The sequence below is a fragment of the Pelodiscus sinensis genome, chromosome 30 (genome assembly GCF_049634645.1).
Source record: "Pelodiscus sinensis isolate JC-2024 chromosome 30, ASM4963464v1, whole genome shotgun sequence".
Taxonomy (NCBI): Eukaryota; Metazoa; Chordata; order Testudines; family Trionychidae; genus Pelodiscus; species Pelodiscus sinensis.
Genome location: NC_134740.1, coordinates 11788728 through 11858490, shown reverse-complemented (window position 1 = coordinate 11858490; position 69763 = coordinate 11788728). Strand labels below are relative to the sequence as shown.

General features: G+C 48.2%; 9 protein-coding genes across 9 annotated transcripts; 7 read left to right on the top strand and 2 right to left on the bottom strand.

The window, feature by feature from the left end:
• The first annotated feature begins 4053 nt into the window (after window positions 1-4053).
• On the top strand, window positions 4054-5004 carry LOC102452983 (olfactory receptor 14I1-like). Its single transcript, XM_025182007.2, has one exon. The coding sequence runs from the start codon at window positions 4063-4065 to the stop codon at window positions 5002-5004; it is 942 nt and encodes a 313-aa protein (XP_025037792.2). The 5' UTR covers window positions 4054-4062.
• A 13397-nt stretch (window positions 5005-18401) lies between these two features.
• LOC112544915 (olfactory receptor 14C36-like) lies at window positions 18402-19337 on the top strand. Its single transcript, XM_025182008.2, has one exon. The coding sequence runs from the start codon at window positions 18402-18404 to the stop codon at window positions 19335-19337; it is 936 nt and encodes a 311-aa protein (XP_025037793.2).
• A 4627-nt stretch (window positions 19338-23964) lies between these two features.
• Window positions 23965-24900, top strand: LOC142821036 (olfactory receptor 14C36-like). Its single transcript, XM_075911774.1, has one exon. The coding sequence runs from the start codon at window positions 23965-23967 to the stop codon at window positions 24898-24900; it is 936 nt and encodes a 311-aa protein (XP_075767889.1).
• A 3461-nt stretch (window positions 24901-28361) lies between these two features.
• On the bottom strand, window positions 28362-29099 carry LOC142821302 (paraneoplastic antigen Ma1 homolog). Its single transcript, XM_075912162.1, has one exon. It carries the CDS (start codon window positions 29097-29099, stop codon window positions 28362-28364), a length of 738 nt encoding a protein of 245 aa, XP_075768277.1.
• Window positions 29100-34946: 5847 nt separating this feature from the next.
• Window positions 34947-35891, top strand: LOC102452122 (olfactory receptor 14C36-like). Its single transcript, XM_075912265.1, has one exon. It carries the CDS (start codon window positions 34956-34958, stop codon window positions 35889-35891), a length of 936 nt encoding a protein of 311 aa, XP_075768380.1. The 5' UTR covers window positions 34947-34955.
• A 3454-nt stretch (window positions 35892-39345) lies between these two features.
• LOC142821301 (paraneoplastic antigen Ma1 homolog) lies at window positions 39346-40083 on the bottom strand. The gene has a single exon (XM_075912160.1). It carries the CDS (start codon window positions 40081-40083, stop codon window positions 39346-39348), a length of 738 nt encoding a protein of 245 aa, XP_075768275.1.
• A 5857-nt stretch (window positions 40084-45940) lies between these two features.
• On the top strand, window positions 45941-46876 carry LOC142821213 (olfactory receptor 14A16-like). Its single transcript, XM_075912059.1, has one exon. The coding sequence runs from the start codon at window positions 45941-45943 to the stop codon at window positions 46874-46876; it is 936 nt and encodes a 311-aa protein (XP_075768174.1).
• Window positions 46877-50877: 4001 nt separating this feature from the next.
• On the top strand, window positions 50878-51813 carry LOC102453491 (olfactory receptor 14C36-like). Its single transcript, XM_075912314.1, has one exon. The coding sequence runs from the start codon at window positions 50878-50880 to the stop codon at window positions 51811-51813; it is 936 nt and encodes a 311-aa protein (XP_075768429.1).
• A 9821-nt stretch (window positions 51814-61634) lies between these two features.
• On the top strand, window positions 61635-62570 carry LOC112544916 (olfactory receptor 14C36-like). Its single transcript, XM_075912159.1, has 2 exons — window positions 61635-62211; window positions 62428-62570. Exons 1-2 carry the CDS (start codon window positions 61635-61637, stop codon window positions 62568-62570), a joined length of 720 nt encoding a protein of 239 aa, XP_075768274.1.
• Window positions 62571-69763: the final 7193 nt, after the last annotated feature.

Sequence of the window (69763 nt, the reverse complement as noted above, 5' to 3'; positions counted from 1 at the left end):
AAGGCCAAGCCTATAACAGAGTTTGTAGGCCACTAAATTGTATCTAGTTACCCCCTACATTGAGCCGGAAGACTTCAGTTAAACTAAACCATTTTATTCCACCGCAGACTGCACGGCTACGAAACACTGGCCGAGAGCCAAGGCGAAATCCCACAAGTGCCCAAGATCACATCAATGACAAGAGATTTATCCACCAAGGCACCACCAGGTGATCCAAGCAGAAGACTTGCTCAATTTTTTTTTCAAATTGTATATTTTCAAAACTGGCCATTTGAAGAAAAAAAATGAACCGTCTAGAGCTGTCAGATTGGGAGATTCATCCAACCAGTTAATAAAACTTGGATTTTCAGCTTTGAAAGGAAACAACCGAGAGGGGGAAATCATAGAAGTCTATAAAATCATGACTGGTAGGATGAAAGTAAATGCGGAAGTGTTATTTACCCCTCCTCAGAACAGAAGAACTAGAGGTCACCATTATCGCAATGACCCAACTGTCTTGGTTTCAAGGAATCATCAGTTTCTCAGGAACAAAACCAAAGTGTGAGACGATTTCAAAGCAGAGAGTATGATCAGCCCATTTACTACAATATCTGCCTTCCCTCTTAGGCACCGATCCTGAAATATTCCCTTCCCTTCCTTTGGTAGGTTTCTATGTCCCAGTGAATGCCTTTTGACTGGAGATTCTCAAACTTTAATCCGATGCCTGACTATACAATAGAAAGATGCCTTGTGGAAACGAGAAAGGGACAGAGAAGAAGACAGGGAATATCTTAGGGTGTGTCTAGACTACAGGTTTTTTTTTTACAAAAGTGGACTTTTGTCGACAAAATTATACCTGCCTCTACACTGCCGCTGAATTCTGTCAACATAACATCGACAGAACTCAGCAGTTTTGTCGATGGCTGTAAACCTCATTCTGTGAGGAATAATGCCCTTTGTCAACAGACTGCCTGAGTGTTCTCTTTCGAAAAAGCGGCTTGCTTTTTTGAAAGTACTGGGTGTAGTCTAGGTGCTCTTTTTCGAAAGAGGCTTTTTCGATAGTATCTTTCAAAAAAGCTTCTTTCGAAAGAGGTTTGCAGTCTAGCCATAGCCAGCATGGCCATCAGAGCACCTGTGCTTTTTCGGATACACTCTTTTTCCTCAAGAAACCCCTGTTGAGCATCCGCGCACACCTTCTTGCACAAGAACACTTGCACAAAAAGGAGTTATTCCTTGTAGAAAGAGGTGTACCTACACCGCAAAAAGCCCTCTGTTCTGCAGTTCTACTGTACATTTTCTTGCACAAAAACACCCTTGAGGTGTGGACGCTTCACAGGTTTTTGTGCAAAAACGGCCATTTTTCCGCAAAAACCCTGTCGTGTAGATATAGCCTTAGTATTTGTTGTGGGGAACCCCTTAGTGACCAACATCAAACAGCCTGAGCTGGGGGAACCTCTGGGGGTTGCATCCCACGAGCTGCTGGTGCAACGCAGGAGACAAAAAATCTCTGCTGTCCCGGAGCGGATTGGTGGCTTTGATGAAGGAGCAGCCTGTGCCAGGCCAGCTGAGGCTCTGGTTCACAGCAGCTCTGGGCTGTTCTCATTGACATGGTGGTGCGACCAATAAATAGCTTCTTCTGCCATCTCCTTCCCTCAGCTCTGCCTTGAGCTCCTCCTTCAGCATTGTGGGAGATCCGGGGCAGGTGCTGTTCCCCCTCTGTGGGGTCCTGGTCAGCTAGGGCCGGGCGACAGGGAAGTTTGCTCTGGAGGTGAGATCCGAGCTGGGCTCACGGCCCTGTAGACTAGGTTCAGCAACTCAGCCCCAAAGGAGACACAATCTGAGTTGTGACCATGTTTGCACCCTGAACAAGCTGGAAGCCGTTTCCCAGTTGGAGGTGGGTGTCTTCCTGCCTCCAACCTGTTTAGTCCTTCAGCCGGCCCGAGATGAGGAAATACAGTGGAGAGTCCAGGAACCAGCTGCTGGATAACTCAGAGAAGGGGAATTATTCACAGACAGGCAATGACGGCAGAATCCCAGCAGTGAAGTGTCTGGTGCAACGCAGGCTGAGAAACATCCCGCAACGCCCGGCACGGTAAGTCTGTTGTTTCAGTCCAACAGGGTTCGGTGGGAATGACCTGGGCAGATTTCATAAGGCAACTAGGAGTGACAAGGAGAACTCTTCCCAACTAGTTATCTGTGTTTATTGAAATGTTTCCAGCTGCTTCCAGGGTTTTTTCCCTCTCAGAAGCAAACAGGTGACTTGTGATAGACATTATGAAAACCAAGCTTTTGTTTTTGTTCATCAAGAACGAGACAACGCCAATGTAAGCCGCTGGAAATGGACACATTTTCAACTACATTAAGGAACACAAATGTTTTGAGTTGTCCAGCTCACAGATTGTCTTTCAGGTATAACAGACTTCCCCGGATTTCTGGGGGTGTCAAACCGGTGGTTTTTTTATGTCATTTAACAGTAAATATCTCATTATCCCAGACCGGCAAGTTAGACTGAAACCAGGTGGGAACATCAGTTTAATCCAATAATGGTAAAATCTGACTGCAGCCCCTCTACTGCAATGGAGTGTGTTTCTAGTTCAAAGGGATACATGTTGAATGGTAAAATTGAGCAAACAGCAAAGTTGGTAGCAACAGCGTCGGTATTACATATACTGGTGCCTTAAAAGGAGAACAGGGCATGGGAACCCCCAGCTACAGCCTGTATCTCTTAGCTCTGCCCATGGACATAGGTCAGGGCAATGCGGTTAGAGTCCAGAGCTCTGCTCTAGCGCCCCATCCTCTCTCCCAGATTGCTGTTTGCTAAAGTCAAAAGGGGGCGGCAAAGCTACAAATGATCAGACCCAGCCTGTCCCCCAAGCAACCCCAGTCCTAGCAGCGGAGGCAGAGAATGGGAGGGGAAACTGAGGCACAAAGAGGGCAGGTGACCAACCCAAGGTCACACAGAGGGTCAGTGGCAGAGCCAAGCAGAGAACCCAAGTCTCCTGACAGCCCCTGACGCTGCAGAGACACAAAGGGACTGAGGCGTTTTTCCGGAAAAAAAAGAAGGTATGGAAATGTAAGCGTTATTTGCATACCTCTTCTGAAAAGAAAAACAGTGCAGCCATACCCCTAGGCTATGTCTACACTGGGACCCTTTTCCAGAAATGCTTAAAACGGAACAGTTTTCCGTTACAAGTATTTCCGGAAAAAGCGCATCTACTTCGGCAGGATGCTTTTCCGGAAAAGCACTTTTTCCGGAAAAGCGTCCGTAGCCAATGTAGACGCGCTTTTCCAGAAAAAAGCCCTGATTGTCATTTTCGCAATCGGGGTTTTTTTGCGGAAAAGACTACTGGGCTATCTACACTGGCCCTTTTCCGGAAGAGTTTTTCCAAACAAGGACTTTTGCCCGAACGGGAGAAGCATAGTTTTTCCGGAAAAACACTGACAATTTTATAGTAGATCATCATTGCTTTTCCGGAAAAGCAAGCGGCCAGTGTAGACAGCTCGCAGCTTATTCCGGAAATGCGGCTGATTTTCCGGAATAAGTGGCCCACTGTGTCTACACTGGGCCACTTATTCCGGAAAATCAGCCGCATTTCCGGAATAAGCTGCAAGCTGTCTACATTGGCCCTTGAATTTCCGGAAAAGCAACGATGCTCTACTGTACAAAATCAGCCGCTATTCCAGAAAAACTATTCTGCTCCCGCTCGGGCATAAGTCCTTATTCCGGAACACTGTTCCGGAAAAGGACCAGTGTAGACAGCCCAGTAGTCTTTTCCGGAAAAAAGCCCCGATCGCGAAAATGGCGATCGGGGCTCTTTTCCGGAAAAGTGCGTCTACATTGGCTAATGTAGACACTCCGTTTCCGGAAAAACTGAAAATGGAATAGTATTCCGTTTTTCGCAGTTCCGGAAATTCATGCCAGTGTAGACACAGCCCTAGTGAATAGCTTCGAGGGGTGTTGTTTATGGTGGACACCCACAGCATGACAGATTGCTGCAGGGAATCGGGGCCGTTCCATGTATCACCCTAATCCCCACCCTGTCTCTGTCTTTCCCCCTGCAGCCACCATACTCTGAACTCAGAATGAAAATGTCCAACCGAAGCACCATGACCGAGTTCCTGCTCCGGGGGTTCTCTGAAGTCCGGGAGCTGCAGGTTTTGCACTTTGTGCTGTTCCTGGGTCTTTACCTGGCAGCCCTGGTGGGGAATCTTCTCATCATTTCAGCCATTGCCCTCGACCACCGTCTGCACACCCCCATGTACTTCTTCCTGGGGAACCTGTCCATCCTAGACCTCGGCTCCATCTCTGTCACCGTCCCCAAATCCATGGTCAACTCCCTCCTGGACACCAGGGTGATTTCGTACTCTGCCTGTGTTGCCCAAGTCTTTCTCTTTGTCGTCTTCATTTCAACTAATTTTGCCTTACTCACTGTCATGGCCTATGATCGATATGTCGCCATCTGCCACCCGTTGCACTACGAGAGAGTGATGAACAGAGGAGCTTGTGTCCGCATGGCAGCCAGTGCCTGGATCGCTGGTATTGTCTACTCTGCCCTGCACACCGGGAACATCTTCCGGTTACCCTTCTGCCAGTCCAACGTCATCGACCAGTTCTTCTGTGAAATCCCCCAGCTCCTCAAACTGGCCTGCTCCAGCTCCTACCGCAGTGAAATTGGGCTTCTTGCCTTTGGGTTGTTTTTGGCTTTGAATTGCTTTGTTTTTATAACTGTGTCGTATGTTCAGATCTTCAGAGCAGTGCTGAGAATCCCCTCGGAGCAGGGCCGGCACAAAGCCTTCTCCACCTGCCTCCCCCACCTCGCTGTGGTCTCTCTGTTAGTTTGCACTGGTTTCTTTGAGCACCTGAAACCCACCTCAAGCTCAGCATCAGCTCTGGATCTGGCGGTGGGTGTTCTCTACGCCGTGGTGCCTCCCATGATGAATCCGCTCATCTACAGCATGAGGAACAAAGAGATCAAAGCTACATTGAGGAAACTGATTGTGTGGAGGTTATTCACCAAAAATTAAAATGCCCTTCATTGGTCCTTGATTGTGATTTCATTCTGCATTTCTTTATAAATATAATCAAATGGTGACAAAATTATTTTCATAAGAACATGGGCTGCAATTTTTTTATGAAGTAATAAAATCAAGACTAACTTCATTGACATTTAATGCATTAATTTAGAATCACACCATGTAGATAAATCTACATATCTGTCCTTAAATCTCCCTACACCCCTATCTATCTAAGAGATTTGCACTGGGAACCTCACCATGTTATCCGAGCAAGTTGCATATAATATTAACAGCCCCAGCTACGTCCCTACCAGACTTCAGGAAGTCTCTGCTGCTTCTTTTTTGGGTTAAAAATCTAGTTTGAGGCATGACAGTGTGTTTCCTTGTTTCATTTTCAATTTGTGTTATTTAATTGATTTGTGGGCTGACTATTTTGTTCCAGATGACTTTTGGGGGGTAGGAATTTGCACAGAGGAGTTACTGGGCCTATTGTAATTAGACCTACAGTTCAGAAGTACGGGCTACTGCCCAAAGCCACTAAGAAGGCCAGTGGCAAAACAATGAGCTGAATTTCATAACGTGTTTTGAAGGCTTGGGCTCAAATCAAGTTCTTTGGGATCTCTTCCTAGTGTACTAACTGCCTTACCTTCCTTTGAAATTCCAGCCTGAGTATTTAAATTGCACGTGCAACGATGCTGTTACCTGGGGCTGCAGAGTTACATTTGCCAATATGACTCCATGTAATTATTTCAAATCTGCTCTTAATAAGATGAGAACATCAATCGGAAACATCGCTGGGTCCGTGGAATGCTCTGGGGCTTTCATTGAACACCCTGATACGTTGTGTGCAGCAGAGTTAACTAATCCCCACTACATTTCTTGGGCCACAATTGTCCATTTGATGGACACCTCGGTTTCTCTAGCAAGAACATGAAGTGACGGAGCCTGGGAGATGCCACTTTTCTCCTCCTGCTTCTGGGATGGGGTCCCTTCAGATCACAGCTGGACCTTGGTCTCTGCTAGGGCTGTTGACATGGAGTCATCCAGTCCCAGTGTAGACGGCTGGGATGTTTGGTGAATGGAGGAGTTGAGACACAACACTGCTCTTTTCACTTGTCTTTCTAATTCTTCCATCTCATTCCACACTCCCCTTGTATTAGGAGACACACCTCTTAGACATCTGTTGGATTTCCCTGTTCTGTTCTCTTTTGGGTCTTCTTTCTTCATGCTCTGATGTCCTATGTTCATCCCCAGATTTCAACCCTTCACTCAGGTCTCTGTGTTCGAGATTGCCTGGGAGATTCTGTCTCCTTCTCCTGCCAAAACGTATTTTAAAGCCTTAGGAGCACATGGCATCTGTTCCCTCTGCCTTTGTGGGAGACTCCTCATCCCTACTCACCCTACATATTTTTTTTTAGCTATGTGGATGATGAGTTGGGAGTATCATAAAACCATAAGGCTGGCAGAGACCTTGGGAATCATCGAGTCCAGCTCTCTGCCCAAAGTAGGACCAACCCCAACTCAATCATCCCAGCCAGGGCTTGGTCAAGCCGGGACTTAAAAACCTCTAGGGATGGAGATTCCACCACTTCCGTAGGGAACCCATCCCAGTGCTTCTCCACCCTCCTAGGGAAATAGCTTTTCCTAATAGCCAACCTAGCTAGGGATGGAGCACAGCCTGCTTGCCGAAGTGTCAAGCTTCCTGTGATGGAGGCATTTCCTCTTTCCCGGGCGGTGCTGCTCCCATCATGTGCAGCTGAGTGGTTCCTTCAGCCTTGGAGGTTTCCATAGGTTTCCACAGACATGTTTTCGATAAATCCTGCCTGGGCAGGGATGCTCCTCGGTTTACCCCTATTCTTCAGTTTGCCCTCCTGCTGCCTGGGAAATGCTACACCTCCAACTGCATCCTGAGCTCTTTCCTGTCCCCCATCCTTCTGCTCTGACTCCTGCACTCCCCCAGACCAGCTCTGAGCCTCCCACCTCTACCTTTACTCCAGCACCCTCCACCCCACACCCTAAACCCCCCACCCTCCTAATCCCCTACCCTGACTCCTTCAACAGCCTAACTCCCTGCTTTGACTCCTGCACCGACAATACATCTCAGAGCACCTACCCTCAACTCCCCCACACATCCCAGATCCTTATCATTAGCTCCCCCATACACACCTCCACCTGCTGCTCTGAGCTCCCTTGTCCTCCATCCCATTATTACCTTTCTTAGGGTGTGTCTAGACTACAGAGTTTTGTCAACAAAAGTGGACTTTTGTCAAAAAAACTATACCTGCGTCTACACTGCTGCTCAGTTCCATCGACATAACGTCAACAGAACTCAGCAGTTTTGTCGACATATGTAAACCTCATTCTACGAGGAATAACGCCTTCTGTTAACAGACTTCTGTCAACAGAAGGCTTTATTACATCCACACTGTCCTTTGCGTCTACACTATTGTGTTGACAAAGCGGCTTTGTTGACAGAACTGGATGTAGTTTAGATGTTCTTTGTCGACAGAAGCTTTGTCGACAGTATCTGTTGACAAAACTTCTGTCGACAAAAGCCTGTCGTCTAGACGTACCCTTCGAGGTACTGTCCTATTACAACCCCCACCCTTGGAGGGTCAGAGTGGGAGGTTGCCATAGGATAGTACCTGTAAGAAATGTAAGTTACTTTCACCCTTGCTCTACAGTCTGAATCTCACCTCCTGAAGCTGTTATATTTTGTATAACAAATTAAATGTTGCTTAAAGATAGAAAAGAATTAGGAGGATCTGGACACCAGGAGGATCTGAATTAGGAGGTAGGACATCCGCGATAGAATGCTTCCTCTGAATAAGGGAGAGCGTCCCGTCTCCAGCTCCAATGATTGTTTGTTGGGAATTTCTGGTCCTAACCAGAGAGTGTTTCTCACCACTTGGGTGAGAGCTCTAAGCATTCGGCGATTGTGGGAAGTTCTTTTCTCCCCGTCTTTTGATGAGCAAGTCCAACCTGGAAGTGTGGAACCTTCCTGACGACAATTAAATCAATATGTTCCTAGCAGGTTTCCAGTTTGGACAAATCACCACTTTAAATCTGTCTCCCTAGAAAATCATAAAAATGTCCAGTGTCACTCGAGTCTACTCTATATTTGAGAGAGCCGGCTTGTCTGTGCGTGAGCGAGTCTGTCTGTCCGTCTAGATGTCTGTTCAGCAACTGCTCCAAAACGGTAAGAGCTAGGACCGCCAAATTTGATAGGCAGCTTCCTCTTATCATTACGTAAAGCAAGAACAGGGTGTGGTAGTGCCAGGGCAATGGAATGTGTCTGGAATTGTAGCCTACTAACCATTATCTGCTTTACTTTGGCCTATTAAAATGATATTTGCTTTAGTAAAATAATAGTTTATTATGCTATTCTTATTTTCCTTTATATTGATTTTAAATATGCTGGTAATGCAAGGGGTCTACAGAATTCAGGTTCTGTAAGATGGATGATGGCAATAGACATAAGTGGGAAATAGATGCCCTGTTCATGTAATTTTCCAGCAGCTGCGGAGCCAGAGCGTGGGGGACACCCTGTGTGCAGCACGGGGCTGGAGTCATGCAGAATCACAGCCCTGGAATGCCAGGAATGTAGAGCGGGGGATCGATTTAGCTGCAACGAATCAGGAAAGAGATCTTGGAGTTATCGTGGATAGTTCTCTGAAGACGTCCACGCAGTGTGCCATGGCAGTCAAAAAAGCAAACAGGATTTGCAAAAAAACAAACTTGTGGTCTCCTCACCTTAAAAAAGATATTTTGGCCTTGGAAATGGTTCAAAAAAGGGCAACTAAAATGATGAGGGGTTTGGAACAAGTCCCATATAAAGAGAGGCTAAAGTGACTGAGACGTTTTAGTTTGGAAAAGAGGAGACTGAGGGGGGATATGATAGAGGTCTAGAAAATCATGAGTGGTGTAGAGAGGGTGAATAAAGAAAAGTTATTTATTAGTTCCCATAGTATAAGGACTAGAGGACACCAAATGAAATTAATGGGTAGCAGGTTTAAAACTAATAAAAGAAAGTTCTTCTTCACACAGCCGATAGTCAACCTGTGGAACTCCTTGCCAGAGGAGGCTGTGAAGGCTAGAACTATAACAGAGTTTAAAGAGAAGCTAGATAAATTCATGGAGGTTCAGGCCATAAAAGGCTATTAGCCAGGGGTTAGTAATTGTGTTCCTGGACTCTGTTTGTCAGAGGCTGGAGAGGGATGGCACGAGACAAATCGCTTGATCATTGTCTTCGGTCCACCCCCTCCAGGGCACCTGGCACTGCCCACTGTCGGCAGACAGGCTACTGTGCTAGATGGACCTTTGGTCTGACCTAGTACGGCCGTTCTTATGTTCTTAGGATGTTAAGAATCATTTAAAAAGGGATAGAGAATTAGACGGAATATATCTTATTGCCCTCATATAAATCCATGATACGCCCATATCTGGAATACTATGTACAGATGTGGTCTCCTCATCTCAAAAAAGATACACTGGCATTAGAAAAGGTTCAGAGAAGGGCAACTAAAATAATTAGGGGTTTGGAACGGTCCCATATGAGGAGAGATTAAAGAGACTGGGACTTTTAGGCTTGGAAAAGAGGAGACTGAGGGGGGATAGGATAGAGGTCTATAAAATCGTGAGTGGTGTGGAGAAGGTGAATGAGGAAAATCTATTTACTGGTTCCCATAATATAAGAACTAGGGGCCACCAAATGAAACTAATGGCAGCAGGTTTAAAACAAACAAAAGGAAGTTCTTCTTCACACAGCGCATAGTCAACCTGTGGAACTCCTTGCCTGAGGAGGTTGTGAAGGCTAGGACTATAACAGGGTTTAGAAGAGAACTAGATAAATTCATGGAGGTTAAGTCCTTCAATGGCTATTAGCCAGGATGGGTAAGGAGTGGTGTGCCTAGCCTCTGTCAGAGGGTGGAGATGGATGGCAGGACAGAGATCGCTTGATCATTATCGGTTCGATACACTCCCACCACGCCCCATTGGCTGCGCAACCTCCTCATGAGTCCGTGTAGACTGGCCTGGGCGTGGGAGCAGGGAGCGAGGGGCAGTTGGGGTGCTGAAGAGGCAGGGCCCATACAGCAGGCGCCAGCGACGGCTTCTTACGTGGGGCGGGGAGGGTAGAAAGCGCCGAGGCTCACAGAATGCAGACACTTCCCTTCCCCCTCCAAGGATGCTTCTCCCAACGCTTCGCATGGCAGTGAGTGAAGGGACCCCGTGGATGTGTGTATGTCGAACTATTCGAAATCGTTCTTAACCTGTTCCTCCTTCGCCGAGGGCTGCCCGCCTCCTTCCCATACTGTGCTGCCTGGTGCAGTGGTCTGGGAGCTGACCTTATCTGTGAAGACAGAGGCAAAAAAGCCTTGAGCTTTTCTCACATTCAACGTGGGTCCCACACTTTCCCTGATCACCCTCTTCTTGCAAACCTGCCTGCAGAAACCTTTCGTGTTCCCCTTCACATCCCTGGCTGGCTGCAATTCCAGTTGCTCTTTGGCCTTCCCGATTACACCCCTGCTTGCTCAGGCAACACATTTATACTCCTCCCTCGTCATCTGTCCACATTTCCATTTCTTGTAAGCTTCCTTTTTGGCTGTGTCTAGACTGGCAAGTTTTTCCACAAAACCATCTGCTTTTGCGGAAAAACTTGCCAGCTGTCTACACTGGCCGCTTGAATTTCCGCAAGAACACTGACGATCTCATGTAAGATTGTCAGATTTCTTGCAGAAATTCTATGCTGCTCCCGTTCGGGTAAAAGCCCTCTTGCACAAATGATTTGCGCAAGAGGGCCAGTGTAGACAGCACAGGACTGTTTTGCGCAAAAAAGCCCCAATGGCTACAATGGCGATCGGGGCTTTTTTGTGCAAAACCACGTCTAGATTGGCACGGACGCTTTCCCGCAAAAAGTGCTTTTGCAGAAAAGCGTCCGTGCCAATCTAGATGCGCTTTTCCGAAAATGCTTTTAACAGAAAACTTTTCCGTTAAAAGCATTTCCGGAAAATCATGCCAGTGTAGACGTAGCCTTTGTGTTTAAGCTCACCAAGGATTTAACTGCTAAGCCAAGCTGGTCACCCACTGAGGATGTTAGGAGGAGGATAACTGACTAATCCTGTAGTCAATACAATCTCTATAGACTACACAATTTGTCAGTAAGGGAGGGTGCTCGGCCCTGGTTCGTTCTGGTCCAGGAGCTACCCAATGTAGTAAGTTGAGGGTCAGTAACATGGCGTCAGCAGGCCTAAATAGAGGGCTGTAACATGAAAACAGCAACAGACCTGCAATCTAGTGAGCAAGACTTTGGTTCAGGAACACAGGAGCCAAGAAAGAGACCCTATTGATAACTGTGTGATTGTGTAAGTTAGGTCGAGCATGGAAGAACACAGGGAGGCACTGGATACAGGCTGTAAGCCAAAGGGGAGTAGCGGAACATCTTAATAAGAAATGTCTTGGTACAAAGACTCCCCAAAAACTAATGCACATACTGACGTAGGTTCAGGACCAGGTCGGAACTAACAGCATGAAGGATAGTCAGTAAGCCCCCCTTCCGTAAGGTGAGGGGTTGCATCTAGGCAGCAGAGGGTGGTAACTTGGTACATAAAGAAGTGATGTAAGTTGTTTGTACCTGTCTATAAAAGGACACGGCAAAGGGTGCTCTCCGGCCAACCTTGGAGGGGGGGCGCACTAGGCGTCTGAACGGCAGGTGTCATTGCGTAAACTTACAGAATGCACAGTAAGTTTGCATGCTTAAATTTGACACTTTACACCTAGGTCTCAACAAAGACGCTAATTATCCTACCCATTACAAAGATAGCTTCCCCAATTATTGCCTCTAATATCATTAGCTCACAGACATTTACCTTCCCCCCCATCCCCCTTCTGTTCTGAAATTTGATTTGTCCTTTTCATATGTGTTCATTTTTTGATTGAATCCTTTGGTATATATGGTTGTGACAATTTTTTTCCACAATTTGATCTGAGGAAGTGGGTCTGGCCCACGAAAGCTCATCATCTAATAAACCATCTTGTTAGTCTTTAAAGTGCTGCATAGTCCTGTTTTTTGTTTCAGTAACTTTGACTAACTGCTGTTCATATCTGATATACGGCAATAGGCCTGCCCGGTGTTGGTACCTTGTCAACGCGGGCCATAGCGCCCAGTGATGTCACATTGTACTGATCTCTGTTACCAACTGGTAGATCTTCGCATTTGACAATAAACCTGCTCGATTGATTTCAAACCTTGCCTGCATCTGTCGTTTCCGGGGCCTCTTTGAGATCTCCTGTGTTGACCCAAGTGCACGGGGTCTAACACTAGGTAAAGGGAGCACAAATTCTTATGCACGCAGCCGAAAGTTTCTGATCACCGACGGAGTAGAGGTCCTGTCAGGAGCGCGCCGGGACGACCCTGACCAGACGACGCTGACAATGACAGTTCAGACCACCAACGGTATCGAGGTACAGAACACCGAGGTACGACATCCCACAGGGGCTCTGTAATTTAAATGTAGTAGGAGCTCGGTTCCTACGACGTTTATACTGCGGAGCTCCAGCGGGGGTAGGACCTGGAGCAGCATGAGCTGGGACAGACCCGGCGCAAGCCAGCACTGAGTAGTCCCAGCTCACGGAGGTCCAGGACCGAGCAGCTCTGAATTTTAAATGGCACTTATAGCCATGCGCAGCAGCCTGGGTTGGAGGGCAGGCTGCACTGGGGAGTCAGCGCTGTGGGAAACTGGCTTTAAGCTGGCTCCCTCCAGCACCGGCTCCTCTTTCTCCCCAACCCTTGCTGCCTCTGATAAAGAGGCAGCAAGGGGAAGGGAGGGAGGAGTCAGGTACTTGACTAATCACTTACATCACTGTTGCCTACCATATTTACTTTTCTTCCTGCGCCTTCGATAAGGCTAACTTTAAAATACAGAAAGCTCTCCTGGGCTATGTCTAGACTGCCCCTTTCTTACAGAAAAATAAATGCAAATGAAGTGAAGGGTGGCATATCAACGTGCTTCATTTGCATAATTAATGAGGCTCCATTTGTGCGCAAGAGGCTTTTGCACAAAAAGGAGCCGTCTATGCGGCTCCTTTTTGCGCAAAAGCCTCTTGTGCAAAAGGGGCTAATTAATTATGCAAATGAAGCGTGGCGATATACCACTCCGAGCTTCATTTGCATAAGCTTTTCCACAAGAAGGCTGTAGTGTAGATGTAGCCTGACTCCGGCACCCTCCACACTCCCAGGTTCCTTCCCTTATCCCCACTCAACAACCACTCTGACTTCTGCACCCCCTAACCTCCCCTGAGCCCTCTTTACCCCAAACCCTGACTCCTGTGCTCCCTGACCCTTGCACTGCCCCACATCCGCCTCCCCTTTCCTGAGCCCCTCCTCACCCCAAACTCTGCCCACAGAACCCTGTCCTGAAGGAAGTGAACAATTTGAGGTTAATCTGCTAATAGTAAATATAGGTGTTTCTTCGAGAAGGATCATTTGTCATGATGGCTTCATGCTGACACAGTAGCTCACTGACTTCAGTCCTATCAAATCCCAGTTGACTTTGGACGCGTGGACTGTAGTGGACTTGAACCTGCTTTCATCAATGGTGCATTTAGCTTTGTAACAAGTGGATTGTCACTCCTGGAACACTGAAGCCAAGGTGTGGGGGGAATGGATCTGAACCCATCGAGTCAGATGGAGCAATGTGTGTTTCATACCTACTGGGGAGCTGACCCTTCCAATATATTCAGTGTGTCTGACATAACGAAAGTTGGTTGGTTCATTCATCCCACTAGCAATAGAAAATAAGCTACAGAAAATCATAGCCACTTGCTATTTCTGCAAAGTTTGGACCCCAGCAAGAATAAATTGCTCCTTAACCATTGTAAGTTACACTCTGCAATGAATCCCATGCGGCGCAGAAGTGCGAGAGTGCCGACAGGCTGGGAACTTTTCTCTCCTCTCTGGTTCAGTTTCACAGGAAAAGCATACGGATTGGAATTGAAGAAGGCGACCGATCTCCAGCTGGATCTCGTGGAATCAAAGGGCCGAATCTCCACTTGACAAGTCCGAATTACTCAGAATTTTAGGCCTGCATAAAGTGATGTCCGTTTAGGGCAGGAGGTTCCCAAACTTTTTGACATGGGGACCAGTAAATCCATTCATGAGCTTTTGGAGAACCTGTACCGTTCATTTGCATATTCATTAAGAAAGGATGAATATTCAAATAAGTTGTTTCTCGTCTTCCCAAAGCCCCCAGTGCCAGCATTAGCAAAGCTTTTGATACAGTCACCCACAATATTCTTGCCAGCAAGTTAAGGGACTATGGATTGGAGAAATGGACTGTAAGATGGATAGAAAGTTGGCTAGACCAGGGTTTCCCAAACATTTTACTTTAGTTGGAACCCATTTTATTTTTCAGTTCTGCTTTTTGCAGCCCAAAACTATGAACACACATAAAACAAGAATGAAAAATGAATAAATTTTCAGTGTTTCACCCGGCTGCATTCTCCACCCAGCCTGGGCCAGGGCTTGGGGGACCTGGCACTGCAGGGGCACTCCAGGAGGCGGGGGCAGGAGCAGATTGGGGGTATCTGGCTAGGAGGGAGGGTGCAAGGAAGGGTAGGGTTCCCAAGTGTCCAATTTTGTACCAGACAGTCCGGAATTTGAGGATTTTGTCCAGTAAACAAATTGAGAAAATACCAGACATATAAAATGCCAGGTATTTTCTAATTACGTAAGTTTTATTATTATTAGGTGTATCAGTCCTTAGCTGCAAACTGCCTGGCTGGTAGATGTGCTCACGCTGCCTGAGTGTGTCTACCTGCCAGGCAGTTCACAACTACTCGAGGGAGCCCCACTACCCCTAACCCTGCTTCCGCAGACTGCTGCCTGTCCACCCAGATCTCCGCCGAACCGCCCCGCGACCCCTAAACCTGCTTCTGCCACCCGCCCACCTGCCTGGATCTCCGCCGAACAGCCCCGCTACTCCTAACCCTGCTTCCACCACCTGCCCAGATCTCCGCCGGACAGCCCCGCTACCCCTAACCCTCCGTCTGCCACCCGCCCGCCTGCCTGGATCTCTGCCGGACGGCCCCACTATCCCAACCCTGCTTCTGCCACCCGCCTGCCCGGATCTCCGCCAGACAGCCTCGCTGCCCCCAACCCTGCTTTCTGGTGGCCAGTTCCCCCCTGCCACCTCCTCCCAGCCTGCTCCGCTCTGCCCTGCTCTGCTCCTCTCCCGGCAGGCACCAACCACGCTGAGGGCCGGTATTTTTTTTCCACGGCCCGGTAGTGGGCCATAGTTTGGGAAACGCTGGTTTAGGGAGTTCCATTGAGTTTCCCACCGCCTGCACCCAACATCCAACACCCGGACCAGCCAGAGCTGTGGGATCTCCTGGTGGCTGCATCCCAAGAGCTGCTACTGCAACATAGAAGACAAAACAGCTCAGCTCTGCCAGAGGGCAGCGGGTGAGGTGTGACTGGGCAGGTGAGAGGGCTGGATTAGAAGGGGGGAAAAGAGGCTCTTGAAAATAGCAACGGCCCTGGATAATTAGGGGCAGCAGAAACAGGGTGGCTCTAAAGCAAAGAAGGGCCATCGGGAGCCCATTAAAATAATTCCCTGTGGGGGCGGGGGAGGAGGAGAGGTGAAGGAGGCGGAGAGGAGCTACAGCTGATAAGGGTAGAGTTAGAGATGCTGATAGGGGCACCCACAGCATTGTCGGAGGAGGAGGAAGGGGAGGGGTCCAACAGGGAGTATTAGGGCTCCCTTCCCCCAAGCAGCCAGAGAGGGCAGCAGGTAGCTGGGGAGCACTGGTACCCCAGCCAAGGCTGACTGGACGCATCTGTCCTGACAGCCATTTTTGCAAAGGGACAGCTCCTCGACACACACACACACACACACACACACACACACACACACAAAACGCTGACAGGGGCGAGCAAAACCTGTGTTGCAGCGTGTGGACTAGACAGCCCATTGTGGGATGAACAGGGGTCCGGCACCCAGGGGTGGGACCGACCCTGTCACAGGGGTTAACGAAGGACCAGGCTGCTCCAGGAAAGCTGGGGCTCTGGTGCGTCTCAGCTCTGGGCTGCTGTCTCTCACAGGGCTCTGTTAATGAAATCCAGCTTGTGCCGTAGTCTCCTTCCCACGGCTCCTCAGCTCTGCCTTGTGCGTAGCCAGGGTCCTTCCAGGGATGCTGCCATGGTGTGAGATCCGGGCACATCGTGTTCCCCTTCTGAGGGTCGAGCTCTTCTAGGGCAGGGCGACAGGACGGTCGCTCCGGAGGTGAGATCCGAGCTCACAGGCCTGGAGACCAGGGTCAGCTCCTCAGCCCCAGCGCAGGGACATCCTACGTCGTGACCACGTTTGCAGCCTGAACAAGCTGGGAGCAGTTCCACAGCTGCGGGGGAGGTGCGTCCTACCCCCATCCTGTTTAACCCTTCAGCCGGCCTCAGATTGGAAAATCCAATGGATGGGCAGGGAACCAGCCGCTGAACAACCCAGTGCGGAGTCGTTATTCACACAGACAGGCAGTGAGGGCAGAATCCCGGCAGTGAAGTGTCTGGTGTAACACAGGCTGGGAAACATCCCTCAACACCCGGCACGGTAAGTCTGTTGTTTAAGTCCAACTGGGTTCGGTGGGAATGTCCTGGGTAGATTTCCGAATGCAACTGGGAGTGACAAGGGAACTTTTCATGACTTTTTATAGAAATGTACTGACACATTTCCAGCTGCATGGAGGTTTGCTCTTTTCCTCCCACCAGAAAAAAGTCAACTGTGCCTAGACACTGTGAATAGCAAACACTTGCTTCCATTCATTAAGAATGAGACATTCCCAAATAAACCGCTGGAAAGTGAAACATTCCCAGGGAAATTAAGGAAAACAACGGTTGTGAGCTTTTGAGTACACGGGGTTGTAGGTCACTGGTAATAGTCTTCCCTAGAAGAGTTTTTGAGATGCACCCCCAGTATTTCTCTGATATAATTGAAATGGAAAATGTCAGATTATCCCGGACCGTCAAGTTAGATGGAATCTAAGGTGGGCACATTAGGATTCTCCATTAATCGTAAGATTGGATCCCAGGTGTTCTTACGCAATCAGTGCAATGTTTCTTTCCAAGGGATACTTATCAAACATTAAGACAGGGCAAGGAGCAGAGATGGCCGCCCACAACGCTGGTATTAAATGGAGAAATGCCCTAGATGGGGAACATGAATTGAAGCCCCTAGCCAAAGCCTCTCTTAACACTGCCGAAACACACAGAGTAGGTCAATGAGTTCAGAACGTAGATATCTGGCTCTATCATTATACACCCTCTCCTGCTGCCGGCTCATTACAACTGCAGCAAACAGGAGCATGGAACATACACACAGCACAGTCAGCCAGACAGCCAGCAGTTCCAGCAGACAAAGCAGAGAAAGGGAGAGTAGGGGAAACAGAAGCACCGGGAAGGCAAGTGACAAGCCCAAGATAACCCCAGTGAGTGACAGAGCCAAGAATAGAATCTACGTCTCCCAAAAGCTACTGGTGCGCACAAGCCGGACGTGGCCTAGGCAATGACACAGCAGAGGGGGCAGAGTTACTCGGCGTGGGAAATGGCATTTGGGGTCATAAATCACTGAGGAGGCAGCAGGATGTCTATGCGGTGCTGCAGTGGGATCATGATGCCACGATTTTCAGGCATTTTAGTTTCATGCCCGTGTCCACAGCCTGCAGCTCGTAGCCAGAGGGGATTTGTCTTGGCTACAGCTGCGACGTTGGGATTGAGCTTTGCTCTGTTCTTCACACGGCATTTTATCCAGCCCCATCCTGATCCCAATCTTCAGATGGTGCAAACGGACACAGCTCCACAGCCAGGCAGATTGACACCCATGCGGTAACTCACCATCCCTAGTGAGTAGCTAGGATGGCGCTGGGCATGGTGGACACCCAGGGTACGTCTAGACTACATCCCTCTGTCGGCAGAGGGATGCAGATGAGGCAGGTCAACATTGCAAATGAGGCAGAGATTTAAATATCCCATGTCTAATTTGCATAAAAATGGCCGCCACATTTTGCTGGCAAAAAGCAGGAGTTCTTCTTCCAGGAGGCATAAGGGATCTGTCGAAAAAGGCTTTCTTTCTCCACAGATCCCTCTCTAGACTGCTGCTTTTTCCCGACAAAGAGCTGAGACTTCAAAACACGGGGGCCATTTTAATGCAAATTAGGCACGGGATATTTAAATCCCTGCCTCATTTGCAATGTTGACCTGCCTCATGTGCATCCCTCTGCCGACAGAGGATGCAGTCTACACATGCCCCCATAGCATGAGAGATTTCCACAGGGAATCGGGCCATTCCATGTATCACTCTAATCCTCACCCATCTGGGCCCTTCCCTCCACAGCCACCACCCTGTGAACTGAGGAAGAAAATGTCCAACCGAAGCACCGTGACCGAGTTCCTGCTCCGGGGGTTCTCTGACGTTCGGGAGCTGCAGATTTTGCACTTTGTGGTGTTTCTGGTTATTTATCTGGTAGCCCTAATGGGGAATCTTCTCATCATCTCAGCCATTGCCCTCGACCACCGTCTCCACACCCCCATGTACTTCTTCCTGGGGAACCTGTCCGTCTTAGACCTCGGCTCCATCTCCGTCACCGTCCCCAAATCCATGACCAACTCCCTCCTGGATATCAGGGTGATTTCGTACCCTGCCTGTGTCACCCAAATCTTTCTTTTTGCTGTCTTCAGTTCAATTGATCTTGCCCTTCTCACCATCATGGCCTACGACCGATACGTCGCCATCTGCCACCCGCTGCACTACGAGAGAGTGATGAACGGGAGAGCTTGTGTCCACATGGCCACAAGTGCCTGGATCACTGGTATGGTCTACTCTGCCCTGCACACTGAGAGCACCTTCAGGTTACCCTTCTGCCAATCCAATGTCCTCAACCAGTTCTTCTGTGAAATCCCCCAGCTCCTCAAGCTGGCCTGCTCCGACTCCTACAACAGTGAACTTGGGCTTCTTGCCTTTAGTATCGTATTAGGTTTAACATGCTTTGCTTTTATCATTGTGTCGTACGTTCAGATCTTCAAAGCAGTGGTAAGAATCCCTTCTGAGCAGGGCCGGCACAAAGCCTTCTCCACCTGCCTCCCCCACCTCGCTGTGGTCTCTTTGTTTCTTTCCACTGCCATATTTGAGCACCTGAAACCCACCTCCAGCTCAGCATCAAATCTAGATCTCCTGGTGGGTGTTCTCTACGCCGTGGTGCCTCCCGTGCTGAATCCGGTCATCTACAGCATGAGGAACAAGGAGATCAAAATGGCAATGAAGAAACTGATTGTGTCCATTTTATTCACCAAAAACTAAAAAATTCATCATCGCTCCTTGATTGTGATTTCGTTCAAAATTGTTTTACTATGAACTGATGACAAAGTTATCTCCATGAAAACACGGGTTGCAAACGTTTTTTGAATTAATGAAATCTAGTCTGACTGCACAGACGTTAACTACGTTAATTTAGAATCATACCACTGAATAAAATCAGAATGGTAAGCTGTGTCTAGACTCGTAAGTTTTTACACAAAAGCGATTGCTTTCGTGGAGAAACTTGCCAGCTGTCTACACTGGCCACTTGAATTTGTGCAAGACCACTGACAATCTAATATAAGATTGTCAGTGTTCTTGCGCAAATAATATGCTGCTCCCGATCGGGAAAAAGCCCTTTTGCGCAAGAGGGCCAGTGTAGACAGCTAAAAACTGTTTTGCGCAAAATAGCCCTGATGGCAAAAATGGCGATCGGGGCTTTCTTCCACAACACCGCAACTAGAGTGGCACGGACGCTTTTCTGCAAAAAGTGCTTTTGCGCAAAAGCATCCGTGCCAATCTAGACGCTCTTTTCTGCAAATACTGTTAACGGAAAAACTTTTCCATTAAAAGCATTTGCGGAAAATCATACCATTCTAGACGCACCCATTGTGTCTCTCTATAAATCTTCCTGCACACCTGTCTATCTGGTTTAGGGATTTATACTGCAAACCTCACTCCCCATGCAAGCTGGGAATCTTGCTCAGACTATCCAACAGCCACAGTTAAGTCGAACTTTATGAAGTTTCTATTGCTTCTTCTTTTTCAGGTTAAAAGTGCAACTAGATCCTTCTATAATTATGTGTGCTCTCTTTTTCATTTATTTAAAAATCAATAAATAAATACTATAGCAAATAATATCTAATAGACCTCATAAGCCAGTGCTTAACTTTAAATACGAGCAAAGACCCATCACGCACCTAAACCTAAATGGAGGATTTAGAGATTTTTTGGGGAAAGAGGGGTTAGCAATAAGGATTTGATATTAAACTGGGCCTACTGTAATTACACCTACAGTTCTGAAGTACTAGCTCTTCTTCAAAATCACTAAGGAGGCAAAACAATGGTTTCAATCCCATGGGAGTTAGGAACATCAAATTCTTTCAGGGTCTGGGCAGAATCGAGGTTTTTTAAATTCATTTCTAGTGCACTAACAGCCTTAACATACTCTGAAATACTTTGAAATTCCAGCCTAACTGTGTTATCGGCATGGACAACTGTATCACCAACTCTCTGTTAAACCAGTCATGAAGGAATTCTCGTAAAAAAGGGGGAGTCACTGGCACCTGAGCTGGGCCGTGCCCGCCCTTGCCACCCCTGACCCGTGAAGTCCTGCCCTCACTCCGCTCACGGCCAGAAGCTCCTGCCCCTAATACAGACCTTCTCCTTGTCATCCGACCCCCGGGCCACCCGTTGCTCCAATGCCCCACCCCCACACTGCCCTCCACTTTCAAATAAACAAATAAGGGCCAGCGGAGCTGACTTCGGGCTGCCCTGGGACTTCTCTAAGAGAATTCCCTGTGGGGGAGGAGGAGGAGGAGCAGGAAGGAGGCGGAGAGGAGATACAGCTGATAAGGGTAGAGTTAGAGATGCTGATAGGGGCACCCACAGCATTGTCGGAGGGGGAAAGTGAGGCGCTCCAACAGGGAGTACTGGGGCTCCCTTCCCCCAAGCAGCCAGAGAGGGCAGCAGGTAGCTGGGGAGGACTGGTACCCCAGCCCAGGCTGACTGGACGCATCTGTCCTGACAGCCATTTTTGCTAAAGGACAGCCCCCCCACAAAACGCTGACAGGGGCGAGCAAAACCTGTGTTGCAGCGTGTGGACTAGACAGCCCATTGTGGACTGAACTGGGGTCCGGCAGCCAGGGGTGGGACCGACCCTGTCACAGGGGTTAACGAAGGACCAGGCTGCTCCAGGACAGCTGGGGCTCTGGTGCGTCTCAGCTCTGGGCTGCTGTCTCTCACAGGGCTCTGTTAATGAAATCCAGCTTGTCCTGTAGTCTCCTTCCCACGGCTCCTCAGCTCTGCCTTGTGCGTAGCCAGGGTCCTTCCAGGGATGCTGCCATGGTGTGAGATCCGGGGCACCTCGTGTTCCCCTTCTGAGGGTCGAGCTCATCTAGGGCAGGGCGACAGGCCGGTCGCTCCGGAGGTGAGATCCGAGCTCACAGCCCTGGAGACCAGGGTCAGCTCCTCAGCCCCAGCGCAGGGACATCCTACGTCGTGACCACGTTTGCAGCCTGAACAAGCTGGGAGCAGTTCCACAGCTGCGGGGGAGGTGCGTCCTGCCCCCATCCTGTTTAACCCTTCAGCCGGCCTCAGATTGGAAAATCCAATGGATGGGCAGGGAACCAGCCGCTGAACCACCCAGTGCGGAGTCGTTATTCACACAGACAGGCAGTGAGGGCAGAATCCCGGCAGTGAAGTGTCTGGTGTAACACAGGCTGGGAAACATCCCTCAACACCCGGCACGGTAAGTCTGTTGTTTAAGTCCAACTGGGTTCGGTGGGAATGTCCTGGGTGGATTTTTGAATGCAACTGGGAGTGACAAGGGAACTTTTCATGACTTTTTATAGAAATGTACTGACACATTTCCAGCTGCATGGAGGTTTGTTCTTTTCCTCCCACCAGAAAAAAGTTAACTGTGCCTAGACACTGTGAATAGCAAACACTTGGTTTCATTCATTAAGAATCAGACATCCCCAAAGTAAATTGCTGGAAAGTGAAACATTCCCAGGTAAATTAAGGAAAACAAAGGTTGTGAGCTTTCCAGTCCACAGGGCTGTAGGTCACTGGTAATAGACTTCCCTAGAAGATATTTTGAGATGAAACCCCAGGCTGCATCTAGACTGGCATGATTTTGTGGAAATCCATTTAACGGAAAAGTTTTTCTGTTAAAAGTATTTCTGCAAAAGCGCATCTAGATTGGCACGGATGCTTTTGCGCAAAAAGTGCTTTTGTGCAAAAGCATCCGTGGCCAGTCTAGACGCGATTTTGTACAAGAAAGCCCCAATCGCCAAGTATTCTTGCACAAGACGGCTTTTTCCCGAGCGGGAGCATGAAAGTATTTGTGCAAGAAGCACAGATTTTGTACATTACCAAGTCAGTGCTCTTGCACAAATTCAAGCGGCCAGTGTACACAGCTGGCAAGTTTTTGTGCAAAATCTTGCCAGTCTAGATGCACCCCCAGTGTTTCTCTGATATAATTGAAATGGAAAATCTCAGATTATCCCAGACTGTCAAGTTAGATGGAATCTAAGGTGGGCACATTAGGATTCTCCAATAATCCTAAGATTGGATCCCAGGTGCTCTTACGCAATCAGTGCAATGTTTCTTTCCAAGGGATACTTATCAAACATTAAGACAGGGCAAGTAGCAGAGATGGCAGCCCACAACGCTGGTATTAAATGGAGAAATGCCCTAGATGGGGAACATGAATTGAAGCCCCTAGCCAAAGCCTCTCTTAACACTGCCGAAACACACAGAGTAGGTGAATGAGTTCAGAACGTAGATATCTGGCTCGAGCATTATACACCCTCTCCTGCTGCCGGCTAATTACAACTGCAGCAAACAGGAGCATGGAACATACACACAGCACAGTCAGCCAGACAGCCAGCAGTTCCAGCAGACAAAGCAGAGAAAGGGAGAGCAGGGGAAACAGAAGCACCGGGAAGGCAAGTGACAAGCCCAAGATAACCCCAGTGAGTGACAGAGCCAAGAATAGAATCTACGTCTCCCAAAAGCTACTGGTGCGCACAAGCCGGACGTGGCCTAGGCAATGACACAGCAGAGGGGGCAGAGTTACTCGGCGTGGGAAATGGCATTTGGGGTCATAACTCACTGAGGAGGCAGCAGGATGTCTATGCGGTGCTGCAGTGGGATCATGATGCCACCATTTTCAGGCATTTTAGTTTCATGCCCGTGTCCACAGCCTGCAGCTCGTAGCCAGAGGGGATTTGTCTTGGCTACAGCTGCGACGTTGGGATTGAGCTTTGCTCTGTTCTTCACACGGCATTTTATCCAGCCCCATCCTGATCCCAATCTTCAGATGGTGCAAATGGACACAGCTCCACAGCCAGGCAGATTGACACCCATGCGGTAACTCACCAATTCTAGTGAATAGCTCGGACGGCGCTGGGCATGCTGGACACCCAGGGTATGTCTACACTACATCCTTCTGCCGGCAGAGAGATGCAGATGAGACAGGTCAACATTGCAAATGAGGCAGAGATTAAAATATCCCATGTCTAATTTGCATAAAAATGGCCGCCACATTTTGCTGACAAAAAGCAGGAGCTCTTTTTACAGGAGGCATAAGGGATCTGTCGAAAAAGTCTTTCTTTCTCCACAGATCCCTCTCTAGACTGCTGCTTTTCCCTGAAGAAGAGCTGAGTCAGCAAAACACGGGGGCAATTTTAACGCAAATTAGGCACGGGATATTTAAATCCCTGCCTCATTTGCAATGTTGACCTGCCTCATCTGCATCCCTCTGCCGACAGAGGATGTAGTCTAGACATGCCCCCATAGCATGAGAGATTTCCAAATGCAATCGGGCCATTCCATGTATCACTCTAATCCTCACCCATCTGGGGCCTTCCCTCCACAGCCAGCACCCTGTGAACTGAGGAAGAAAATGTCCAACCGAAGCACCGTGACCGAGTTCCTGCTCCGGGGATTCTCTGACGTTCGGGAGCTGCAGATTTTGCACTTTGTGCTGTTTCTGGCTATTTATCTGGTAGCCCTAATGGGGAATCTTCTCATCATCTCAGCCATCATCCTTGACCACCGTCTTCACACCCCCATGTACTTCTTCCTGTGGAACCTCTCCGTCTTAGACCTCGGCTCCATCTCCATCACCGTCCCCAAATCCATGGTCAACTCCCTCCTGGACATCAGGGTGATTTCGTACCCGGCCTGTGTCATCCAAGTCTTTCTCTTTGTCGTCTTCAGTTCAATTGATTTTGCCCTTCTCACCATCATGGCCTACGACCGATACGTCGCCATCTGCCAGCCACTGCACTATGAGAGAGTGATGAACAGGAGAGCCTGTGTCCAAATGGCCACCAGTGCCTGGATCACTGCTATGGTCTACTCTGCCCTGCACACTGAGAGCACCTTCAGGTTACCCTTCTGCCAATCCAATGTCCTCAACCAATTCTTCTGTGAAATCCACCAGCTCCTCAAACTGGCCTGCTCTGACTCCTATCACAGTGAACTTGGGCTTCTTGCCGTCAGTGCCTTTTTAGTGTTGAATTGCTTTGCTTTTATCATGGTGTCGTATGTGCAGATCTTCAGAGCGGTGCTGAGAATCCCCTCGGAGCAGGGCCGGCACAAAGCCTTCTCCACCTGCCTCCCTCACCTCACTGTAGTCTCTTTGTTCCTTTCTACTGGCTTATTTGAGCACCTGAAACCCACCTCCAGCTCAGCATCAAATCTAGATCTCCTGGTGGGTGTTCTCTACGCCGTGGTGCCTCCCATGCTGAATCCGGTCATCTACAGCCTGAGGAACAAGGAGCTCAAAGCTGCCTTAAAGAAACTGATTGTGTCCATTTTATTCTCCAAAAACTAAAATATGCATCATTGCTCCTTGACTGTGATTTCATTCAGAATTGTCCTACTATTGTAACTTTCTTTTTCCTCTCCGGGTTACTGGGGAGCAGGTCACACTCACAGGTGTGCCTGGGTGCCTGATGTCTTAACCCAGAAGTGATCCTGAGCTCCCCAGTGGTGATGGGGTTTAGTTGGGGAAAGCACTGTCCACCCCCTTGCTGCAGTCCCTTGCTGGCAATGAATGTAAAGTGGTGGTGCCTCCACCTGCCTGGCCTTGTACACACACTGGTGCCTTGAGAGCCTCCAGGAATATACTCATTCCAACATAAAGCTGGATCTAATTCCAGAACAACTACAAATCATAGACATCTAATAGAATACTTTAAAAGAAACCATCTTTACTTAACTTAATCAAACCCGAGGTGTCCATGGTCATCATGTTAGGACTGTAGTACAGTTTTGTGAAATCGTTTAGGTGAAACCAGTTGTTGCTTTGTGTATTGCCTGGGCTGTTTAGTGATTCTATACAAAAGGCCATTGTCCAGAGGAAGTCGATCCCATTCCCTCATTAGGAGTGGAATATTAGGGTGTGTGTTTCTATTCACGGCAGCTGGATTCCCCTTATCAACTGACAACCAGATCTCTCCAATAAAGGCATCATTCTGTTGTGCAGCCTGAAGTTCAGAACGAGTCAAATGGGGAAGATGGGGAGTATCCAAAGAAGCATCTTTGCAGTATGCTTGAGGAACAGTATGGGCTGACACAACCACAAGATCTACAAAGCGAGCAGGTGGCATGTTAGTCGGCTTCCCATAAACTGTAGAAACATGATACAAAGCTTGAACCCCAGGGGCAGATACCTCTTCCCACTCATCTTCAGGAGCTGAGATACTATGTGCTCATCTAGATAATGCATCAGCATCTATGTTCTTGCTTCCTGGGCGGTACTTTAGGCTGAAGTTGTATGTGGACAATGCTGCTAACCACTGGTGACCAGTAGCATCCAATTTGGCGGATGTCAAAATATATGTTAATGGATTGTTATCCATGCGAACCTCAAATCGTGCTCCATACAGATTATCATGCAACTTATCTACTACAGCCCATTTTAAAGCCAGAAATTCAAGTCTGTGCACAGGGTAGTTTCTTTCAGAGGGTGACAAACTTTGACTGATGAAAGCTACTGGCCTCAATCCCTCAGGGTATTCTTGATATAATACCCCTCCTAAGCCATCCATACTGGCATCCACATGCAGAACATACGGCTTTTGAGGATCAGCAAATGCTAATACAGGAGCTTTGGAGAAGCATTCCTTAATATTCTGAAAAGCCTCTTCACAGTGTTCATTCCATCGGTCCCCAAAGGGCTCAGAAGGTTGGAAATAGGTGTTATCTGTTGGAATATCTTTAGGTCTCGAGCCATTTTTGTGAGGTGGTGGAGGGTAGCCTTGCAACAACTCATTTAGTGGTCTTGTCAATCTGGAGTATCCCTTCACAAAACGCCTATAATAGCCACAGAATCCCAAAAATGAACGTAGGGCAGTTAAATTCTGAGGCCTGGTCCAACTGGAAACAGCCTCAATTTTTGATGGGTCCGTGGCAATACCTTGCTCTGACACTATGTGTCCCACATAAGAGACTGAAGGGTGGCAGAATTTACACGTATCCAAGGATAGTTTCAAGCCTTCTTCTTTCAAACGATTAAGGATTTTAAGCAGCCGCTCTTCAGGCTCTTCAAGAGTTCGCCCAAAAACAATTAGGTCATCCAAGTAAACGAGAACTTCCATAAGATTCATGTCCCCAACTGTTCGCTCCATTAATCTTTGAAAGGTGGCGGGAGCTCCACAAATGCCTTGGGGCATTCTCTCAAACTGATAAAATCCAAGTGGGCAGATAAAAGCAGTTTTCTCTTTATCCGCCTTATTCATGGGTATTTGGTAAAAACCACTGCAAAGGTCTAATACAGTAAACCACTTACCCCCATGTAAGCCGTTAAGGACATCCTCATTCCGCGGCATTGTATATTGGTCAGGGACAGTGCGTTTATTGAGTGTTCTACAGTCTACACACATTCTGACAGACCCATTTTTCTTTCTCACCACGACAATTGGAGAGGCATATGGGCTTCGTGACTCAGAAATTATTCCAGCAGCCATCAAATCATGTATGTGGCGCTGAACATCTTCCATATCAGATGGAGCCAGGCGACGAGATCGTTCTCGAAACGGTCGAGAGTCATTTAGATGGATCTCATGCTCAGTACTTTTTGCACAGCCCACATCCCATTTATGTTGGGAGAAAACATCAGCATGCTCTAACATTTTCTTGCAGAGACACTGTTTCCATTCCTCAGGAATAGGGGCATCTCCAAAATCAAAGCAATCTGTTCTCAAGTCCTTAGTGTTGTTCTTGACAGCTACTGCATGCATCCGAGGTTCTCCATCAACTGGGAGCAATTGAGCAATTCTTGTCCCACGTCGAATGATCACCTCGTGAGCAGATACATTTCTAACAGTAACTGTGACTCTCCTAGAAGACACAACTCTAGTGGCTTGCACCTCAGGTCGGACCATAAATCCTCCAGGTGTAGTCACTTCTTCCGGTGTATCCACTAATAACAATTTATCTGTAGGCTGAATAGAAAACTTTGGGATACCGGTGACTTGACAGGCACTGTCAGGTGGTATGTGTAATGTTCTTTTCTGTGTGTACCATACATTGCCATACCTAGTAGAATCCTTATCAGAAACAGAGAGAGACTTTCTGTGGAAACCTGTATAGGCCTCCCAGATCTTAGGGCGAATAGGCAAGGTACTGATGCATCCTTCCCCAACAGTGTCTTTGCATAGTTTAAAAAAATCGCTGGACCAGACTACTATTGGTGCCTACCAATACTGCAACATTACTTTTAACACAAGGATCAGGGCACACTAGAACTAAAGTATCCAGCTTCTCAGGAACTCCCATGATGGATGGCGGGAACTCAATTTGAAGGGATTTGAAGGTCCTGCCTTGAGGTCGGGGGACTGGACTCGATGACATCTCGAGGTCCCTGCCAGTCCTATTATTCTATGATTCTATGATTCTAAGTACCCCTCATATGGGTATTTTTGATTACTCAACCCCCAGATTTCCAAATTGTCCAAGGGGTGAATAGGCAAATGGCGAAGGTACATATTGTAAAATGTCTTGTACAAAATGGTGACTTGTGAACCGCTGTCCAGGAGAGCATGAGTATAAATGCCTTCTATTTCAACAAGCACAACCGGAGCTGGGCCTACCAATCCACGGGGCAAATCGTTACAGGTATTTGCACCCTGTTGGTAGCACTTAGTGGAGCTTATCTTCCTCGAAGCACCAGTTCGCTCCTTCACTGGGCTTCTCTGAAGTTTCCCAAATTCTTGCTTGCTTGGATGAGCTTGCGGTTAACTTTCCGTACATCCTCTTCTGGGGAATGTGAAGAGCTTCACGAGCAGCCAGTCAATCCTCCTCTTCCCTGATATCCCGAACCAGTTTGGAGAAGGAGGGAGGATTTTGGCGTGAGTCAGAAAGCTGCAGCTTCAGGGCTATTAGGTTGCCAGAACAAGCACCCTTCAGTATTTGTTCCATTCTCACCTGATCCAAGCGGCTGGCAAGTATCCCCTTCTTTACCAGTACCTTATGTAGGAGCTTCTCTAGACGGCATACATACTGTGACAGTTTCTCACCCTCTTCTTGATAGGTGGTGCAAAAACGCACACACAAATCTTCTTCACTCTCAGTAGTCCCATAAATATCATCCAAAGCATGGAGATACTCCATAGCACCAGCAGAGGGTTTACTCACCCGTATGGATCTAATGACATCAGATGCTGGTCCTCTCAGACTTTCAGCTAATCGTTGCCGTTTCATAATATCTGAGCACTGCCATTCCTCCATCATCTGGACAGCTTGGTCCATCCAAGATTCAAAGTCATCCTCTCCAACAGGGGTAGGCTGAATCCCAGAGAAAAATCTCAGCTTCCGATATCCAACTCCTTCATAGGAGGGAGGGGTATATCGTTCCCTCGTTTGTCCTAAAGCAGCTATCAGACCTTCATTTGTGACAGCTGAGGGCATAGATGCTGGAGTAACAATGGTCCTCACATCTTCCACTGACTTTCCCTTTTTTTGCAGAAAAACATTCAATTTAGCTTCAAAGTCAGAGCTCACAGCTTCAGTGGTCTCCTCCTGAGACATTCCCAGGCAGAAACACAGGTCAGGGGATACACACCCACAATACCAGCTTCCGGGGGTACACACCGTGGGTCAAGATCACCAGCTGCTCTCACCAGTACTGACAGAGTCTGGGTGTTAGAGTCACCTCGGTGACCAAAGATTTTTACAGTTCCTAATGCCTGGTAGATAATAGCATGCTCAGTGTCTATAGGCACTTTACCCAGAATAAGCGCTCGGCTGGGTGGCACTCCTACATCACTACACCAGGATAGTAACTTAAGGGCGTCCATGATGTACCCAATAACAGATTTAGGAACACAAACCAAGGTTTTAAATACCAGCAGATCTCAGAAAACAACCATAACTCCAGCACCAGTAAAGAAAACAGGGACAATTTTTCTTGCAGTAAAAATTAGAGGTGGTAAAGGGGATGCCACCGGTGCCTCTAAAATGTAACCCCCTTTTTCCTCCCCGGGTTACTGGGGAGCAGGTCACATTCACAGGTGTGCCTGGGCGCCTGGTGTTTTAACCCAAAGAGATCCTGAGCACCCCAGTGGTGATGGGGTTTAGTGGGGAAAGCCCTATCCACCCGCTTGCTGCAGTCCCTTGCTGGCAATGAATGTAAAGTGGCGGTGCCTCCACCTGGCTGGCCTTGTACACACACTGGTGCCTTGTGAGCCCCCAGGAATATCCTCATTCCCACATAAAGCTGGATCTAATTCCAGAACAACTACAAATCATAGACATCTAATGGAACACTTTACAATAAACCATCTTTACTTAACTTAAATAAACAGGGATTAATAGAATTAGCAAGGAATAGCATTAACAAAACACATCACAATAATTGAAGCTTATACAGCTACCATTGGTACTAATAGTGACCCCACCCCAGAGTGTGCGCACCCCTAGACTCAGTCCCAGACACTTGCTTGCATTGGCGCTGATGTTACAGCCGTAGTGAGGATTTGGTCCAGGCTAAACGGCCGCTCTGTCCCAGGCAGCACTTTTCCAACAAGGCCCAAACTTACTGCCTCATGCTGGGCCTCTAGGAAGCAGCCGGCTAACTCCCAGTTCCAACAGGCATCTAGTAGCTGCATCCAACAGCCCCTGCACTGGGTCAATCTCCTTGGCAGCAGCCTGGCTCCCCCTTTGGTTCCAAACTGCAAGGCAGAGTCCCAGACTGCGACGCCTCTTTCTTCAAACACATGGAGCAAGCAGTCCTCTCTCCCACTAGAGTCCTTCCTTCCTGTTTTTTTCCCAAGAGCTCATGGGAATTGTAGTCTGGATTGTAGCACACGGGGTCTTTTCAGAATAAAACAGAGGCCCCTTTACTAAGGGGACTACACTATCAACTGATGACAAAGTTATCTCCATGAGAACACGGGCTGCAAACGTTTTGTGAATTAATGAAATCTAGTCTGACTGCACAGACGTTAACTGTGCTAGTTTAGAATCACACCACTATAGATAAAATCATAATCTTAGGCTGCATCTAGACTGTCTACACTGGCCTCTTGAATTTGGGCAAGAACACTGGCGATCTAATGTAAGATTGTCCGTGTTCTTGCGCAAATACTATGCTGCTCCCGTTCGGGAAAAAGCCCTCTTGCGCAAATTTGTTTGCGCAAGAGGGCCAGTCTAGACAGCTAAAAACTCTTTTGTGCAAAAATGGCGATCGAGGCTTTCTTCCGCAACACCGCATCTAGAGTGGCACGGACGCTTTTCTGCAAAACGTGCTTTTGCGCAAAAGCATCTGTGCCAATCTAGGCACTCTTTTCTGCAAATGCTTTTAACGGAAAAACGTTTCCATTCAAAGCATTTGCGGAAAATCATGCCATTCTAGACGCAGCCTTAGTGACTACCCGTAAATCTTCCTGCACACCTCTCTATTTGGTTTAGGGTTTTATACGGCAAACCTCACTCCCCATGCTAGCTGGGCATCTTGCTCAGAAAATCAAACAGCCACAGTTAAGTTGGACTTCATGAAGTTTCTATTGCTTCTTCTTTTTCAGGTTAAAAGTGCAACTAGACCCTTCTATAATTATGTGTGCTCTGTTTTTCATGTATTTAAAAATCAATAAATAAATACTATAGCAAATAATATCTAAAAGACCTCAAGAGACAGTGCTTAACTTTAAATACGGGCAAAGACCCATCACGCACCTAAACCTAAATGGAGGGGGATGAGGGGTTAGCAATAAGGATTTGATATTAAACTGGACCTACTGTAATTACACCTACAGTTCTGAAGTACTAGCTCTTCTTCAAAATCACTAAGGTGGCAAAACAATGGTTTCAATCCCATGGGAGTTAGGAACATCAAATTCTTTCCGGGTCTGGGCAGAATCGAGGTTTTTTAAATTCATTTCTAGTGCACTAACAGCCTTAAAATACTCTGAAAAACTTTGAATTTCCAGCCTAACTGTGTTATTGGCATGGGCAACTGTATCACCAACTCTCTGTTAAACCAGTCATGAAGGAATTCTCGTAAAAAAGGGGGAGTCACTGGCACCTGAGCTGGGCCGTGCCCGCCCTTGCCACCCCTGACCTGTGAAGTCCTGCCCTCACTCCGCTCACGGCCAGAAGCTCCTGCCCCTAATACAGACCTTCTCCTTGACATCCGACCCCCCGGGCCACCCGTTGCTCCAATGCCCCACCCCCACACTGCCCTCCACTTTCAAATAAGCAAATAAGGGCCAGCGGAGCTGACTTCGGGCTGCGCTGGGACTTCTCTAAGAGAATTCCCTGTGGGGGAGTAGGAGGAGCAGGAAGGAGGTGGAGAGGAGATACAGCTGATAAGGGTAGAGTTAGAGATGCTGATAAGGACACACAGCATTGTCGGAGGAGAGGGAAAGTGAGGCGCTCCAACGGGGAGTACTGGGGCTCCCTTCCTTCAAGCAACCAAAGAGGGCAGCAGGTAGCTGGGGAGCACTGGTACCCCAGCACAGGCTGACTGGACGCATCTGTCCTGACAGCCATATTTGCAAAGGGACAGCCCCCCCACAAAACACTGACAGGGGCGAGCAAAACCTGTGTTGCAGCGTGTGGACTAGACAGCCCATTGTGGACTGAACTGGGGTCCGGCAGCCAGGGGTGGGACCGACCCTGTCACAGGGGTTAACGAAGGACCAGGCTGCTCCAGGACAGCTGGGGCTCTGGTGCGTCTCAGCTCTGGGCTGCTGTCTCTCACAGGGCTCTGTTAATGAAATCCAGCTTGTGCCGTAGTCTCCTTCCCACGGCTCCTCAGCTCTGCCTTGTGCGTAGCCAGGGTCCTTCCAGGGATGCTACTATGGTGTGAGATCCGGGGCACCTCGTGTTCCCCTTCTGAGGGTCGAGCTCATCTAGGGCAGGGCGACAGGACGGTTCGCTCCGGAGGTGAGATCCGAGCTCACAGGCCTGGAGACCGGGGTCAGCTCCTCAGCCCCAGCGCAGGGACATCCTACGTCGTGACCACGTTTGCAGCCTGAACAAGCTGGGAGCAGTTCCACAGCTGCGGGGGAGGTGCGTCCTGCCCCCATCCTGTTTAACCCTTCAGCCGGCCTCAGATTGGAAAATCCAATGGATGGGCAGGGAACCAGCCGCTGAACAACCCAGTGCGGAGTCGTTATTCACACAGACAGGCGGTGAGGGCAGAATCCCGGCAGTGAAGTGTCTGGTGTAACACAGGCTGGGAAACATCCCTCAACACCCGGCACAGTAAGTCTGTTGTTTAAGTCCAACTGGTTCGGTGGGAATGTGCTGGGCGGATTAGAGAATGCAACTGGGAGTGATAAGGGAACTTTTCATGACTTTTTATAGAAATGTACTGACACATTTCCAGCTGCATGGAGGTTTGCTCTTTTTCTCCTACCAGAGAAGAGTTTACTGTGCCTAGACTATGTGAATAGCAAACACTTGCTTCCATTCATTAAGAATCAGACATCCCCAAAGTAAATTGCTGGAAAGTGAAACATTCCCAGGTAAATTAAGGAAAACAAAGGTTGTGAGCTTTCCAGTCCACAGGGCTGTAGGTCACTGGTAATAGACTTCCCTAGAAGATATTTTGAGATGAAACCCCAGGCTGCATCTAGACTGGCATGATTGTGTGGAAATACATTTAACGGAAAAGTTTTTCCGTTAAAAGTATTTCCGCAAAAGCGTATCTAGATTGGCACAGATGCTTTTGCGCAAAAAGTGCTTTGCGCAAAAGCATCTGTGGCCAGTCAAGACGCGATTTTGCACAAGAAAGCCCCAATCGCCAAGTATTCTTCCGCAAGAGGGCTTTTTCCCGAGCGGGAGCATGAAAGTATTAGCGCAAGAAGCACTGATTTTGTACATTACCAAGTCAGTGCTCTTGCACAAATTCAAGCGGCCAGTGTACACAGCTGGCAAGTTTTTGTGGAAAAGCAGCCGCCTTTGTGCAAAATCTTGCCGGTCTAGATGCACCCTCAGTGTTTCTCTGATATAATTGAAATGGAAAATCTCAGATTATCCCAGACTGTCAAGTTAGATGGAATCTAAGGTGGGCACATTAGGATTCTCCAATAATCGTAAGATTGGATCCCAGGTGCTCTTACGCAATCAGTACAATGTTTCTTTCCAAGGGATACTTATCAAACATTAAGACAGGGCAAGGAGCAGAGATGGCAGCCCACAACGCTGGTATTAAATGGAGAAATGCCCTAGATGGGGAACATGAATTGAAGCCCCTAGCCAAAGCCTCTCTTAACACTGCCGAAACACACAGAGTAGGTCAATGAGTTCAGAACGTAGATATCTGGCTCTAGCATTATACACCCTCTCCTGCTGCCGGCTCATTACAACTGCAGCAAACAGGAGCATGGAACATGCACATAGCAGAGTCAGCCAGACAGCCAGCAGTTCCAGCAGACAAAGCAGAGAAAGGGAGAGTAGGGGAAACAGAAGCACCGGGAAGGCAAGTGACAAGCCCAAGATAACCCCAGTGAGTGACAGAGCCAAGAATAGAATCTACGTCTCCCAAAAGCTACTGGTGCGCACAAGCCGGACGTGGCCTAGGCAATGACACAGCAGAGGGGGCAGAGTTACTCGGCGTGGGAAATGGCATTTGGGGTCATAACTCACTGAGGAGGCAGCAGGATGTCTATGCGGTGCTGCAGTGGGATCATGATGCCACCATTTTCAGGCATTTTAGTTTCATGCCCGTGTCCACAGCCTGCAGCTCGTAGCCAGAGGGGATTTGTCTTGGCTACAGCTGCGGCGTTGGGATTGAGCTTTGCTCTGTTCTTCACACGGCATTTTATCCAGCCCCATCCTGATCCCAATCTTCAGATGGTGCAAACGGACACAGCTCCACAGCCAGGCAGATTGACACCCATGCGGTAACTCACCAACTCTAGTGAATAGCTCGGACGGCGCTGGGCATGCTGGACACCCAGGGTATGTCTACACTACATCCTTCTGTCGGCAGAGAGATGCAGATGAGACAGGTCAACATTGCAAATGAGGCAGGGATTTAAATATCCCGTGTCTAATTTGCATAAAAATGGCCACCACATTTTGCTGACAAAAAGCAGGAGCTCTTCTTCCAGGAGGCATAAGGGATCTGTCGAAAAAGGCTTTCTTTCTCCACAGATCCCCCTCTAGACTGCTGCTTTTCCCTGAAGAAGAGCTGAGTCAGCAAAACACGGGGGCAATTTTAACGCAAATTAGGCACGGGATATTTAAATCCCTGCCTCATTTGCAATGTTGACCTGCCTCATCTGCATCCCTCTGCCGACAGAGGATGTAGTCTAGACATGCCCCCATAGCATGAGAGATTTCCAAATGCAATCGGGCCATTCCATGTATCACTCTAATCCTCACCCATCTGGGGCCTTCCCTCCCCAGCCAGCACCCTGTGAACTGAGGAAGAAAATGTCCAACCGAAGCACCGTGACCGAGTTCCTGCTCCGGGGATTCTCTGACGTTCGGGAGCTGCAGATTTTGCACTTTGTGGTGTTTCTGGCTATTTATCTGGTAGCCCTAATGGGGAATCTTCTCATCATCTCAGCCATCATCCTTGACCACCGTCTTCACACCCCCATGTACTTCTTCCTGTGGAACCTCTCCGTCTTAGACCTCGGCTCCATCTCCATCACCGTCCCCAAATCCATGGCCAACTCCCTCCTGGACATCAGGGTGATTTCGTACCCGGCCTGTGTCACCCAAGTCTTTCTCTTTGTCGTCTTCAGTTCAATTGATTTTGCCCTTCTCACCATCATGGCCTACGACCGATACGTCGCCATCTGCCAGCCACTGCACTATGAGAGAGTGATGAACAGGAGAGCCTGTGTCCAAATGGCCACCAGTGCCTGGATCACTGCTATGGTCTACTCTGCCCTGCACACTGAGAGCACCTTCAGGTTACCCTTCTGCCAATCCAATGTCCTCAACCAATTCTTCTGTGAAATCCACCAGCTCCTCAAGCTGGCCTGCTCTGACTCCTATCACAGTGAACTTGGGCTTCTTGCCGTCAGTGCCTTTTTAGTGTTGAATTGCTTTGCTTTTATCATGGTGTCGTATGTGCAGATCTTCAGAGCGGTGCTGAGAATCCCCTCGGAGCAGGGCCGGCACAAAGCCTTCTCCACCTGCCTCCCCCACCTCGCTGTGGTCTCTTTGTTCCTTTCTACTGGCTTATTTGAGCACCTGAAACCCACCTCCAGCTCAGCATCAAATCTAGATCTCCTGGTGGGTGTTCTCTATGCCGTGGTGCCTCCCATGATGAATCCGGTCATCTACAGCCTGAGGAACAAGGAGCTCAAAGCTGCCTTAAAGAAACTGATTGTGTCCATTTTATTCTCCAAAAACTAAAATATGCATCATCGCTCCTTGACTGTGATTTCATTCAGAATTGTCCTACTATTGTAACTTTTTTCTCTCTCGGGGTTACTGGGGAGCAGGTCACACTCACAGGTGTGCCTGGGTGCCTGATGTCTTAACCCAAAAGAGATCCTGAGCTCCCCAGTGGTGATGGGGTTTAGTTGGGGAAAGCCTTATCCACTCCCTTGCTGCAGTCCCTTGCTGGCAATGAATGTAAAGTGGTGGTGCCTCCACCTGGCTGGCCTTGTACACACACTGGTGCCTTGAGAGCCTCCAGGAACATACTCATTCCAACATAAAGATGGATCTAATTCCAGAACAACTACAAATCATAGACATGTAATAGAACACTTTAAAATAAACAATCTTTACTTAATCAAACCCGAGGTGTCCATGGTCATCATGTTAGGACTGTAGTACAGTTTTGTGAAATCATTTAGGTGAAACCAGTTGTTGCTTTGTGTATTGCCTGGGCTGTTTAGTGATTCTATACAAAAGGCCATCGTCCAGAGGAAGTCGATCCCATTCCCTCATTAGGAGTGGAATATTAGGGTGTGTGATCCTATTCACGGCAGCTGGATTCCCCTTATCAACTGCCAACCAGATCTCTCCAATAAAGGCATCATTCTGTTGTGCAGCCTGAAGTTCAGAACGAGTCAAATGGGGAAGATGGGGAGTATCCAAAGAAGCATCTTTGCAGTATGCTTGAGGAACAGTATGGGCTGACACAACCACAAGATCTACAAAGCGAGCAGGTGGCATGTTAGTCGGCTTCCCATAAACTGTAGAAACATGATACAAAGCTTGAACCCCAGGGGCAGATACCTCTTCCCACTCATCTTCAGGAGCTGAGATACTATGTGCTCATCTAGATAATGCATCAGCATCTATGTTCTTGCTTCCTGGGCGGTACTTTAGGCTGAAGTTGTATGTGGACAATGCTGCTAACCACCGGTGACCAGTAGCATCCAATTTGGCGGATGTCAAAATATATGTTAATGGATTGTTATCCATGCGAACCTCAAATCGTGCTCCATACAGATTATCATGCAACTTATCTACTACAGCCCACTTTAAAGCCAGAAATTCAAGTTTGTGCACAGGGTAGTTTCTTTCAGAGGGTGACAAACTTCGACTGATGAAAGCTACTGGCCTCAATCCCTCAGGGTATTCTTGATATAATACCCCTCCTAAGCCATCCATACTGGCATCCACATGCAGAATATACGGCTTTTGAGGATCAGCAAATGCTAATACAGGAGCTTTGGAGAAGCATTCCTTAATATTCTGAAAAGCCTCTTCACAGTGTTCATTCCATCGGTCCCCAAAGGGCTCAGAAGGTTGGAAATAGGTTTTATCTGTTGGAATATCTTTAGGTCTCGAGCCATTTTTGTGAGGTGGTGGAGGGTAGCCTTGCAACAACTCATTTAGTGGTCTTGTCAATCTGGAGTATCCCTTCACAAAACGCCTATAATAGCCACAGAATCCCAAAAATAAACATAGGGCAGTTAAATTCTGAGGCCTGGTCCAACTGGAAACAGCCTCAATTTTTGATGGGTCCGTGGCAATACCTTGCTCTGACACTCTGTGTCCCACATAAGAGACTGAAGGGCGGCAGAATTTACACTTATCCAAGGATAGTTTCAAGCCTTCTTCTTTCAAATGATTAAGGATTTTAAGCAGCCGCTCTTCAGGCTCTTCAAGAGTTCACCCAAAAACAATTAGGTCATCCAAGTAAACGAGAACTTCCATAAGATTCATGTCCCCAACTGTTCGCTCCATTAATCTTTGAAAGGTGGCAGGAGCTCCACAAATGCCTTGGGGCATCCTCTCAAACTGGTAAAATCCAAGTGGGCAGATAAAAGCAGTTTTCTCTTTATCCGCCTTATTCATGGGTATTTGGTAAAAACCACTGCAAAGGTCTAATACAGTAAACCACTTACTCCCATGTAAGCCGTTAAGGACATCCTCATTCCGCGGCATTGTATATTGGTCAGGGACAGTGCGTTTATTGAGAGTTCTACAGTCTACACACATTCTGACAGACCCATTTTTCTTTCTCACCACGACAACTGGAGAGGCATATGGGCTTCGTGACTCAGAAATTATTCCAGCAGCCATCAAATCATGTATGTGGCGCTGAACATCTTCCATATCAGATGGAGCCAGGCGACGAGATCGTTCTCGAAACGGTCGAGAGTCATTTAGATGGATCTCATGCTAAGTACTTTTTGCACAGCCCACATCCCATTTATGTTGGGAGAAAACATCAGCATGCTCTAACATTTTCTTGCAGAGAAGCTGTTTCCATTCCTCAGGAATAGGGGCATCTCCAAAATCAAAGCAATCTGTTCTCAAGTCCTTAGTGTTGTTCTTGACAGCTACTGCATGCATCCGAGGTTCTCCATCAACTGGGAATAATTGAGCAATTCTTGTCCCACGTCGAATGATCACCTCGTGAGCAGATACATTTCTAACAGTAACTGTGACTCTCCTAGAAGACACAACTCTAGTGGCTTGCACCTCAGGTCGGACCATAAATCCTCCAGGTGTAGTCACTTCTTCCGGTGTATCCACTAATAACAATTTATCTGTAGGCTGAATAGAAAACTTTGGGATACCGGTGACTTGACAGGCACTGTCAGGTGGTATGTGTAATGTTCTTTTCTGTGTGTACCATACATTGCCATACCTGGTAGAATCCTTATCAGAAACAGAGAGAGACTTTCTGTGGAAACCTGTATAGGCCTCCCAGATCTTAGGGCGAATAGGCAAGGTACTGATGCATCCTTCCCCAACAGTGTCTTTGCATAGTTTAAAAAAATCGCTGGACCAGACTACTATTGGTGCCTACCAATACTGCAACATTACTTTTAACACAAGGATCAGGGCACACTAGAACTAAAGTATCCAGCTTCTCAGGAACTCCCATGATGGATGGCGGGAACTCAATTTGAAGGGATTTGAAGGTCCTGCCTTGAGGTCGGGGGACTGGACTCGATGACATCTCGAGGTCCCTGCCAGTCCTATTATTCTATGATTCTATGATTCTAAGTACCCCTCATATGGGTATTTTTGATTACTCAACCCCCAGATTTCCAAATTGTCCAAGGGGTGAATAGGCAAATGGCGAAGGTACATATTGTAAAATGTCTTGTACAAAATGGTGACTTGTGAACCGCTGTCCAGGAGAGCATGAGTATAAATGCCTTCTATTTCAACAAGCACAACCGGAGCTGGGCCTACCAATCCACGGGGCAAATCGTTACAGGTATTTGCACCCTGTTGGTAGCACTTAGTGGAGCTTATCTTCCTCGAAGCACCAGTTCGCTCCTTCACTGGGCTTCTCTGAAGTTTCCCAAATTCTTGCTTGCTTGGATGAGCTTGCGGTTAACTTTCCGTACATCCTCTTCTGGGGAATGTGAAGAGCTTCACGAGCAGCCAGTCAATCCTCCTCTTCCCTGATATCCCGAACCAGTTTGGAGAAGGACGGAGGATTTTGGCGTGAGTCAGAAAGCTGCAGCTTCAGGGCTATTAGGTTGCCAGAACAAGCACCCTTCAGTATTTGTTCCATTCTCACCTGATCCAAGCGGCTGGCAAGTATCCCCTTCTTTACCAGTACCTTATGTAGGAGCTTCTCTAGACGGCATACATACTGTGACAGTTTCTCACCCTCTTCTTGATAGGTGGTGCAAAAACGCACACACAAATCTTCTTCACTCTCAGTAGTCCCATAAATATCATCCAAAGCATGGAGATACTCCATAGCACCAGCAGAGGGTTTACTCACCCGTATGGATCTAATGACATCAGATGCTGGTCCTCTCAGACTTTCAGCTAATCGTTGCCGTTTCATAGTATCTGAGCACTGCCATTCCTCCATCATCTGGACAGCTTGGTCCATCCAAGATTCAAAGTCATCCTCTCCAACAGGGGTAGGCTGAATCCCAGAGAAAAATCTCAGCTTCCGATATCCAACTCCTTCATAGGAGGGAGGGGTATATCGTTCCCTCGTTTGTCCTAAAGCAGCTATCAGACCTTCATTTGTGACAGCTGAGGGCATAGATGCTGGAGTAACAATGGTCCTCACATCTTCCACTGACTTTCCCTTTTTTTGCAGAAAAACATTCAATTTAGCTTCAAAGTCAGAGCTCACAGCTTCAGTGGTCTCCTCCTGAGACATTCCCAGGCAGAAACACAGGTCAGGGGATACACACCCACAATACCAGCTTCCGGGGGTACACACCGTGGGTCAAGATCACCAGCTGCTCTCACCAGTACTGACAGAGTCTGGGTGTTAGAGTCACCTCGGTGACCAAAGATTTTTACAGTTCCTAATGCCTGGTAGATAATAGCATGCTCAGTGTCTATAGGCACGTTACCCAGAATAAGCGCTCGGCTGGGTGGCACTCCTACATCACTACACCAGGATAGTAACTTAAGGGCGTCCATGATGTACCCAATAACAGATTTAGGAACACAAACCAAGGTTTTAAATACCAGCAGATCTCAGAAAACAACCATAACTCCAGCACCAGTAAAGAAAACAGGGACAATTTTTCTTGCAGTAAAAATTAGAGGTGGTAAAGGGGATGCCACCGGTGCCTCTAAAATGTAACCCCCTTTTTCCTCCCCGGGTTACTGGGGAGCAGGTCACACTCACAGGTGTGCCTGGGCGCCTGGTGTTTTAACCCAAAGAGATCCTGAGCACCCCAGTGGTGATGGGGTTTAGTGGGGAAAGCCCTGTTCACCCGCTTGCTGCAGTCCCTTGCTGGCAATGAATGTAAAGTTGCGGTGCCTCCACCTGGCTGGCCTTGTACACACACTGGTGCCTTGTGAGCCCCCAGGAATATCCTCATTCCCACATAAAGCTGGATCTAATTCCAGAACAACTACAAATCATAGACATCTAATGGAACACTTTACAATAAACCATCTTTACTTAACTTAAATAAACAGGGATTAATAGAATTAGCAAGGAATAGCATTAACAAAACACATCACAATAATTGAAGCTTATACAGCTACCATTGGTACTAATAGTGACCCCACCCCAGAGTGTGCGCACCCCTAGACTCAGTCCCAGACACTTGCTTGCATTGGCGCTGATGTTACAGCCGTAGTGAGGATTTGGTCCAGGCTAAACGGCCGCTCTGTCCCAGGCAGCACTTTTCCAACAAGGCCCAAACTTACTGCCTCATGCTGGGCCTCTAGGAAGCAGCCGGCTAACTCCCAGTTCCAACAGGCATCTAGTAGCTGCATCCAACAGCCCCTGCACTGGGTCAATCTCCTTAGCAGCAGCCTGGCTCCCCCTTTGGTTCCAAACTGCAAGGCAGAGTCCCAGACTGCGACGCCTCTTTCTTCAAACACATGGAGCAAGCAGTCCTCTCTCCCACTAGAGTCCTTCCTTCCTGTTTTTTTCCCAAGAGCTCATGGGAATTGTAGTCTGGATTGTAGCACACGGGGTCTTTTCAGAATAAAACAGAGGCCCCTTTACTAAGGGGACTACACTATCAACTGATGACAAAGTTATCTCCATGAGAACACGGGCTGCAAACGTTTTGTGAATTAATGAAATCTAGTCTGACTGCACAGACGTTAACTGTGCTAGTTTAGAATCACACCACTATAGATAAAATCATAATCTTAGGCTGCATCTAGACTGTCTACACTGGCCTCTTGAATTTGGGCAAGAACACTGGCGATCTAATGTAAGATTGTCCGTGTTCTTGCGCAAATACTATGCTGCTCCCGTTCGGGAAAAAGCCCTCTTGCGCAAATTTGTTTGCGCAAGAGGGCCAGTCTAGACAGCTAAAAACTCTTTTGTGCAAAAATGGCGATCGAGGCTTTCTTCCGCAACACCGCATCTAGAGTGGCACGGACGCTTTTCTGCAAAACGTGCTTTTGCGCAAAAGCATCTGTGCCAATCTAGGCACTCTTTTCTGCAAATGCTTTTAACGGAAAAACGTTTCCATTCAAAGCATTTGCGGAAAATCATGCTATTCTAGACGCAGCCTTAGTTTCTACCCGTAAATCTTCCTGCACACCTCTCTATTTGGTTTAGGGTTTTATACGGCAAACCTCACTCCCCATGCTAGCTGGGCATCTTGCTCAGAAAATCAAACAGCCACAGTTAAGTTGGACTTCATGAAGTTTCTATTGCTTCTTCTTTTTCAGGTTAAAAGTGCAACTAGACCCTTCTATAATTATGTGTGCTCTGTTTTTCATGTATTTAAAAATCAATAAATAAATACTATAGCAAATAATATCTAAAAGACCTCAAGAGACAGTGCTTAACTTTAAATACGGGCAAAGACCCATCACGCACCTAAACCTAAATGGAGGGGGATGAGGGGTTAGCAATAAGGATTTGATATTAAACTGGACCTACTGTAATTACACCTACAGTTCTGAAGTACTAGCTCTTCTTCAAAATCACTAAGGAGGCAAAACAATGGTTTCAATCCCATGGGAGTTAGGAACATCAAATTCTTTCCGGGTCTGGGCAGAATCGAGGTTTTTTAAATTCATTTCTAGTGCACTAACAGCCTTAAAATACTCTGAAAAACTTTGAATTTCCAGCCTAACTGTGTTATTGGCATGGGCAACTGTATCACCAACTCTCTGTTAAACCAGTCATGAAGGAATTCTCGTAAAAAAGGGGGAGACACTGGCACCTGAGCTGGGCCGTGCCCGCCCTTGCCACCCCTGACCCGTGAAGTCCTGCCCTCACTCCGCTCACGGCCAGAAGCTCCTGCCCCTAATACAGACCTTCTCCTTGTCATCCGACCCCCGGGCCACCCGTTGCTCCAATGCCCCACCCCCACACTGCCCTCCACTTTCAAATAAGTAAATAAGGGCCAGCGGAGCTGACTTCGGGCTGCCCTGGGACCTCTCTAAGAGAATTCCCTGTGGGGGAGTAGGAGGAGCAGGAAGGAGGTGGAGAGGAGATACAGCTGATAAGGGTAGAGTTAGAGATGCTGATAGGGGCACCCACAGCATTGTCGGAGGAGAGGGAAAGTGAGGCGCTCCAACAGGGAGTACTGGGGCTCCCTTCCCCCAAGCAGCCAGAGAGGGCAGCGGGTAGCTGGGGAGGACTGGTACCCCAGCCCAGGCTGACTGGACACATCTGTCCTGACAGCCATTTTTGCAAAGGGACAGCCCCCCCACAAAACGCTGACAGGGGCGAGCAAAACCTGTGTTGCAGCTTGTGGACTAGACAGCCCATTGTGGACTGAACTGGGGTCCGGCAGCCAGGGGTGGGACCGACCCTGTCACAGGGGTTAACGAAGGACCAGGCTGCTCCAGGACAGCTGGGGCTCTGGTGCGTCTCAGCTCTGGGCTGCTGTCTCTCACAGGGCTCTGTTAATGAAATCCAGCTTGTGCCGTAGTCTCCTTCCCACGGCTCCTCAGCTCTGCCTTGTGCGTAGCCAGGGTCCTTCCAGGGATGCTGCCATGGTGTGAGATCCGGGGCACCTCGTGTTCCCCTTCTGAGGGTCGAGCTCATCTAGGGCAGGGCGACAGGACGGTCGCTCCGGAGGTGAGATCCGAGCTCACAGGCCTGGAGACCGGGGTCAGCTCCTCAGCCCCAGCGCAGGGACATCCTACGTCGTGACCACGTTTGCAGCCTGAACAAGCTGGGAGCAGTTCCACAGCTGCGGGGGAGGTGCGTCCTGCCCCCATCCTGTTTAACCCTTCAGCCGGCCTCAGATTGGAAAATCCAATGGATGGGCAGGGAACCAGCCGCTGAACAACCCAGTGCGGAGTCGTTATTCACACAGACAGGCGGTGAGGGCAGAATCCCGGCAGTGAAGTGTCTGGTGTAACACAGGCTGGGAAACATCCCTCAACACCCGGCACAGTAAGTCTGTTATTTCAGTCCAACTGGTTCGGTGGGAATGTGCTGGGCGGATTAGAGAATGCAACTGGGAGTGATAAGGGAACTTTTCATGACTTTTTATAGAAATGTACTGACTCATTTCCAGCTGCATGGAGGTTTGCTCTTTTTCTCCTACCAGAGAAGAGTTTACTGTGCCTAGACACTGTGAATAGCAAACACTTGCTTCCATTCATTAAGAATCAGACATCCCCAAAGTAAATTGCTGGAAAGTGAAACATTCCCAGGTAAATTAAGGAAAACAAAGGTTGTGAGCTTTCCAGTCCACAGGGCTGTAGGTCACTGGTAATAGACTTCCCTAGAAGATATTTTGAGATGAAACCCCAGGCTGCATCTAGACTGGCATGATTGTGTGGAAATACATTTAACGGAAAAGTTTTTCCGTTAAAAGTATTTCCGCAAAAGCGTATCTAGATTGGCACGGATGCTTTTGCGCAAAAAGTGCTTTGCGCAAAAGCATCTGTGGCCAGTCAAGACGCGATTTTGCACAAGAAAGCCCCAATCGCCAAGTATTCTTCCGCAAGACGGCTTTTTCCCGAGCGGGAGCGTGAAAGTATTAGCGCAAGAAGCACTGATTTTGTACATTACCAAGTCAGTGCTCTTGCACAAATTCAAGCGGCCAGTGTACACAGCTGGCAAGTTTTTGTGGAAAAGCAGCCGCCTTTGTGCAAAATCTTGCCGGTCTAGATGCACCCTCAGTGTTTCTCTGATATAATTGAAATGGAAAATCTCAGATTATCCCAGACTGTCAAGTTAGATGGAATCTAAGGTGGGCACATTAGGATTGTCCAATAATCGTAAGATTGGATCCCAGGTGCTCTTACACAATCAGTGCAATGTTTCTTTCCAAGGGATACTTATCAAACATTAAGACAGGGCAAGGAGCAGAGATGGCAGCCCACAACGCTGGTATTAAATGGAGAAATGCCTTAGATGGGGAACATGAATTGAAGCCCTTAGCCAAAGCCTCTCTTAACACTGCCGAAACACACAGAGTAGGTCAATGAGTTCAGAACGTAGATATCTGGCTCTATCATTATACACCCTCTCCTGCTGCCGGCTAATTACAACTGCAGCAAACAGGAGCATGGAACATACACACAGCACAGTCAGCCAGACAGCCAGCAGTTCCAGCAGACAAAGCAGAGAAAGGGAGAGCAGGGGAAACAGAAGCACCGGGAAGGCAAGTGACAAGCCCAAGATAACCCCAGTGAGTGACAGAGCCAAGAATAGAAACTACGTCTCCCAAAAGCTACTGGTGCGCACAAGCCGGACGTGGCCTAGGCAATGACACAGCAGAGGGGGCAGAGTTACTCGGCGTGGGAAATGGCATTTGGGGTCATAACTCACTGAGGAGGCAGCAGGATATCTATGCGGTGCTGCAGTGGGATCATGAAGCCACGATTTTCAGGCATTTTAGTTTCATGCCCGTGTCCACAGCCTGCAGCTCGTAGCCAGAGGGGATTTGTCTTGGCTACAGCTGCGACGTTGGGATTGAGCTTTGCTCTGTTCTTCACACGGCATTTTATCCAGCCCCATCCTGATCCCAATCTTCAGATGGTGCAAACGGACACAGCTCCACAGCCAGGCAGATTGACACCCATGCGGTAACTCACCAATTCTAGTGAATAGCTCGGACGGCGCTGGGCATGCTGGACACCCAGGGTATGTCTACACTACATCCCTCTGTCGGCAGAGGGATGCAGATGAGGCAGGTCAACATTGCAAATGAGGCAGGGATTTAAATATCCCATGTCTACTATGCATAAAAATGGCCGCCACATTTTGCTGACAAAAAGCAGGAGCTCTTCTTCCAGGAGGCATAAGGGATCTGTCGAAAAAGGCTTTCTTTCTCCACAGATCCCCCTCTAGACTGCTGCTTTTTCCCGACAAAGAGGTGAGTTGACAAAAGGCGGGGGCCTTTTTTATGCAATTTAGGCACGGGATATTTAAATCCCTGCCTCATTTACAATGTTGACCTGTCTCATCTGCATCCCTCTGCCAACACAGGGATGTAGTCTAGACATGCCCCCATAGCATGAGAGATTTCCAAATACAATCGGGCCATTCCATGTATCACTCTAATCCCCACCCATCTGGGGCCTTCCCTCCACAGCCACCACCCTGTGAACTGAGGAAGAAAATGTCCAACCGAAGCATCGTGACCGAGTTCCTCCTCCAGGGATTCTCTGACGTTCGGGAGCTGCAGATTTTGCACTTTGTGGTGTTTCTGGCTATTTATCTGGTAGTCCTAATGGGGAATCTTCTCATCATCTCAGCCATCATCCTTGACCACCATCTTCACACCCCCATGTACTTCTTCCTGGGGAACCTCTCCGTCTTAGACCTCGGCTCCATCTCTGTCACTGTCCCCAAATCCATGGCCAACTCCCTCCTGGACATTAGGGTGATTTCGTACCCTGCCTGTGTCGCTCAAGTCTTTTTCTTTGTTGTCTTCAGTTCAATTGATTTTGCCCTTCTCACCATCATGGCCTATGACCGATACGTCGCCATCTGCCAGCCACTGCACTACGAGAGAGTGATGAACAGGAGAGCCTGTGTCCAAATGGCCGCCAGTGCCTGGATCGCTGGTATGGTCTACTCTGCCCTGCACACTGAGAGCACCTTCAGGTTACCCTTCTGCCAATCCAATGTCCTCAACCAGTTCTTCTGTGAAATCCCCCAGCTACTCAAGCTGGCCTGCTCCGACTCCTATCTCAGTGAACTTGGGCTTCTTGCCGTCAGTGCCTTTTTAGATTTGAATTGCTTTGCTTTTATCATGGTGTCGTATGTGCAGATCTTCAAAGCGATACTGAGGATCCCCTCGGAGCAGGGCCGGCACAAAGCCTTCTCCACCTGCCTCCCCCACCTTGCTGTGGTCTCTTTGTTCCTTTCTACTGGCTTATTTGAATACCTGAAACCCACCTCCAGCTCAGCATCAAATCTAGATCTCCTGGTGGGTGTTCTCTACGCCGTGGTGCCTCCCATGCTGAATCCGGTCATCTACAGCATGAGGAACAAGGAGATCAAAGCTGCCTTGAAGAAACTGATTGTATCCATTTTATTCTCCAAAAACTAAAATATGCATCATCGCTCCTTGACTGTGATTTCATTCAGAATTGTTCAACTATTGTAACCCCCTTTTTCCTCCCCGGGTTACTGGGGAGCAGGTCACACTCACAGGTGTGCCTGGGTGCCTGGTGTTTTATCCCAAAAGAGATCCTGAGCTCCCCAGTGGTGATGGGGTTTAGTGCGGAAAGCCCTATCCACCCGCTTGCTGCAGTCCCTTGCTGGCAATGAATGTAAAGTGGCGGTGCCTCCACCTGGCTGGCCTTGTACACACACTGGTGCCTTGAGAGCCTCCAGGAATATCCTCATTCCCACATAAATCTGGATCTAATTCCAGAACAACTACAAATCATAGACATCTAATAGAACACTTTACAATAAACCATCTTTACTTAACTTAAATAAACAGGGATTAATAGAATTAGCAAGGAATAGCATTAACAAAACACATCACAATAATTGAAGCTTATACAGCTACCATTGGTACTAATAGTGACCCCACCCCAGAGTGTGCGCACCCCTAGACTCAGTCCCAGACACTTGCTTGCATTGGCGCTGATGTTACAGCCGTAGTGAGGATTTGGTCCAGGCTAAACAGCCGCTCTGTCCCAGGCAGCACTTTTCCAACAAGGCCCAAACTTACTGCCTCTTGCTGAGCCTCTAGGAAGCAGCCTGCAACTCCCAGTTCCAACATGCATGTAATAGCTGCATCCAACAGCCCCTGCACTGGGTCAATCTCCTTGGCAGCAGCCTGGCTCCCCCTTTGGTTCCAAACTGCAAGGCAGAGTCCCAGACTGCAAGGCCTCTTCCTTCAAGCACATGGAGCAAGCAGTCCTCTCTCCCACTAGAGTCCTTCCTTCCTGTTTTTTTCCCAAGGGCTCATGGGAATTGTAGTCTGGATTGTAGCACACGGGGTCTTTACAGAATAAAACAGAGGCCCCTTTAGTAAGGGGACTACACTATCAACTGATGACAAAGTTATCTCCATGAGAACACGGGCTGCAAACGTTTTGTGAATTAATGAAATCTAGTCTGACTGCACAGACGTTAACTGTGCTAGTTTAGAATCACACCACTATAGATAAAATCATAATCTTAGGCTGCATCTAGACTGTCTACACTGGCCTCTTGAATTTGCACAAGAACACTGGCGATCTAATGTAAGATTGTCCGTGTTCTTGCGCAAATACTATGCTGCTCCCGTTCGGGAAAAAGCCCTCTTGCGCCAATGTGTTTGTGCAAGACGGCCAGTCTAGACAGCTAAAAACTCTTTTGTGCAAAAATGACGATCGAGGCTTTCTTCCGCAACACCGCATCTAGAGTGGCACGGACGCGTTTCTGCAAAACGTGCTTTTGCGCAAAAGCATCTGTGCCAATCTAGGCACTCTTTTCTGCAAATGCTTTTAACGGAAAAACATTTCCATTAAAAGCATTTGCGGAAAATCATGCCATTCTAGACGCAGCCTTAGTGACTACCCGTAAATCTTCCTGCACACCTCTCTATTTGGTTTAGGGTTTTATACGGCAAACCTCACTCCCCATGCTAGCTGGGCATCTTGCTCAGAAAATCAAACAGCCACAGTTAAGTTGGACTTCATGAAGTTTCTATTGCTTCTTCTTTTTCAGGTTAAAAGTGCAACTAGACCCTTCTATAATTATGTGTGCTCTGTTTTTCATGTATTTAAAAATCAATAAATAAATACTATAGCAAATAATATCTAAAAGACCTCAACAGACAGTGCTTAACTTTAAATACGGGCAAAGACCCATCACGCACCTAAACCTAAATGGAGGGGGATGAGGGGTTAGCAATAAGGATTTGATATTAAACTGGACCTACTGTAATTACACCTACAGTTCTGAAGTACTAGCTCTTCTTCAAAATCACTAAGGAGGCAAAACAATGGTTTCAATCCCATGGGAGTTAGGAACATCAAATTCTTTCCGGGTCTGGGCAGAATCGAGGTTTTTTAAATTCATTTCTAGTGCACTAACAGCCTTAAAATACTCTGAAAAACTTTGAATTTCCAGCCTAACTGTGTTATTGGCATGGGCAACTGTATCACCAACTCTCTGTTAAACCAGTCATGAAGGAATTCTCGTAAAAAAGGGGGAGTCACTGGCACCTGAGCTGGGCCGTGCCCGCCCTTGCCACCCCTGACCCGTGAAGTCCTGCCCTCACTCCGCTCACGGCCAGAAGCTCCTGCCCCTAATACAGACCTTCTCCTTGACATCCGACCCCCCGGGCCACCCGTTGCTCCAATGCCCCACCCCCACACTGCCTTCTCACTTTCAAATAAGCAAATAAGGGCCAGCGGAGCTGACTTCGGGCTGCCCTGGGACCTCTCTAAGAGAATTCCCTGTGGGGGAGGAGGAGGAGGAGCAGGAAGGAGGTGGAGAGGAGATACAGCTGATAAGGGTAGAGTTAGAGATGCTGATAGGGGCACCCACAGCATTGTGGGAGGAGAGGGAAAGTGAGGCGCTCCAACAGGGAGTACTGGGGCTCCCTTCCTTCAAGCAGCCAGAGAGGGCAGCGGGTAGCTGGGGAGGACTGGTACCCCAGCCCAGGCTGACTGGACGCATCTGTCCTGACAGCCATTTTTGCTAAAGGACAGCCCCCCCACAAAACGCTGACAGGGGCGAGCAAAACCTGTGTTGCAGCTTGTGGACTAGACAGCCCATTGTGGACTGAACTGGGGTCCGGCAGCCAGGGGTGGGACCGACCCTGTCACAGGGGTTAACGAAGGACCAGGCTGCTCCAGGACAGCTGGGGCTCTGGTGCGTCTCAGCTCTGGGCTGCTGTCTCTCACAGGGCTCTGTTAATGAAATCCAGCTTGTGCCGTAGTCTCCTTCCCACGGCTCCTCAGCTCTGCCTTGTGCGTAGCCAGGGTCCTTCCAGGGATGCTGCCATGGTGTGAGATCCGGGCACATCGTGTTCCCCTTCTGAGGGTCGAGCTCTTCTAGGGCAGGGCGACAGGACGGTCGCTCCGGAGGTGAGATCCGAGCTCACAGGCCTGGAGACCAGGGTCAGCTCCTCAGCCCCAGCGCAGGGACATCCTACGTCGTGACCACGTTTGCAGCCTGAACAAGCTGGGAGCAGTTCCACAGCTGCGGGGGAGGTGCGTCCTGCCCCCATCCTGTTTAACCCTTCAGCCGGCCTCAGATTGGAAAATCCAATGGATGGGCAGGGAACCAGCCGCTGAACCACCCAGTGCGGAGTCGTTATTCACACAGACAGGCGGTGAGGGCAGAATCCCGGCAGTGAAGTGTCTGGTGTAACACAGGCTGGGAAACATCCCTCAGCACCTGGCACGGTAAGTCTGTTATTTCAGTCCAACTGGTTCGGTGGGAATGTGCTGGGCGGATTAGAGAATGCAACTGGGAGTGACAAGGGAACTTTTCATGACTTTTTATAGAAATGTACTGACACATTTCCAGCTGCATGGAGGTTTGTTCTTTTCCTCCCACCAGAAAAAAGTTAACTGTGCCTAGACACTGTGAATAGCAAACACTTGCTTTCATTCATTAAGAATGAGACATTCCCAAATAAACCGCTGGAAAGTGAAACATTCACAGGGAAATTAAGAAAAACAACGGTTGTGTGCTTTCCAGTAGACGGGATTGTAGGTCACTGGTAATAGACTTCCCTAGAAGATTTTTTTAGATGAATGAGTTCAGAATGTAGATATTTGGCTCTATCATTATACACCCTCTCCTGCTGCTGGCTAATTACAACTGCAGCAAACAGGAGCATGGAACATACACACAGCACAGTCAGCCAGACAGCCAACTGTTCCAGCAGACAAAGCAGGGAAAGGGATATTTAAATCCCTGCCTCATTTGCAATGTTGACCTGCCTCATGCTCTCTGCCGACAGAGGATGCAGTCTAGACATGCCCCCATAGCATGAGAGATTTCCACAGGGAATCGGGCCATTCCATGTATCACTCTAATCTTCACCCATCTGGCCCCTTCCCTCCACAGCCACCACCCTGTGAACTGAGGAAGAAAATGTCCAACCGAAGCATCGTGACCGAGTTCCTGCTCCGGGGGTTCTCTGACGTTCGGGAGCTTCAGATTTTGCACTTTGTGGTGTTTCTGGCTATTTATCTGGTAGCCCTAATGGGGAATCTTCTCATCATCTCAGCCATTGCCCTCGACCACCGTCTTCACACCCCCATGTACTTCTTCCTGGGGAACCTGTCCATTCTGGACCTCGGCTCCATCTCCGTCACCGTCCCCAAATCCATGACCAACTCCCTCCTGGATATCAGGGTGATTTCCTACCCTGCCTGTGTCACCCAAGTCTTTTTCTTTGCCGTCTTTAGTTCAATCGATCTTGCCCTTCTCACCATAATGGCCTATGACCGATATGTCGCCATCTGCCAGCCACTGCACTATGAGAGAGTGATGAACAGGGGAGCTTGTGTCCACATGGCCACAAGTGCCTGGATCACCGGTATGGTCTACTCTGCCCTGCACACTGAGAGCACCTTCAGGTTACCCTTCTGCCAATCCAATGTCCTCAACCAGTTCTTCTGTGAAATCCCCCAGCTCCTCAAGCTGGCCTGCTCCGACTCCTACCACAGTGAACTTGGGCTTCTTGCCGTCAGCGCCTTTTTAGTTTTGAATTGCTTTGTTTTTATCTTGATGTCGTATGTGCAGATCTTCAAAGCGATACTGAAGATCCCCTCCGAGCAGGGTCGGCAGAAAGCCTTCTCCACCTGCCTCCCCCACCTTGCTGTGGTCTCTTTGTTCCTTTCCACTGCCATATTTGAGCACCTGAAACCCACCTCCAGCTCAGCATCAAATCTAGATCTCGTGGTGGGTGTTCTTTATGCCGTGGTTCCTCCCATGCTGAATCCGGTCATCTACAGCCTGAGGAACAAGGAACTCAAAGCTGCCTTAAAGAAACTGATTGTATCCATTTTATTCTCCAAAAACTAAAATATACATCATCGCTCCTTGACCGTGATTTCGTTCAGAATTGTTTTACTATCAACTGATGACAAAGTTATCTCCATGAGAACACAGGCTGCAAACGTTTTATGAATTAATGAAATCTAGTTTGCACAGATGTTAACTATGTTCATTTAGAATCACACCACTATAAATAAAATCATAATCGTAGGCTGCGTCTAGACTGGCAAGTTTTTCTGCAAAAGCAGTTGCTTTTGCGGAAAAACTTGCCAACTGTCTACACTGGCAGTTTGAATTTGCGCAAGAACACTGACGATCTAATGTAAGATTGTCAGTGTTCTTGCAGAAATACTATGCTGCTCCCATTCTGGAAAAAGCCCTCTTGAGCAAATGTATTTGCACAAGAGGGCCAGTGTAGACAACTAAAAACTGTTTTGTGGAAAAAAGCCCCAATCGCGAAAATGGGCTTTCGTGTGCAAAACCGCGTCTAGATTGGCACGGACGCTTTTCCGCAAAAAGTGCTTTTGCACAAAAAGTCTGTGCCAATCTAGATGTTCTTTTCCGCAAATGCTTTTAACGGAAAAACTTTTCCATTAAAAGCATTTGCAGAAAATCATGCCAGTCTAGATGCAGCCTTGGTGTCTATCTGTAAATCTTCCTGTACACCTGTCTATCTGTTTTAGGGATTTATACTGCAAACCTCACTCACCATGCTAGCTAGGTATCTTGCTCAGAATATCCAACAGCCACAGTTAAGTCGGACTTCATGAAGTTTCTATTTATTCTTCTCTTTTTCAGGTTAAAAGTGCAACTAGATCCTTCTATAATTATGTGTGCTCTCTTTTTCATTTATTTAAAAATCAGTAAATAAATACTATAAACAAATTAGCCCCCAATATACTATATGTATAGTTGGGGTTATTTTTTCCAACGTGCATTACTTTACACTTATCCAAATTAAACTTCATTTGCCATTTTGTTGCCCAATCACATAGTTTTTTGTGAGATCTTTTTAAAGTTCTACACAGTCTGCTTCTGTCTTGACTATCTTGAACAGTTTGGTATCATCTGCAAACTTTACCACCTCACTGCTTACCCCTTTCTCCAAGTCATTTATGAATAAGTTGAATAGGATTGGTCCTAGAACTGACCCTTGGGGGACACCACTACTTATCCCATCCATTCTGAAAATTTACCATTTATTCCTACCCTTTGTTTCCTGTCTTTTAACCAGTTCTCAATCCATGAAAGGACCTTCCCTCTTATCTCATGACAATGTAATTTACACAAGAGCCTTTGGTGAGGGACTTTGTCAAAGGCTTTCTGAAAATCTAAGCATACTATATCTACTGGATCCCCCTTGTCCGCATGTTTGTTAACCCCTTCAAAGAACTCGGAGGGTATGTCTACACTACCCCGCTAGTTCGAACTAGCGGGGTAATGTAGGCATACCGCACTTGCTAATGAAGCCCGGGATTTGAATTTCCCGGGCTTCATTAGCATAAGCGGGGAGCCGCCATTTTTAAATCCCCGCTGCTTCGAACCCCGTGTAGCGCGGCTACACGGGGCTCGAACTAGGTAGTTCGGACTAGGGTGCCTATTCCGAACTACCGGTACACCTCGTTTCACGAGGAGTAACGGTAGTTCGGAATAGGCACCCTAGTCCGAACTACCTAGTTCGAGCCCCGTGTAGCCGCGCTACACGGGGTTCGAAGCAGCAGGGATTTAAAAATGGCGGCTCCCCGCTTATGCTAATGAAGCCCGGGAAATTCAAATCCCGGGCTTCATTAGCAAGTGCGGTATGCCTACATTACCCTCCTAGTTCGAACTAGGAGGGTAGTGTAGACATACCCTAATAGATTAGTAAGACAGAATTTCCCTTTACAGAGACCATGTTGACTTTTGCCCAACAAATTACATTCTTCTACGTGCCTGACAATTTTATTCTTAACTATTGTTTTGACTAATTTGCCTGGTTCCGACGTTAGACTTACCGGTCTGTAATTGCCAGGATTGCCTCTAGAGCCCTTTTTAAATATTGGTGTCACGTTAGCTACCTTCCAGTCATTAGGTACGGAAGCTGATTTAAAGAGTAGATTACAAACCACAGTTAATAGTTTTGCAATTTCCCATTTGAGTTCTTTTAGAACTCTTGGATGAATGCCATCCGGTCCTGGTGATTTGTTCAGTTTATGCTGGTTCTCCTTTTTCAGGGTGAAAAATGCAATTAGATCCCTCTATAATTATGTGGGCTCTCTTTTTCATTTATTTAAAAAACATACATACATACTATAGTAAATCATTCAAAAAATGACCTCATAAGCCAGTGCGAAGACGCATCACGTGCCTAAAGCTAAATAGAGGGCTTAGTGCCTTTTTTGGGGAAAAGCAGTTAGGAATAAGGATGTGATGAAGGATAAGGATTCAAGAAAGATGTGGAGAAATTGGAAAGGGTACAGAGAAGAGCGACAAGAATGATTAAAGGTCTAGAGAACATGACCTATGAAGCCAGGCTTCATGAACTGGGCTTGTTTAGTTTGGAAAAAAGAAGATTAAGGGGGGACATGATAGCGGTTTTCAAATATCTAAAAGGGTGTCACAAGGAGGAAGGAGAAAATTTGTTCCTCTTGGTTTCTGAGGACAGGACAAGGAGTAATGGGCTTAAAGTGCAGCAGGGGAGGTTTAGATTGGACATTAGGAAAAAATTCCTAACTGTCAGGGTGGTCAAATATTGGAATAAATTGCCAAGGGAGGTGGTGGAATCTCCCTCTCTGGAGATATTTAAGAACAGGTTAGATAGACATCTGTCAGGGATGGTGTAGACGGAGCTTGGTCCTGCCTTGAGGGCGGGGGGCTGGACTCGATGACCTCTAGAGGTCCCTTCCAGTCCTATTATTCTATGATTCTATGATTCTATGTTAAACCAGGCCTATTGTAATTAGACATATAATTCTGAAGTACTGGTTATTGCTCAAATGCATTAGGAAAGTCAGTGGCAAAACAATGGTTTCAGTCCCATGGGAGTTAGGCACATCAAATTCTTTCAGAGTCTGGGTCCAAATCAAGTTATTTTTTTAATTCATTTCTGGTTCACTAGTTGTCTTATGATACTCTGAAATACTTTGAAATTCTAGCCGAAATATGTAACTTGCATGTGCAATCGTACCGCAAACTCTGTTAAACCAGACGTGAAGGAGTTCTCCTAAAAAAGGGGGAGCTACCGGCACCTGAGCTGTGACGTGCCCGCCCATGCCACACCTCACCCCCGAAGTCCTGCCTCACGCCACCTACCCTTGTGCTGCCCATTGGTCCAATCCACCACCCCCACGCGGCCTTCCACTTTACAAATGATGCCACCGTCCCTTGAGCCCCCCACTCCAGCACCGCTCTCTCCAACTCTCCTGTTCACTTGGCCCTCATTCCTAGTTCCCTTGGTCACTTAATGTTTCTCTTTTAAGCCCTTCAGTCTGGCGTCAGCCTTTTCACCGTCTTTAACCACCAAAGGAAGGTTCCATCAGAAGCAAGATCCACTTGGCCACGGACAATCAACATTTCAAAGACCAGGATGCCGGAGTCCCACTAGCGCCCACCTCCCAAGCACTTTCACCAAGCCACGAGAAAAACCAGTGACTTGGTTTTCAGCTCATCCACTTGCTCTTCGAATTAGGGCCTGGAGCCCGATCCACAGAAGTACAATAGTGTTGCCGCTACCTCAGTACTGCTCCAATGTGCAGATTCGTAGTGTAGACAGGCCCTAGGTCACCTGCCCTAACTCCGCCCTTGTGAGGCTTTGCCCTTCAGAAGTGCAAAGGAGCAGCTGGAATGCCTCAGGTGTTCTGGTATGGAATTAATCCAAGGCCATTCCTTGTTGGGGGGTCGACTATGGTTCCTAGCTCTGTAACAATTGCTGGACAGGATTCTGCTCTCATGGACAGCTGTGTCATTCCTCTGCCTTCACGCTCTTATGTCTGGTACCTCAGCACACTCAGCACCTAAGGTATGTCTACACTACAGTGCTATTTCTAATTAACTTAATTCGAAATAGTTAGTTTGAATTAAGCTAATTCAAAATTACGCATCTATACACAAAAACTATTTTGAAATAGCGTTTTGCTATTTCGAAATAGCACGTCCACACTGAGTGGACCCTGAACCGAGGTTAAGGCTGGCCAGAACCAGTGCCATCAGAGCATCACGTTAGGACTTAGTGTGTGGGCCTGCTGCCTGAGGCTAACTGAGCTCTGTGCTTAAAGGGACCCGACCCCCACCCCGGACAGACAGTTCTCAGGGTTCCCCACTTGATTGTCTACCTGGATGAGAGACAGCAAAGCAGTCCTGGTTTGGAGTGCCCTGAGTGCCTGCACTCGGGACACCACAGCACTCGGCCACATGGAGCCAGAGCTGCCCCTGGGCAGGCTGGTGCCTCTCATGCGGTCGTTGCCATCAGCCCGGCTGCACTTGCTGCAGGCTGCCATCCGGAGGGTCCAACGGGGGCCTGTCAGGATCCAGGAGGCCCTGGGGGAGAGCGTCCTCCCCTTAGAGTCCTCAGAGACTCCCCAGTCCTCCCCACCGAGGGCTTTTGCCCCATTCCTCCCTCACGTCCTTCCACTTACCCCTCCCTAGCCCCCCTTCCTGATGTCAAATGAAAGACACGTATTTTCATGAACAGAAACTGGGTTTATTGAACAAAACTGGGGGGGGGGGGAATGAACCTCTGGAGAGACTGGGAAAAGGAGGTGGGAGAAGGGAAGAGAGAGGGTGGGAGAGGAGAGGGGGAAACCTGGGAGGAGGGAATTGGAAGGGGGAAGCAAGGGGAAGAAGGGGGAGGGGAAGCTCAGGGCTCAGGGTTGGGGTCTTGCCAGACCAACTTGACTTTCATGCAAACCTGCTCCTGGGTTTGCATGTGGCCTTTGGTGGCCAGGCTGGCAGCTATCCTGCCATAGACGGCCACGTTCCTCCATCTAGTGCGGAGATCATGGACGTTGGGGGCATCCCCCCCAAACCTGAATAAGGTCCATGAACTCTACCCTGGACCAGGAAGGCGCCCGCCTTCTCCAGCCCCTGTCAGGCTCCTGGGAGCTGGCAGACTGCTCCTGGGGAGCGGTGGAGGGCTGGCTGCCAGTGTCTTGCTGGCTCATGTTTTGGGGCCACTTGGGTCAGGAGCCCCGGTGGCCACTGCTGGCTCTGGGCTGGCAGGCTTGGAGCTGGCACAGGCACTGTGGCCAGGATTCACTCCATCAATGGAGCCATGTAGATTAGGCTGATCGGCAGAGGGGAATGAAGCCGCGATTTAAATAATCGCGGCTTCATTCAAATTTAAATGATCAGCTGTTTGTTGGCTCAGTGCGCTAGTCTGGATGCTCCCGCGCCGACCTGAAAGCCCTTTATCGACCTGCCCGTTATGCCTCGTAGGATGAGGTTTATCGGGGAGGTCGATAAAGGGCTTTCATGTCGACAGGGGAGCGTCCAGACTGTCCCGATCTGCCGACAAACAGCTGATCGGCAGAGCGGGGCAGCCATGTAAATTTAAATGAAGCCGCGATTATTTAAATCGCAGCTTCATTTCCCTTTGCTGATCAGCCTAATCTACATGGCTCTGTCGATGGAGCCATGTAGTTTAGACACACCCTTGGTGATTGATGTCTGTGAAGTATTCTTCTTAACAATCTCACTCTCAACATTTTCTTTCTTCTGTTAATAATTCTTTAGATTTTAGATTCTAAAGGACTGGCCCAGCGTTCTCTTGTGGATAAGAGCTAAAGCAGAGCTACTCAACACATGAGCCACGGCCCATCTGTTTGTGGCCCACGGTGTAGTTGGGGTTTACGTGGGGCTCAACACGCATCCCATAGGTAGGAGCCAAAACAAAAAAGTAGTCAATATAATGGTCTTCTGTTGAGATACGTTTTAGTAGTTAAATTCTTGGACTGTCATTGCTCATTAAAAGAGCTGTCCTATGAGTGGAAATCGGGTAACTATTGCGTTGTATTAATACCAGCAGAACTGACTTAAATGGGGCCTGTGTAGTCTTGCCTTAATCTTTGTATTCATGTCCGTCAGTGTGAAGGAAACTATTTGCATATATATTTGCATGCAAATGCAACCACACTTAAGTTGCGGTCCTCCACATGTGCTGTGAGGTATCATTGTGGCTTCCAATATTTAGTAGTCCTGATCTAAAGTGTAAATTGACCGGGGACTGTGGCTGGTTCTTTGGGACTGGGAGGATCTGTTCGGAGTTGGTGAGATCGGGTTTTATAACCCCTCACGTGTGTGAGTTCTGCAGTTGATTGTGGCACAGGGAAAGCTGGAGTGTCTGAGGGCTTTTGCTCGTGAGGCTTCCTGCAGGCCAGGTTGGCAGCTGAAGCGCTCGGTGTGACTGATTTGCGGTCTGTTTGGGAAAGGTCTCCAGTCGAGGGCTGTGAGTAGCTCTGGTTTTGAGCAATTTGCCCTGAGCTTACGCCCTCAACAGTGCCCAGACCCAGCCCGGTCCATCACAACTCCACTAGAAACTGACTGCCAACCAGACATCGAGACATTGATCATTACCTGTTGGGCCCAATAATCAATCTAGCCAGCTTTCTAAACACATTACAGTCCAGATATCCAACCCATACTTCCTTAACTTGCTGGCAAGAATATTGTGGGAGACCGTATCAAAAGCTTTGCTAAAGTCAGGGTATATCACTTCCACTGACTTTCCCATGTCCACAGAGCCAATTACTTCATCATAGAACCTAATCAGATTGGTCAGGAAGGACTTGCCCTTGGAAAATCCATGTTACAAGTTACACCCTGCAATGAATCCCATGTGGCACAGAACTAAGAAAATGCAGACAAGCTGGGAACTTTTCTCTCATCTTAAGTTCAGTTTCACAGGCAAAGAATAGGGATTGGGACCAATCACCAGCTGGTGGAGCTCAAAAAAGTTCCAGAGAAATCAAGAGAATGCATCTCCACTTGACATGCCCTAATTACTCAGAGTTCAAGGAGACTGTATCAACTGACATCGGTTTACGACGTTGCACTGAGTTTCCCACTGGCTGCTTCTTAGTGACCAATATCAAACACGGGGGCAGCCTGAGCTGCGGGATCCTCTGGGGGCTGCATGCCAAGAGGGGCTGATGAAATACGGGAGGCAAAAACAAATCTCTGCTCTCCCAGAGCGCCTTCTGTGGAGATATTGAAGGAGCAGTTTGTCCTAGGCTAGATGGGGCTCTGGTGCCCGTCGGCTCTGGGCTGTTCTCTGTCACATGCCCATTCTAGACATAAATAGCTTCTTCTGCAATCTCCTTCCAATAGCTCCTGAGTCCTGCCTTGGGGGGAGCCAGGGTCCTTCCAAGGATGCTGCCATTGTGTGCCATCCGGGGCATGTTGTGTGCCCCTCTGTTCGTCCCGGTCAGCTAGGGCAGGGCGACAGGGAAGTTTGCTCCGCAGGTGAGATTAGAGCTGGGCTCTTCGGCCTCAAGATTGGGTTCAGCCACTTAGCCCCGGAGCAGGGACATCCGGAGTTGTCACCATATTTGCTGCTTGAACGTGCCAGGATCCTGTCCACAGCTGCAGGGTGAGAGGACTTTCTGTGCCCCTCCTGTTTGGTCCTTCCCCTCTCAGCCAAGCCTGCCTGAGATGAGGAAATACAGTAAAGGGTCCAGGAACCAGCTGCTGGATAACCCAGGGACATTATTCACAGACAGGCACAGGTTGGGAGCATCCCGCAACGCCCGGCACAGTAAGTCTGTTCTTTCAGTCCAACAGGGTTAGGTGTGAATGACCTGGGCAGATTTCATAATGAAATTGGGAGTGACAAGGGGAAATCTTCTCGACTTGTTATCTGTGTTTACTGAAACATTTCCAGCTGCTTCGTGGGGTTTTTTTTTTTCCTGTCAGCAACCAACAGTTGACTTGTCTTAGAAACTGTGAAAACCACACTTTTGTTTTTCTTCAATAAGAACTAAAATATTTAGCCAATCACCAGAAACTAAAACATGTTCAGGTAAATTAAAGAAAACACATGTGATGAGTTTTCCAGTGCTGAGGTTTTCTTTTAAGAGGAACAGTCCTCCACAGACATGTTTTTTTTTAGTAGAATCTCTAATGTTTCTTTGATATAATTTAAACAGAAACGGTGTATCTAGACTACAGGTTTTTTTTTGAAAAAAGTGTCCTTATTTCAAAACAATTTCCCCTGCGTCTAGACTGCTGCTGTGTAAATCAAAAGAATGCGGCAATTTTTTCGACCGCGGAAAACCTCGTTTTATCAGGAAGAATGCCTTTTTTAGAAAGTGCTCTTTTGAAAAAAGGCGCTATGTAATGCAAACTGTGCTTTTTCAAAAGAGAGCATCCAGACTGCCTGGGTGCTCTCTTTCAAAGAAGCAGCCTGCTTTTTCGAAAGTTCCAGTTGTAGTCTAGAAAATCACCAGAAACTAAAACATGTTCAGGTAAATTAAAGAAAACAGATGTGATGAGTTTTCCAATGCCCAAGTTTTCTTTCAAGAGTAACAGACCTCCACAGAATTCTTTTTTTTAGTAGAATCCCTAAATGTTTCTTTGATATAATTTAAACAGAAAGGGTGTGTTTTGAATAAATTCCCCCTGCGTCTAGACCACTGCATGTTCTTTCAAAAGTAAGTCGAAAGAACGCGGCAGTTTTTTCGACTGTGGAAACCCTCGTTTTATGAGGAATAACAACTATTTTAGAAAGTGCACTTTTGAAAAAAGGCGCTATGTAATGTAAACTGTGCATTCCAGACTGCCTGCGTGCTCTTTCGAAGAAGCGGCTTGTTTTTTCGAAAGTACCGGTCATAGACTAGACACTCAATTTCAAAAGAGGCTTGCAGTCTAGACGTAGCTAAAACATCTGAGTTTGCCAGACTGGCATCTTTGATCAAAACTGGGCTGCAGGACGGACATGTGACCATGCAAAGAAATTTGATAGATGAGCTCCCATGCGGGGCGCTGAGTCACTGTGAGTCTTGTTTCCCCAGAAAGTGATTTTCAGGCACTGTTGGAATTTTGCTTCCATGCCCGTGCCCAGGGCTTGCTGCTCGTAGCAACAGGGGATCCGTCTTAGCTGGAGCTGTTGTGTTGGAACTGTGCGTTGCTCTATCCTTCATAGACCATTGTATCCAGCCTCAACCTGAGCCACCCTCAGCCACTCCCAGATTTTCAAATTTTGCAAATGGATGCAGCTCCATAGCCTGTATGGGAGCCAGGCCATTTGACATCCGTGCGGTAACCCACCACCCCCAGTGAGAACTGGGACGGACACTAGGCATCGCGGACAGCCACAGAATAAGCAAGGGTATGTCTACACTACCACCCTAGTTCGAACTAGGGTGGTAATGTATGCATACCGCACTTGCAAATGAAGCCCGGGATTTGAATTTCCCGGGCTTCATTTGCATAAGCCGGCCGGCGCCATTTTTAAATGCCGGATTGTTCGAACCCCGCGGCACGGGCTAGATAGTTCGAACTAGCAAGCCATTCCGAACTATCTGTACGCCTCGTGGAACGAGATGGAACAAGGTGTACAGATAGTTCGGAATGGCTTGCTAGTTCGAACTATCTAGCCCATGCCGCGTATAGCCGCGCGGCACGGGGTTCGAACAAGCCGGCATTTAAAAATGGCGCCGGCCGGCTTATGCAAATGAAGCCCGGGAAATTCAAATCCCGGGCTTCATTTGCAAGTGCGGTATGCCTACATTACCCCGCTAGTTCGAACTAGCGGGGTAGTGTAGACATACCCCAATTGCTGTGGGGAATCAGGTCCGTATCCTGTATCACTCTAATTCACACCCCTGTCTGTGTCCTTCCCTCCTCAGCCCCCACACTGTGAACTGAGGGAGGAAATGTCCAACCGAAGCACCGTGACCGAGTTCCTGCTCCTGGGCTTCTCTGACGTCCGAGAGCTGCAGATTCTGCACTTTGTGCTGTTCCTGGTACTTTACCTGGCAACTCTGATGGGGAATCTTCTCATCATCTCAGCCATCATCCTCAACCACCGTCTTCACACCCCCATGTACTTCTTCCTGGGGAACCTGTCCCTTACAGACCTCGGCTGCATCTCTGTCACTGTCCCCAAATCCATGGCCAACTCCCTCCTGGACACCAGGTTAATTTCCTATCCTGTGTGTGTCGCCCAAGTCTTTTTCTCTGTAGCCTTCCTTGCAGCTAATTTTGTCTTGCTCACTGTCATGGCCTATGACCGATACGTCGCCATCTGCCACCCGCTGCACTATGAGAGAGTGATGAACAGGAGAGCCTGTGTTAACATGGCCGCTAGTGCCTGGATCACTGGTATTGTCTACTCTGCCCTGCACTCCGGGAACACTTTCCGGTTACCGTTTTGCCAGTCCAACGTCATCAACCAATTCTTCTGTGAAATCCCCCCGCTCCTCAAGCTGGCCTGCTCCGACTCCTACCTCAGTGAAGTTGGGCTTCTTGCCATTAGCTTATCCTTAGTTTTCATCTGTTTTGTTTTGATGATTGTGTCTTATGTTCAGATCCTCAAAGCGGTGTTGAGAATCCCCTCGGAGCAGGGCCGGCACAAAGCCTTCTCCACCTGCCTCCCCCACCTCGCTGTGGTCTCCTTGTCAATTTTCACTTCCATGTTTAATTATCTGAAATCCACCCCCAGCTCAGGATCAACTCTGGATCTGATGGTGGGTGTTTTTTACGCCGTGGTGCCTGCCATGATGAACCCCGTCATCTACAGCCTGAGGAACAAGGAGCTCAAAGCTGCCCTAAAGAAACTGATCGTGTGGAGGTTATTCACCAACAATTAAAGTGTCTGTCATTGTGCCTTGACTGCAGTTTCATTCTGAGCTTCTTTATGGAGCTAATCAAATGCTGTAATGACAAATTCTCTCCCTGAGAAGATTGGATGCACCAGATTAATGACCCTGGCATTAAATGAGTTAATTTTGTATCACACCTGTGTAAGTAAGATCCGAATCGATGTGGCTAGCTGTAAATATTCCTACACACCCCTCTGTCTATCTGTCTAAGGGATTTCTACTGGTAATGGAACCATGTTTTCTGAGCATATTGCAAAGGACATCAACAGCCATAGCTATGTCAGTAACGAGCTTAAATTACTTTTGGTCACTTTGCCTTATTTTAGGGGATCACAACTGTGGATGGTATATGAGAGGGTTGACTTTGTTTGCGTCATTGTTTCTTTTTCCATTGTTTCATTTTCCTGATTCATTGGTTGACTTGTTTCTTAGCTCCAGGTGACTTTTGGAATTTACAAGGTGGGTATGACATTTTCTTTTCCCAATGATGAAGAATTAAAAAAAAAAAGTTCCTACAGATTTGTAGACAGCTGCTATTTAAAGGATCAGTTTCATTCTCATGGAATGTTACTGTCATGTGTATGATGTGTTAGGATCCTTCTATAATTATTTGCAGTGGGTTTTTTTGTGATGGTACACACCGGTATGGTGTCGTCACCTTTTTTTGGGAGCACTTGCTGCTTTTCTCAGACACAGTCCTCAGCCGGCCCTGGAAGCGGCAATTAAAGTGGCCACGACTGCTTTGTTTATTTTTTGCTCTAAGTTTTCCCTGGCGTTTTTGTTTGTTTTGTTCAACAAAACCATTGGCAACCCTAGCATCGGCACTTCTTTTTGTTACAAAAAACCCCACTGATTATTTGTAATAATTTTTTTTAATTTCAATAAATAAATACTTCCGAGCTCTAATGGAGCCATTTACTCTTCCCCGGTGGTGCTGCTGCCATCCTATGTAGCTAGGTGGCGTCCTCAGCCTCAGAGGTCTTCACAGACCTGTTTTCAATGAACATCTCTTGGGCATGGATGGTGCTCAACCTACCTCCTTCCCTTCTGCCCACTGCCTGGGAGATTCCACCAGTATGCGCCTCTCACGCTGGATGGTGTCCCCAGCCTGGTTTTCTAGGATGGAAATGCAGACACCAGGGGTATGTCTAGACTTCAGGGTTTTGTTGACAGAAGTTTTGTCAACAGATACTGTTGACTAAGCTTCTGTCGACAAAGAGCGTCTAAACTACAGCCAGTTCTGTCAACAAAGCAAGCCGCTTTGTCGACATAACAGTGTAGACGCAAAGGACAGTGTAGATGCAATAATGCCTTCTATTGACATAACTCTGTCGACAAAAGACGTTATTCCTCATAGAATGAGGTTTACATACGTCGACAAAACTTCTGAGTTTTGTCGACGTTATGTTGACATAACTCAAAGGCAGTGTGGACACAGGTATAGTTTTGTCGACAAAAGTCCACTTTTGTCGACAAAGCCCTGTAGTCTAGACACACCCCAGCTGTCCTACAAACTCCTTGTCAAACCAGAGAAGACAGAAGTTCCCTAGCAGCAGGGGGCTACAAGCGCATGAAATGTGGCCCCACGCATCCACATCCCCCAACCCCTGAAGTCCTCTCCTACCACCTCCCATCATGTCACGGTCCTGCCTTGAGCCGCCCACTGCTCCAAAACTCCCCACTTTTAAAAATGGTGGGGCCATCGCCCACTGGCTCCTTCGTCCCAGTGCCTCTCTCTCAAATGCCCGTGTGTTGCCTCTGTTTCCCACTTCCTCAGCCACTTAAGATGTGTCTGCACAGCAAAGTTATTTTGGAATGGTGACCGTTCTTCCAAAATAAACTAAGCGAGTGTCCACACAGCAATGCTGCTATTCCAAAATGATTTTGAAATAATGGACAGTTTACTCTGGGTTCTGAAAACCTCAGTCAACGAAGAATGACACCTATTCTGAAAGAGTGATTCTGGAATAGGGGCCGTGTAGACAGGGAATAGGGGCTATTTCAGAATAGAGGGTCTCCAGCCCTTGACAGGGTGTCGTCCTGGCCGCTCTGTCCACTCTATTCCCTCTCCCTCCCCTGGAGCCCTTAAAGCCGCAGCCTCTGCAGATGGGGTTTTTGGCTCGCAGTTGACCTGACAGCCCTGAGCCACTCTGCAGCTCCCCCTGACTCACTGTACCCCTAACATGAGCCAGTTTGCAGCTGGTACCCAGCCCTCCACGGCTCCCGGGAGTAGTCAGACAGCTCTCAGGAGCCTTCCAGGGGCTGGAAATGATGTGCATGTTCCTGGTGTGGTGCGGAGATCCTGGACCTTACTGAGATGTGGGGGGGGGGGATGAAACCCACCTGCAGGATCTCCACACCAGATGCAGTAATGGGGATGTCTATGGTCGGCTGGCCGACAGCCTGGCCACAAAAGGACACGTCCGTACCCACGAACAGGTGCGAATGAAAGTCAAAGAGCTCTGCCAGGTTTATGCCAGGACCAGGGAGGGCAACTCCCACTCTGGGGCAGAGGTCCCACACCTGCCCTTATTTCATGGACTTCAGCAACCCCACACCCACAGCCTCTCACTCACCTCCCTGCTGAGACCCCCTCACAACCCCTCACTCACTGCCCTGCCAAGACCCAGCCTCTCGCTTGGCCAGGTACCTACCTCCAGCACTTTAGGGGAAAAAGTTGTTGAGCAAAAAAAAATGGGGTAGATCCGGCATTGCCATTTAAGACACTGCCCACCCGACTGTCAGACATTTGCATTCACAGGTACCCTCTGTTCTTTCCAGGTAAGCTCTGAGTGGAGGTGCCAGTACTGCGTCTGGAGGTGTGGGTACGGAGGGCAGTACCGTCACAAAAAAGCTCTTGTGCTGTGGATATGAACTCTCCAAGAGCTGGGCAATACGGTTACTGCTGTTACAGGGATCTGGCAGCTGGGTAGGATGTTGGCTTCACTCAAAGCCCACGCTCCTCTGCTCACCTCCTGACTGGAACTCCCCCACGCATGCACCAAACCTCCTGTTCTGAGCTTCGCCCAAGCCCCCTGTCCTGACTCCTGCATTCCCCCACACCTCCCCTCAGCCCTCTTCCCTGGAGTCCTATACTCCCCTCACTTGTCTTAAATGCCCAATCCGCTGCCCCGACTCCTGCACCCCACACATAGAACTGCAGCTCCTGTCCTCAGCTCCCTCACACATCCCAGCCTCTTGTCCTCAGATCCCAAATGACCCCACGCCCCCACTTCCTGCTCTGAGATGCCCTTCACTCTATCCCACGCTCACATATTAGGCTACGTCTACACTACAAGGTTTTTGTACCACACCTCCCCCCCCCCTGCCCCCGGAGTGTCCACGCATCAAGAGCATTTTTGCTCAAGAAAATCTACAGTCAGGGTGTGTCTTGACTACATGGCTCCGTCGACAGAGCCATGTAGATTAGGGTCGTAGGCATAGGGAAATGTAGTGGCGATTTAAATAATCGCCGCTTCGTTTAAATTTTAATGGCTGCTGCGCTGAGCCGATCAGCTGTTTGGCGGCACAGCACGATAGTCTTGACACTCCCCCGTTGACATCAAAGGCATTTGTCAACCGCCCCGTTATGCCTCGTGGGATGAGGTTTACCAGAGCGGTCAACAAAGGGCTTTGATGTCGACCGTGGAGTGTTCAGACTATCGCGCTATGCTGACAAACAGCAGATCGGCACAGCGTGGCAGCCATTTACATGTAAATGAAGCGGTGATTATTTAAATTGCCTCTTCATTTCCCTATGCCTAGTAAACAAATCTACATGGCTCCGTCGACCGAGCCATGTAGTCTAGACATACCCTCAATCGGCAGAACAGAGGTCTTTCGCTGGGGTAGGTAAGCCTCCTTCTGCGAGGTATAACTCCTTTTTGTTCTACAGCAACAAAAGGCATGTGTGGATGCCCTACAGGGGTTTCTGACACAAAAGACCCTATTGGAAAAAGCACAGGTGCTCTGATGGCCATTCTGTGATTCAGAGCTTTCTTGTGCAAGCGTGTCCATGCAGAATCCATGCGCTTTGGGGTGTGGATGTGCTTTTGTGCAAGAAGTTTTTGTGCAAGAACTCGTCCGCAAAACACTTCGGGTATGTCTACACTACCACCCTAGTTCGAACTAGGGTGGTAATGTAGGCATACCGCACTTGCAAATGAAGCCCGGGATTTGAATTTCCCGGGCTTCATTTGCATAAGCCGGCCGGCGCCATTTTTAAATGCCGGCTTGTTCAAACCATTCCGAACTATCTGTACGCCTCGTGGAATGATCTCAGTAGTGACAGATGACAGAACAAGGAGCAATGATCTCAAGTTGCAGTGGGAGAGGTCCAGGTTGGATATTAGGAAAAATTATTTCACTGGGAGGGTCGTGAAGCAATGGAATGGGTTACCTAGGGAAGTGGTGGAGTCACCATCCCTAGAGGTGTTTAAGTCTCGGCTTGACAAAGCCCTGGCTGGGTTGATTTAGTTGGGATTGGTCCTGCCTAGGGCAGGGTGCTGGACTTGATGACCTTCTGAGGTCTCTTCCAGCTCTATGGTTCTATGATTCTATGATCCTGGAATGGGATTGTTTTTCTTAACACAGGAAGGGAGGAGGCTGCTCGCAGGGACAATTATACTGTGTCTTGGCCACAGGGAGGCAGAAACACGCATGGGTGCAAGTAAGCATCCTTCCTGCCCCCAAAGAAACAAGGGGCTGGCATGGCCAGCTCTGAGGAGCTCTCCTCCACCCACTGCAAGGCCTGGAGAGCTACTCCCACCCCATTGCTTATCCAGCCAGCCCCACGGAACTGCTGCCCTCTGCCCAGCACAGCCTACTCATGCCCGCAGAACCTCATCCTGAGGGATGTGAGCAGTTTGGGGTTAATCTTCTGGTAGTACATAGACATGTTTCTTACAGAAGGATTATTTGTCATGATGGATTCATGTCCTTGCTGGAGAAGGTAACCATCTCTTGAGGATTATCCCTTGTGTTTCCTTCCTCTGGGGCATCTGGGATTAGCCACCGTAGGAAGACAAGATTTTGGGCAAGATGAACCAGTATGGCCGTTCTTAGCTCTTTGACTTCAATAATGTCAAATCCCTGTTGACTTTGGACACATGGACTTGAAAGTGCTTGCAACAGTGTTGAATTTACCCTTGTAACAAGTAGGTTTTCACTCCTAGAAAACTGAAGCCAAAGTGTGGGGGGAATGGATCTGAATCCATGGAGTCACATGGAGCAACATGTGTTTTATACTAACTGGGGAGCTGACCCTACCAATATATTCAGTGTGTATGACATTAAAATGTTGGTTGGTTCATTCATCCCAACAGAAATAGAAAATAAGCTATTGAGAATCTTAGCCACATGCAATTTCTGCAAAGTTTGGTCCCCAGCAAGAATAAATTGCTCCTTAGCCATTTTAAGTTACACTTTGCAATGATTCCCACGTGGTGCAGAAGTGAGAGAGTGCCGACAGGCTGGGAAGTTTTCTCTCGTCTTCAGTTCAGTTTCACAGGAAGAGCATATGGATTGCAACCGAAGAATGGGACCAATCTCCAGCTGATGTCACTGAAAGATCCCGTGAAATCAAAGGGCCGAATCTCCACTTGACAAATCCAAATTACTCAGAATTCAAGGAGACTGTATCAAGTGACATCAGTTTAGGACGTTCCATTGAGTTTTCCTTTGGCTGCTTCCTAGTGAGCTACATCAAACACCCGGGGCAGCCCGAGCTATAGGATCTCCTGGTGGCTGCATCCCAAGAGCTGCTGATGCAACACAGAAGACAAAACATCTCCGCTCTCCCAGAGTGGAGTGTGTGAGGTTAATAAAGGACCAGGCTGCTCCAGGCCAGCTGGGGCTCTGGTGCACCTCGGCTCTGGGCTGTTCTCTGTCACATGGCTCTGCTAATAATATGAAGCTTATTCCGCAACCTCCTTCCCACAGCTCCTCAGCTCTGCCTTGGGTGTAGCCAGCGTCCTTCCAGGGATGTAGCCATGGCGTGAGATCCAAGGAACCTCTTGTTCCCCTTTTGAGGGTCAAGCACGTGTAGGGCAGGACGACAGGGCGGTTTGCTGCAGAGGTGAGATCAGAGCTGGGCTCAAAGTCTTGGAAACGGGATTCAGCTACTCAGCCCCAAAGGAGACACAGTCTGACTTGTGACCATGTTCGCAGCCTGAGCAAGGCAGAAGCAGTTTCACAGCTACGACAGAGGTGAGAGGCGCTTTCTGCTCCAATCCTCTTTAGTCCTTCAGCCTGCCTCAGATAGGAAAATACAGTGGATGGGCAAGGAACCAACTGCTGAATAACCCAGTGAAGAGTCATTATTCACACAGGTGGGCAACGACAGCAGTGAAGTGTCTGTTGTAGCACAGTCTGGGAAACATCCTGCAAAGTCCGGCACGGTAAGTCTGTTATTTCAATCCAACAGGATTCAATGTTAATGTCCTGGGTAGATTTCCGAATGCAACTGGGAGTGACAAGGGAACTTTTCATGACTTTTTATAGAAATGTACTGACACATTTCCAGCTGCATGGAGGTTTGTTCTTTTCCTCCCAGCAGAGAAGAGTTAACTTTTCGTGGAAATCTGTTTTCAATCATTAAAAATGAGACATCCCCAAGTAAACAGCTGGAAAGTGAAATGTCAGGTTTTGAGCTTTCAAGTAATACAAGGTTGTAATTCACTGGTAATAGGCTTTCCTAGAAGATCTTTTGAGTTGAAACCCCAGTGTTTTTGGATATAATTTCAACTGCAAATGTCAGATTATCTCAGGGTATGTCTACACTACAAAGTTAGTTCAAACTAACGGACGTTAGTTCGAACTAACTTTAATAGGTGCTACACTAGCACTCCGCTAGTTCGAATTTGAATCGAACTAGTGGAGCGCTTAGTTCGAACTAGGTAAACCTCATTTTACGAGGACTAACGCCTAGTTCGAACTAGCTAGTTCGAATTAAGGGGTGTGTAGCCCCTTAATTCGTACTAGTGGGAGGCTAGCCCTCCCCAGGTTTCCCTGGTGGCCACTCTGGCCAACACCAGGGAAACTCTATTGCCCCCCTCCCGGCCCCGGACCCCTTAAAGGGGCACGGGCTGGCTACGGTGCCCGTGCCAGGTGCAAGCCTGCCAGCACCCAGCCAGCAGACCCTGCACCTGGCACGGCACAGAGCCACCCACCCGATGTCCCCC

What these genes read in the sequence shown, in the direction of transcription:
- LOC142821301 (XM_075912160.1), bottom strand. Translation starts at nt 40,083, where the DNA reads ATGTCTCAGGAGGAGACCACTGAAGCTGTGAGCTCTGACTTTGAAGCT.
- LOC102452983 (XM_025182007.2), top strand. Translation starts at nt 4,063, where the DNA reads ATGAAAATGTCCAACCGAAGCACCATGACCGAGTTCCTGCTCCGGGGG.
- LOC112544916 (XM_075912159.1), top strand. Translation starts at nt 61,635, where the DNA reads ATGTCCAACCGAAGCACCGTGACCGAGTTCCTGCTCCTGGGCTTCTCT. An exon ending in CTGCTCCGACTCCTACCTCA is followed by an intron (nt 62,212 to 62,427) that starts GTGAAGTTGGGC and finishes CCCCCAGCTCAG; the next exon opens with GATCAACTCTGGATCTGATG.
- LOC102452122 (XM_075912265.1), top strand. Translation starts at nt 34,956, where the DNA reads ATGTCCAACCGAAGCACCGTGACCGAGTTCCTGCTCCGGGGATTCTCT.
- LOC112544915 (XM_025182008.2), top strand. Translation starts at nt 18,402, where the DNA reads ATGTCCAACCGAAGCACCGTGACCGAGTTCCTGCTCCGGGGGTTCTCT.
- LOC142821302 (XM_075912162.1), bottom strand. Translation starts at nt 29,099, where the DNA reads ATGTCTCAGGAGGAGACCACTGAAGCTGTGAGCTCTGACTTTGAAGCT.
- LOC142821036 (XM_075911774.1), top strand. Translation starts at nt 23,965, where the DNA reads ATGTCCAACCGAAGCACCGTGACCGAGTTCCTGCTCCGGGGATTCTCT.
- LOC102453491 (XM_075912314.1), top strand. Translation starts at nt 50,878, where the DNA reads ATGTCCAACCGAAGCATCGTGACCGAGTTCCTGCTCCGGGGGTTCTCT.
- LOC142821213 (XM_075912059.1), top strand. Translation starts at nt 45,941, where the DNA reads ATGTCCAACCGAAGCATCGTGACCGAGTTCCTCCTCCAGGGATTCTCT.